General features: G+C 33.0%; 2 protein-coding genes, 1 long non-coding RNA gene and 2 other non-coding genes across 5 annotated transcripts; 2 read left to right on the plus strand and 3 right to left on the minus strand.

The window, feature by feature from the left end:
• Nucleotides 1-1260: 1260 nt before the first annotated feature.
• Nucleotides 1261-3715, plus strand: LOC127902306 (uncharacterized; the record flags this gene model as incomplete). The annotated part of the gene is made up of 2 exons (XM_052441167.1): nucleotides 1261-2404; nucleotides 2666-3715. Coding segments are annotated over exons 1-2 (2061 nt in total), but the record flags the coding sequence as incomplete, so codon positions are not given.
• LOC127902822 (small nucleolar RNA R71) lies at nucleotides 1949-2055 on the minus strand. The gene has a single exon (XR_008055460.1). It is a non-coding gene; the product is annotated as a small nucleolar RNA R71 (small nucleolar RNA).
• Nucleotides 3716-8107: 4392 nt separating the features above from the next.
• LOC127902307 (uncharacterized) lies at nucleotides 8108-10177 on the plus strand (the record flags this gene model as incomplete). Its single annotated transcript, XM_052441168.1, has 2 exons — nucleotides 8108-8725; nucleotides 9128-10177. Coding segments are annotated over 2 exons (1668 nt in total), but the record flags the coding sequence as incomplete, so codon positions are not given.
• On the minus strand, nucleotides 8411-8517 carry LOC127902850 (small nucleolar RNA R71). The gene has a single exon (XR_008055487.1). It is a non-coding gene; the product is annotated as a small nucleolar RNA R71 (small nucleolar RNA).
• A 16318-nt stretch (nucleotides 10178-26495) lies between the features above and the next one.
• LOC112497707 (uncharacterized) lies at nucleotides 26496-28091 on the minus strand. The gene is made up of 2 exons (XR_003064622.2): nucleotides 27263-28091; nucleotides 26496-26888 (listed from the first exon to the last, which is right to left on the minus strand). It is a non-coding gene; the product is annotated as an uncharacterized LOC112497707 (long non-coding RNA).
• Nucleotides 28092-72089: the final 43998 nt, after the last annotated feature.

Here is a 72089-nt window from a genome sequence, read left to right on the forward strand (position 1 = left end):
GAAGATTAGAAATGAGATCCACCTTGGCTTTGTCAACCTCAATACTTTTGCTCGAAATGATGTGACCGAGAACAATACCTTGTTTTACCATAAAATGACACTTCTCCCAATTTAAGATTAGGTTCTTCTCGATACATCTGTTAGAGTGCAATTTATGCACTAGTTTTGCATTGTTTATTTCCCTTAATATCGATGTTTTGCATTTAATAATAGTGATTTACCTGTGATTTACTTTTGTAGGTGCAATTCTATTGATTGGTGATAAAATTGAGCTACAAGATGATGTTTAAGGATGATTGTTCTCTTGGAGAAATTATGAGCGGCAGAAGAACTTTGTTGATAAGGCGTGGGCACGTGCTGTCAATTGCGGACCTGCAGTTTTTAGTTTAACGTGTTTTATATTTTTGGCTATTTTTGTAATTACGAATTTAATATTTTAGATATTAGTATTTTATTTTAAATAGAACTCTAAAAGAGAAGAGAGAGAGAGTATTTAAGAGAGGAATCTATTGTGAAAAAGGGGGGATTTTGGATTGGAGAAAAAGAAACCCTAGATCTAATTTTTCTCTTCTCTCTATGAGGAACTAAACCCATTTTTCTGGTTGAAGGTTAATGAAGCTTTGATTCATCACTACTGTGAGATCTTTCTTGTGCTTTAATTGTTTTATTACTTTTTGGGTATTTGTTTATTCTCTGAATTATTTTCATGATTATGTTTGTTAATTAGGTAATTGGCCACTATTTTATTATCAACTTAATCTATTGTCAATTAAAGGATTCATCGTATGAAGAATTTAATGTTTGTGACAAATAACATAGCAGAGAGTTGTGTTGTGAGAATAAACAATCTAATTTAAATGAATCATCATATGTGTTGATTAGGATTTGGGTCTCTCTGGTTTTTCAGGCTGTCAATTGATTAAATTCTATGATCGTATCTAGGGTTGTCTATTGATTAGGGAAATAACCAACGGTCGTACCTTGGTTATCGACTAGTTAAGGAGAGATTGGCTATTAGAGGGTCTCAGTAGCTATAACCGGTCTATTCATGAGTAATAATAATCTATATTTGAATCAATGATCAGTAGTCGAATCAAGCTGAGTTAATTCCTTCAACTAGAGCTTTCTCCAATTTGAATTACAACTTTAATTTGCATTCTTGTTATTTTAATTTGATTTTTATTATTGTCAACAATTCCCCTATTTTACGTTTTACGTTTCAAAAGGATTTAATTAATTACCGATCTCTGTGGACACGACCCTGCTCAATCACTATACACAATTTATTTAGAGTAGGAATTTATTTTTGTTGGCTTCGACACCCATCAAATTTTGGCGCCGTTGCCGGGGATTGGTGTCATTTATTTAATCCTTTTTACGTTTTACTTGGTGTATGGTTCGTTCTTCTCGTACAGGTACACTTTCGTTTGATCCTGAAATTGAGAAGACAGCTCGCCAGCTGAGACAGCAGACAAAGCGAGCTAAGCAACGATCCTCGTCGCCTTTGCTTTCTGAAACAGATACGGTGCCTGATTTAGTTGAATCATCTAGCGATTCAGAAGAACAAGTGATGGATAGACCTGCACCTGTAGAAAGAACTCTTAGAGAGTTAGCTGAACCAGACTTGAATCAACAACCACTCTGCATTCAATATGTAGACTTGGAGGTAAATTTTGAATTAAAGTCTGGTCTTATTCACTTATTACCCAAGTTTCATGGTTTTGCAGGTGAAGATCCTCATAAACATCTCAAGGAGTTTCATGTTGTGTGCTCAAGTATGAGGCCACAAGGCGTGACTGAAGAGCAGATTAAGCTGCGTGCTTTTCCGTTCTCTGTAGATGGGCTAGCTAAAGATTGGTTGTACTACTTGCCTCCTGGATCGATTACAACGTGGAATGGTTTGAAGAAGCAGTTCCTCGAGAAGTACTTTCCTGCTTCAAGAGCTGCCAACATAAGAAAAGATATTTGTGGGATCAGACAACTTCCTGGGGAGACTTTGTATGAGTATTGGGAGCGATTCAAACAATTGTGTGCCAGTTGTCCTCAGCATCAGATTTCTGATCAACTTCTTATTCAATATTTTTACGAAGGACTATCATTGATGGATAGGAGTATGATAGATGCTGCTAGTGGAGGCGTGTTGGTGAACAAGACTCCTACTCAAGCAAGGGAGTTGATATCAAATATGGCTGCCAATGCACAACAATTTGGCAGCAGACAAGATGCCACCTTAAGGAATGTGAATGAGGTAAATATTTCTTCTGTTGAACAACGTTTAGATAAACTCACTTCTCTTGTGGAAAAGTTTGTTGTAGGTAATGTGCAACAGGTGAAGACTTGTGGTATTTGTTACAATATGGGTCATTCAACTGATATGTGTCCTACACTTCAAGAAGAACCCGTTGAACAAGCCAATGCAGTTGGAGGATTTCCAGGCATGCCTCAGAGGAGGTATGATCCTTATGCACAAACATACAATCCGGGATGGAAGGATCATCCGAACTTCAGCTATGGCGTTAGGCCGTCAGGATTCCCACAACAGTATCCACCAAGACAACCAACACCTCCACAGTCAAACTCCAAGTCAGGTATATCTCTTGAAGAAATTGTTAAATCACTTGCGACTAACACTCAACAATTTCAGCAGGCAACTACAACAAGCATTCAGAACTTGGAGAACCAAATGAGTCAATTGGCGACTACAGTAAGCCGTCTGGAGTCTCAAGTATTAGGAAGATTGCCTTCACAATCTGAGGTGAATCCAAAGCAAAACGTTAGTGCTGTCATCCTTAGAAGTGGGACGGAGTTGCAAGAGCCTAGTAAGAAAGTGACAAAGCATGTAGAGGATGAGCTTGAGAAGAATGAATTGATGCCTCAATCTCAAGATGCACAACCCACCAAAGCAAAACCCCTACCTATTGTGATACCTCCTCCTTTTCCAAGCCGATTTGCAAAATCCAAGAAGGAGGAACAAGAGAAAGACATCCTTGAGACATTTCGCAAGGTTGAGGTAAATATTCCTTTATTAGATGCTATAAAACAAATACCTCGATATGCTAAAGTCCTTAAGGAACTGTGCACCTCTAAGAGAAAATTAAGAGGAGATGAAAAAGTTCACATGGGGGAGAATGTTTCAGCAGTTCTTCAAAAGAAACTACCTCCTAAGTGCAAGGATCCAGGTATGTTTACTATCCCTTGTAAAATTGGTAGTGTTAAAATTGAAAAGGCTTTGTTAGATCTAGGAGCTTCTATTAATGTCATGCCTCGTTCCATTTATTCATCCTTGAATGTTGGTCCATTAAAAGAAACTGGTGTAATAATTCAACTAGCTGATAGGTCTAATGCATATCCTGATGGGGTATTAGAAGATGTCTTAGTACAAGTTAATGAGTTGGTTTTTCCTGCTGATTTTTATGTACTTGATATGGAAGATGATAACTCCTCTAATTCTGTCCCAATTTTGCTAGGAAGACCTTTTCTTAAGACTGCTAGGACTAAAATGGATGTACATAAAGGGACTCTCACTATGGAGTTTGATGGAGAGGTTATAGAATTCAATATGAATGATGCCATGAAATATCCTAGTGAGGAACATTCAGTATTTTCTGTGGATGTTATTAACCCTATAGCGCAGGAAATTTTTTACAAGGAAAAGACGAAGACATTTCATGATAGAATGATTTTGAGAAAGGAGTTCTCTGTTGGTCAAAAAGTTCTTCTTTTTCATTCTAAGCTTAAACTTTTTCCGGGTAAATTACGTTCTTGTTGGGTTGGACCTTTTATTGTTACTAATGTTTTTCCTCATGGTGCAGTTGAGATTCGGAGCCCGACCTCTGACAGAGTTCTTAAGGTTAATGGTCATCGCTTAAAACCTTTTTATGAAGGTTTTTCGGTGAATATTGTGGAGGATGTGGCTCTCGAAAGTCCAAATTATGGAGATTGATACATAAATGTGTCTAGCCAAAGACATAAAACAAAGGCGCTTTTTGGGAGGCAACCCAAATGATTTATTTATTTTGGTTTTTGTTATATCTTCTTTTAATTTTGATTCAGATTTTTTTTTTTAAATAATGTGTTTGCTTATTTTGGCCAGAAGAAAATTTTTGATAAGGCGTGCCCACGTCTTAACTAAAAAGTACTTCTGTATTTTTTAAAAGTAACATAGTTTTAAGGCGTGCCCACGTACTTATTAGAAAAGTACTTCTGAAATTTAATGTGTTTGCTTATTTTGGTCAGAAGAATTTTTTTGATAAGGCGGCCCACGTACTTATTAGAAACGTACTTCTGAATTTTTTTTTTTGTGTCTCAAAGTGGTTCATCAAAAAAAAAAAATTTATTTATTTATTTATTTGAAAATTTTAAAAAAAAAAATTTTATTTATTTATTTATTTGAAAATTTAAAAAAAAAAACGAAATTTTTTTTTCTTTTTTTTCTTTCTTTCTTTTATATATATATATTTTTTTTTTATTTGAAAAAAAAAACGAGAGAAAAAAAAAATTTACTGTTCACAAAATCCCTAATTCACAGAATTGGTTTTCTTCTCCAGCCTTCACCGAGCAGCCACGCAGCACCAGCGATCCACCATCGCGAACCAGCCCACGCAGCAGCAGCAGCAACCGTGCGCGCAGCCAGCTCCATCCCACGCGTGCGCATATTCAGCCTTCACCGAGCAGCCACGCAGCACCAGCGATCCACCATCGCGAACCAGCCCACGCAGCAGCAGCAGCAACCGTGCGCGCAGCCAGCTCCATCCCACGCGTGCGCATATTCAGCCTTCACCGAGCAGCCACGCAGCAACCCGCGAGCGCAGAACCAACGTCAGCCCAGCTCTCACGTGCAATCAACCCCAGCACGCAGATCCAGCGTCACCAATTCACAGCATCAGTCCCATCCGCGCGCAACTGAACCAGCAGCCGTGTACCCGCAAGCTCCAGTCGAGCAGCAATAGTCCGCAACCCGCCTACGACCTGCATTCCAGCCGCGTGAATCGAAATCCGTGACAAGATGGAGCAGAATTTGGCCGCATACTTCAAGAGTGTGGGATTTATCCCACCATTCCCGCCAAGCCCATAGACGTTATGAGGATCAAAGCTCACAATTTAGGGAAGTTTTTGCCTTTAATCTTTTATCCTTACGCTTTAATTTTTATGTGAGTTTTGATTATCTTACATTGGGGACAATGTAAGTTCTTGGTGTGGGGGAGGGATTTTTGCATATTGATGCCTGGAATTATTATTTTCACTCTACTCATCCTTAAATGATTTTTGAGTTAGTATGCTTCATATATTATTAATTTTCTTTTCCTTTCTCTCTCACTACTCTTTTCCCATCTATCTCAAATTATTTACATCTATTTTTTTCTATCATATTCTTTCATCACTCACATTTTATCTTTCATTTTTTTTTTACTACATACATCTTTCTCGCTTATTATCCTTTTTACTTTTCCTTTTATTTCTCACTCATACCTTCTTCTCATTCTACACCACTATTGATGGTTGATTCATTTGAAGAGTGTACATGATTTGATGGCAAATTTACCAACTTTGTGAGGATTTGAGCCTATGAGCAACCACTTTGCTCTAATATTTTTGTTATGTGAATATCAATCCTAGTTTGTTTATTCTAGAACTTGCTTTGTTATGCATGTTGAAGCCACATTACGGGATTTTATGCATTAAAATGATAAGGGCAAACCATTTACCATTTTCCTATTCTCGCATTTTCCTTTTTCTCTACCTGAAGACCTTTAATTGCTACCTTTGTTTGAGCCTTAACCATTACCCATCTAATTCTCTCCATCTACTTAACCATTTTTCTTCTTTTTGAGCCTCAATTTAAGGAGATTTTTGGACTCATTGTGTGGATATATTTTGTTGCTTTTTCTACCTTGTATTAAAGTTTCTCAATTAGATCAACAAGCATTATGCTTGAATTAAATTGTGCAAGGTTCGTTTCTTTGTTTTGATTCAAAAAAAAAAAACAAAAAAAAAGAAAAAAAAGAAAAAAAGAAAAGAAAAAAAAAAGAAAAAGAAAAATCGAAAAAAAAAATGTTTACATTCTTGGTGACTTGAGTAGAAATAAGCATTTTGATATCATAAGTTCATTCAATGAGTTCATTCTTCTCATTTTGATCTTTTTTTTTTTCTCTTTCATGGACCTTTCTTTTTCATTTAACCTATTTAACCCCATTACAACCATTTTAAGACCCTTAGATTTTTGCATTTTATTCATGTTTTGTGGATTGAGATGTGATATATGAGCAAGCTTATGGTAATAGCATTCTTTGATTTGATTTGAGTGAATAAATGACACCCTAAACACTTTGAGTGCATAGAGTGAAGTTATTGAGAGGGCTATTAAATCTTGTTGCACTTGAATTTTGAATGGATCTTCTTGGTGGTTGAATGTTCTTATTCTATCTTATGAAATTCTATGCTTTAAAATCCTTGTCTCTCGAATGTTGATCGACTTAATTTCTTGAGATATGCTTGCTTAAAATTGTTTTTGGATGAGTTGAGATGAGAATTGAGTGGAGATTTGAGATTAATCTTGAGTTATATGCTTGAGGACAAGCATCATCTTGGTGTGGGGGAATTTGTTAGAGTGCAATTTATGCACTAGTTTTGCATTGTTTATTTCCCTTAATATCGATGTTTTGCATTTAATAATAGTGATTTACCTGTGATTTACTTTTGTAGGTGCAATTCTATTGATTGGTGATAAAATTGAGCTACAAGATGATGTTTAAGGATGATTGTTCTCTTGGAGAAATTATGAGCGGCAGAAGAACTTTGTTGATAAGGCGTGGGCGCGTGCTGTCAATTGCGGACCTGCAGTTTTTAGTTTAACGTGTTTTATATTTTTGGCTATTTTTGTAATTACGAATTTAATATTTTAGATATTAGTATTTTATTTTAAATAGAACTCTAAAAGAGAAGAGAGAGAGAGTATTTAAGAGAGGAATCTATTGTGAAAAAGGGGGGATTTTGGATTGGAGAAAAAGAAACCCTAGATCTAATTTTTCTCTTCTCTCTATGAGGAACTAAACCCATTTTTCTGGTTGAAGGTTAATGAAGCTTTGATTCATCACTACTGTGAGATCTTTCTTGTGCTTTAATTGTTTTATTACTTTTTGGGTATTTGTTTATTCTCTGAATTATTTTCATGATTATGTTTGTTAATTAGGTAATTGGCCACTATTTTATTATCAACTTAATCTATTGTCAATTAAAGGATTCATCGTATGAAGAATTTAATGTTTGTGACAAATAACATAGCAGAGAGTTGTGTTGTGAGAATAAACAATCTAATTTAAATGAATCATCATATGTGTTGATTAGGATTTGGGTCTCTCTGGTTTTTCAGGCTGTCAATTGATTAAATTCTATGATCGTATCTAGGGTTGTCTATTGATTAGGGAAATAACCAACGGTCGTACCTTGGTTATCGACTAGTTAAGGAGAGATTGGCTATTAGAGGGTCTCAGTAGCTATAACCGGTCTATTCATGAGTAATAATAATCTATATTTGAATCAATGATCAGTAGTCGAATCAAGCTGAGTTAATTCCTTCAACTAGAGCTTTCTCCAATTTGAATTACAACTTTAATTTGCATTCTTGTTATTTTAATTTGATTTTTATTATTGTCAACAATTCCCCTATTTTACGTTTTACGTTTCAAAAGGATTTAATTAATTACCGATCTCTGTGGACACGACCCTGCTCAATCACTATACACAATTTATTTAGAGTAGGAATTTATTTTTGTTGGCTTCGACACCCATCAAATTTTGGCGCCGTTGCCGGGGATTGGTGTCATTTATTTAATCCTTTTTACGTTTTACTTGGTGTATGGTTCGTTCTTCTCGTACAGGTACACTTTCGTTTGATCCTGAAATTGAGAAGACAGCTCGCCAGCTGAGACAGCAGACAAAGCGAGCTAAGCAACGATCCTCGTCGCCTTTGCTTTCTGAAACAGATACGGTGCCTGATTTAGTTGAATCATCTAGCGATTCAGAAGAACAAGTGATGGATAGACCTGCACCTGTAGAAAGAACTCTTAGAGAGTTAGCTGAACCAGACTTGAATCAACAACCACTCTGCATTCAATATGTAGACTTGGAGGTAAATTTTGAATTAAAGTCTGGTCTTATTCACTTATTACCCAAGTTTCATGGTTTTGCAGGTGAAGATCCTCATAAACATCTCAAGGAGTTTCATGTTGTGTGCTCAAGTATGAGGCCACAAGGCGTGACTGAAGAGCAGATTAAGCTGCGTGCTTTTCCGTTCTCTGTAGATGGGCTAGCTAAAGATTGGTTGTACTACTTGCCTCCTGGATCGATTACAACGTGGAATGGTTTGAAGAAGCAGTTCCTCGAGAAGTACTTTCCTGCTTCAAGAGCTGCCAACATCAGAAAAGATATTTGTGGGATCAGACAACTTCCTGGGGAGACTTTGTATGAGTATTGGGAGCGATTCAAACAATTGTGTGCCAGTTGTCCTCAGCATCAGATTTCTGATCAACTTCTTATTCAATATTTTTACGAAGGACTATCATTGATGGATAGGAGTATGATAGATGCTGCTAGTGGAGGCGTGTTGGTGAACAAGACTCCTACTCAAGCAAGGGAGTTGATATCAAATATGGCTGCCAATGCACAACAATTTGGCAGCAGACAAGATGCCACCTTAAGGAATGTGAATGAGGTAAATATTTCTTCTGTTGAACAACGTTTAGATAAACTCACTTCTCTTGTGGAAAAGTTTGTTGTAGGTAATGTGCAACAGGTGAAGACTTGTGGTATTTGTTACAATATGGGTCATTCAACTGATATGTGTCCTACACTTCAAGAAGAACCCGTTGAACAAGCCAATGCAGTTGGAGGATTTCCAGGCATGCCTCAGAGGAGGTATGATCCTTATGCACAAACATACAATCCGGGATGGAAGGATCATCCGAACTTCAGCTATGGCGTTAGGCCGTCAGGATTCCCACAACAGTATCCACCAAGACAACCAACACCTCCACAGTCAAACTCCAAGTCAGGTATATCTCTTGAAGAAATTGTTAAATCACTTGCGACTAACACTCAACAATTTCAGCAGGCAACTACAACAAGCATTCAGAACTTGGAGAACCAAATGAGTCAATTGGCGACTACAGTAAGCCGTCTGGAGTCTCAAGTATTAGGAAGATTGCCTTCACAATCTGAGGTGAATCCAAAGCAAAACGTTAGTGCTGTCATCCTTAGAAGTGGGACGGAGTTGCAAGAGCCTAGTAAGAAAGTGACAAAGCATGTAGAGGATGAGCTTGAGAAGAATGAATTGATGCCTCAATCTCAAGATGCACAACCCACCAAAGCAAAACCCCTACCTATTGTGATACCTCCTCCTTTTCCAAGCCGATTTGCAAAATCCAAGAAGGAGGAACAAGAGAAAGACATCCTTGAGACATTTCGCAAGGTTGAGGTAAATATTCCTTTATTAGATGCTATAAAACAAATACCTCGATATGCTAAAGTCCTTAAGGAACTGTGCACCTCTAAGAGAAAATTAAGAGGAGATGAAAAAGTTCACATGGGGGAGAATGTTTCAGCAGTTCTTCAAAAGAAACTACCTCCTAAGTGCAAGGATCCAGGTATGTTTACTATCCCTTGTAAAATTGGTAGTGTTAAAATTGAAAAGGCTTTGTTAGATCTAGGAGCTTCTATTAATGTCATGCCTCGTTCCATTTATTCATCCTTGAATGTTGGTCCATTAAAAGAAACTGGTGTAATAATTCAACTAGCTGATAGGTCTAATGCATATCCTGATGGGGTATTAGAAGATGTCTTAGTACAAGTTAATGAGTTGGTTTTTCCTGCTGATTTTTATGTACTTGATATGGAAGATGATAACTCCTCTAATTCTGTCCCAATTTTGCTAGGAAGACCTTTTCTTAAGACTGCTAGGACTAAAATGGATGTACATAAAGGGACTCTCACTATGGAGTTTGATGGAGAGGTTATAGAATTCAATATGAATGATGCCATGAAATATCCTAGTGAGGAACATTCAGTATTTTCTGTGGATGTTATTAACCCTATAGCGCAGGAAATTTTTTACAAGGAAAAGACGAAGACATTTCATGATAGAATGATTTTGAGAAAGGAGTTCTCTGTTGGTCAAAAAGTTCTTCTTTTTCATTCTAAGCTTAAACTTTTTCCGGGTAAATTACGTTCTTGTTGGGTTGGACCTTTTATTGTTACTAATGTTTTTCCTCATGGTGCAGTTGAGATTCGGAGCCCGACCTCTGACAGAGTTCTTAAGGTTAATGGTCATCGCTTAAAACCTTTTTATGAAGGTTTTTCGGTGAATATTGTGGAGGATGTGGCTCTCGAAAGTCCAAATTATGGAGATTGATGCATAAATGTGTCTAGCCAAAGACATAAAACAAAGGCGCTTTTTGGGAGGCAACCCAAATGATTTATTTATTTTGGTTTTTGTTATATCTTCTTTTAATTTTGATTCAGATTTTTTTTTTTAAATAATGTGTTTGCTTATTTTGGCCAGAAGAAAATTTTTGATAAGGCGTGCCCACGTCTTAACTAAAAAGTACTTCTGTATTTTTTAAAAGTAACATAGTTTTAAGGCGTGCCCACGTACTTATTAGAAAAGTACTTCTGAAATTTAATGTGTTTGCTTATTTTGGTCAGAAGAATTTTTTTAATAAGGCAGCCCACGTACTTATTAGAAACGTACTTCTGAATTTTTTTTTTTGTGTCTCAAAGTGGTTCATCAAAAAAAAAAAAATTTTATTTATTTATTTATTTGAAAATTTTTTAAAAAAAAAATTTTTATTTATTTATTTATTTGAAAATTTAAAAAAAAAAACGAAATTTTTTTTTCTTTTTTTTCTTTCTTTCTTTTATATATATATATATTTTTTTTATTTGAAAAAAAAAACGAGAGAAAAAAAAAAATTTACTGTTCACAAAATCCCTAATTCACAGAATTGGTTTTCTTCTCCAGCCTTCACCGAGCAGCCACGCAGCACCAGCGATCCACCATCGCGAACCAGCCCACGCAGCAGCAGCAGCAACCGTGCGCGCAGCCAGCTCCATCCCACGCGTGCGCATATTCAGCCTTCACCGAGCAGCCACGCAGCACCAGCGATCCACCATCGCGAACCAGCCCACGCAGCAGCAGCAGCAACCGTGCGCGCAGCCAGCTCCATCCCACGCGTGCGCATATTCAGCCTTCACCGAGCAGCCACGCAGCAACCCGCGAGCGCAGAACCAACGTCAGCCCAGCTCTCACGTGCAATCAACCCCAGCACGCAGATCCAGCGTCACCAATTCACAGCATCAGTCCCATCCGCGCGCAACTGAACCAGCAGCCGTGTACCCGCAAGCTCCAGTCGAGCAGCAATAGTCCGCAACCCGCCTACGACCTGCATTCCAGCCGCGTGAATCGAAATCCGTGACAAGATGGAGCAGAATTTGGCCGCATACTTCAAGAGTGTGGGATTTATCCCACCATTCCCGCCAAGCCCATAGACGTTATGAGGATCAAAGCTCACAATTTAGGGAAGTTTTTGCCTTTAATCTTTTATCCTTACGCTTTAATTTTTATGTGAGTTTTGATTATCTTACATTGGGGACAATGTAAGTTCTTGGTGTGGGGGAGGGATTTTTGCATATTGATGCCTGGAATTATTATTTTCACTCTACTCATCCTTAAATGATTTTTGAGTTAGTATGCTTCATATATTATTAATTTTCTTTTCCTTTCTCTCTCACTACTCTTTTCCCATCTATCTCAAATTATTTACATCTATTTTTTTCTATCATATTCTTTCATCACTCACATTTTATCTTTCATTTTTTTTTTACTACATACATCTTTCTCGCTTATTATCCTTTTTACTTTTCCTTTTATTTCTCACTCATACCTTCTTCTCATTCTACACCACTATTGATGGTTGATTCATTTGAAGAGTGTACATGATTTGATGGCAAATTTACCAACTTTGTGAGGATTTGAGCCTATGAGCAACCACTTTGCTCTAATATTTTTGTTATGTGAATATCAATCCTAGTTTGTTTATTCTAGAACTTGCTTTGTTATGCATGTTGAAGCCACATTACGGGATTTTATGCATTAAAATGATAAGGGCAAACCATTTACCATTTTCCTATTCTCGCATTTTCCTTTTTCTCTACCTGAAGACCTTTAATTGCTACCTTTGTTTGAGCCTTAACCATTACCCATCTAATTCTCTCCATCTACTTAACCATTTTTCTTCTTTTTGAGCCTCAATTTAAGGAGATTTTTGGACTCATTGTGTGGATATATTTTGTTGCTTTTTCTACCTTGTATTAAAGTTTCTCAATTAGATCAACAAGCATTATGCTTGAATTAAATTGTGCAAGGTTCGTTTCTTTGTTTTGATTCAAAAAAAAAACCAAAAAAAAAAGAAAAAAAAAGAAAAAAAGAAAAAAAAAAAAAGAAAAAGAAAAATCGAAAAAAAAAATGTTTACATTCTTGGTGACTTGAGTAGAAATAAGCATTTTGATATCATAAGTTCATTCAATGAGTTCATTCTTCTCATTTTGATCTTTTTTTTTTCTCTTTCATGGACCTTTCTTTTTCATTTAACCTATTTAACCCCATTACAACCATTTTAAGACCCTTAGATTTTTGCATTTTATTCATGTTTTGTGGATTGAGATGTGATATATGAGCAAGCTTATGGTAATAGCATTCTTTGATTTGATTTGAGTGAATAAATGACACCCTAAACACTTTGAGTGCATAGAGTGAAGTTATTGAGAGGGCTATTAAATCTTGTTGCACTTGAATTTTGAATGGATCTTCTTGGTGGTTGAATGTTCTTATTCTATCTTATGAAATTCTATGCTTTAAAATCCTTGTCTCTCGAATGTTGATCGACTTAATTTCTTGAGATATGCTTGCTTAAAATTGTTTTTGGATGAGTTGAGATGAGAATTGAGTGGAGATTTGAGATTAATCTTGAGTTATATGCTTGAGGACAAGCATCATCTTGGTGTGGGGGAATTTGTTAGAGTGCAATTTATGCACTAGTTTTGCATTGTTTATTTCCCTTAATATCGATGTTTTGCATTTAATAATAGTGATTTACCTGTGATTTACTTTTGTAGGTGCAATTCTATTGATTGGTGATAAAATTGAGCTACAAGATGATGTTTAAGGATGATTGTTCTCTTGGAGAAATTATGAGCGGCAGAAGAACTTTGTTGATAAGGCGTGGGCGCGTGCTGTCAATTGCGGACCTGCAGTTTTTAGTTTAACGTGTTTTATATTTTTGGCTATTTTTGTAATTACGAATTTAATATTTTAGATATTAGTATTTTATTTTAAATAGAACTCTAAAAGAGAAGAGAGAGAGAGTATTTAAGAGAGGAATCTATTGTGAAAAAGGGGGGATTTTGGATTGGAGAAAAAGAAACCCTAGATCTAATTTTTCTCTTCTCTCTATGAGGAACTAAACCCATTTTTCTGGTTGAAGGTTAATGAAGCTTTGATTCATCACTACTGTGAGATCTTTCTTGTGCTTTAATTGTTTTATTACTTTTTGGGTATTTGTTTATTCTCTGAATTATTTTCATGATTATGTTTGTTAATTAGGTAATTGGCCACTATTTTATTATCAACTTAATCTATTGTCAATTAAAGGATTCATCGTATGAAGAATTTAATGTTTGTGACAAATAACATAGCAGAGAGTTGTGTTGTGAGAATAAACAATCTAATTTAAATGAATCATCATATGTGTTGATTAGGATTTGGGTCTCTCTGGTTTTTCAGGCTGTCAATTGATTAAATTCTATGATCGTATCTAGGGTTGTCTATTGATTAGGGAAATAACCAACGGTCGTACCTTGGTTATCGACTAGTTAAGGAGAGATTGGCTATTAGAGGGTCTCAGTAGCTATAACCGGTCTATTCATGAGTAATAATAATCTATATTTGAATCAATGATCAGTAGTCGAATCAAGCTGAGTTAATTCCTTCAACTAGAGCTTTCTCCAATTTGAATTACAACTTTAATTTGCATTCTTGTTATTTTAATTTGATTTTTATTATTGTCAACAATTCCCCTATTTTACGTTTTACGTTTCAAAAGGATTTAATTAATTACCGATCTCTGTGGACACGACCCTGCTCAATCACTATACACAATTTATTTAGAGTAGGAATTTATTTTTGTTGGCTTCGACACCCATCAACATCTCTGCAGAACTAGTGTTAGATGATGTAAACATTAATCAAACGAGTCACCAAAGACAGAAAAAATCATCCATAAAGATTTCAAGGAATCGTTGAACTATATCAGAAAAAATGCTCAACATGCATCGTTGAAATGTAGCAGGTGCATTACATAATCCAAATGGCATTCTCCTATATGCAAATGTGCCAAAAGGGCAAGTGAAAGTAGTTTTCTCTTGATCTTTTGGTGCTATGAGAATCTGATTATATCCTGAGTAGCCATATAGAAAGCAATAAAATTCATGGCCTGCTAATCTATTAAGCATTTGATCAATAAATGGTAAAGGAAAATGGTCTTTACGTGTGACAGAATTCAACTTTCTATAATCAATGCATACACGCCATCCTGTAGTCACTCTAGTGGGTATCAATTCATTATCAGCATTCGTAACTACTGTGACTCCTGACTTTTTGGGGACAACTTGTACATGACTGACCCATGAACTATCAGAAATGGGGTAAATGATACCTGCATCTAATAGCTTAAGAACTTCAGTTTTAACAACTTCTTTCATGTTAGGATTTAACCGACGTTGCATTTCCCTAGTAAATTTAGCATTTTCATCAAGGTGAATGTAATGCATGCAGTCTATTGGGTTTATACCTTTAATGTCTGCTATGGTCCATCCTAATGCTCCTTTGTGCTATTTTAAAACATCCAACAACTTACCTTTTTGTTCGTCATTTAGGAATGATGAGATGATTACCGGTAGAGTACTTTCTTCTCTAAAAAATGCATATTCCAGAGTATTGGGTAATGGTTTGATAATGGTTTGAGCTCGAGTTTCGGTGGTGATTCTAATGATGGGATGAGTTTCTTCTCTGATGGTGCTAGTTGTTCAACTCTTGACTTCTATTTATTAGTGTCCATGGATGATGCTGAGTCAAGCAGGGCGTTGACCTCATCGACTGATATGTCAATATCAAAATCCAAACCAAAGTGAGTTAAACATGTTTGTAAAGGGTCATCACTAAGGTTTGAAAGAAAAGTGTCATCAACTAATACTTCAATTAAATCCACATAAACAATTCCATCATCTGTATTGTGAGGTTGTTTGACAATATTGAAAATGTTTAGCTCCATAGTCATGTTGCCGAAGGACAACTGCATATTTTCAGTTCTGCATTGATTGTGAGCATCCGCAGTTGCCAAGACAGGTCAGCCTAGAATAATGGAGATGTGCTTCCTTGAATCATGTATTGGTTGAGTGTCAATTACAATGAAATCAACAGGAAAATAAAATTTGTCTACCTGGATAAGCACGTCCTCCACAATACCACGAGGTATTTTCGTGGATCGATTTGCAAGCTGTAACACCACTGGAGTTGGGTGTAATTCTCCCAGTCTAAGTTTTAAAAATACTGAGTAAGGCAACAGATTTACACTAACTCTTAAATCCAACAAAGTATTCTCAATTGTGTGGTTCCCTATACTACATGAGATAGTGGGGGAGTTTGGATCTTTGCATTTTAGAAGAATTTTGTATTGGAGTATAGAACTAACGTTTTCTGTTAAAAAAACCTTCTTTTGAACGTGAATGTTTCTCTTTTTAGTACAAAGGTCTTTAAGAAACTTGGCATAAGATGGAACTTGTTTTATAGCATCAAGTAAAGGGATGTTAACACTTACCTATTTGAAGATTTCGAGAATCTCACCTATGGATTTTCCATTCTTTCCTTTCACTAACCTCTGAGGAAATGGAGCTTTCGGAACGTATTCTCATGGTTTGGTTTTTTCTCTCTCATCCGGTGATGAGTCCTCAACACTCACAGGTACAATTTGATTTTCTTTTGTCACCGGCATCTCCACTTTGTTGTCGACTTCTTTTTCTTTTCGCAAGGTCATGACTACTTTGACCTCTTCATGCTGCTGTGGTGAACTGGTACTTTCTTCATGTACTCATTTAGGATTAGGCACTGGTTGACTTGGAAACTTGCCTTTCTCAACAGTCATTGCCAAGGTCTGAACTGAAGAAGCGAGTTGTCCCACCATCTTCTCGAGGCTTGAAACTGATTGGGCTTGTGAGTTGAAGCCTGCTCGCAACTCATTACGTAGTCCATCAATGGTGCGGTTCTGTTGCTCAATCGTGGAGTGAGTAAGATTCTTGAGATTCTAGAATGAATCCTCCAATGGTCTAGGTTAAGAGTAGTTTTGGTTATGATTGTATGATCTAAATGGGGGCTGAGAGGCTTGAGGAATTTGAGGAATTGGTGGAGCTGGAGCTGCTGGTCCATTCTGTTGGAACCCTTGAGACCATGAAAAATTTGGGTGGTCCCTCCATCCAGAGTTATATGTGTTGGAGTATGGGTTGTAATTAGATGGTTTTCTCATTACACCTATGGCATTGGCTTGATCTGAGTATGAGTCATGGTCATGTGGCTTTGTTGATTTAGCAGTTGTTAACGATGCTATTTGTCGAGAGAGACCTTCAATTATCTCCTTGACTTCTTTAATTTCTGAACTTGACTCGCCAATGTGAACCTCATTTACTCCCTTAATTCTTCTAGTATTCCTGAGTGATCGACTACGTTGTTGGGAATTATCCACTTGTCGCTGGAAGAATTCCCAAATTTCTGATGCACTTTTTGACATTAGCTCTCCTCCACTTGTTGCCATTAGCCATTCTTGCACATTCAGCAATAATCCCTCCAAAAAGTATTGGCATTGGTGTCATTTCTCGTACCCATGATGTGGACACTTCAAGAGTAGCCCATTGAATCGCTCATATGTTTCAAAAAACTGCTCGTCTTCTCTCTGAGTAAACTCTGAAATTTCCCTACGAATAGCATTGGTTTTATGCACTGGGAAATATTTATTCAAAAATTTCGTTACCATTTGTTCCCATGATGTAATGCTATTAGCAGACAATGTATTAAGCCATGAACGAGCTCTATCCTTTAAAGAAAATGGGAATAGTCTAAGTTTTACATCATCATCTGAAAAATTCTCATATTTGAATGTTTGACAAATAGCATGAAAATCATTCAAATGATTATATGGGTCCTCATTTTCTAGGCCATAGAATGTTGGGAGACAATTTAGCACACTATGTTTTAGTTCAAAACCCCTAGCAGCTATATTTGGGTATCTTATGCATGATGTGCTCAAATTAGCTAAAGGACTGAAGTAGTCCTTAAATGGCCTCTCCTGTGGTTGCAAATCCATTCCAAATTTATTTTTAACGTGCTTGTGTGTGCGAAGTGTTTTTTCTAGTTCAAGGTCTATAGGTTCAAGATTAGGTAATAATGACCTACGGCCATGCATGCAAGAAACACAAAAATAAATGGGAACAAAACAAATAAAAATAAAGAAGAAGAAGAAATTACATTACTAACCTTATCACGCTGTTAAAACCTTTCTATAAAAATACACAAAAACAAATACGTGAAATAAATTACCTAAAAATAAATTAATAAGATAAACAAAAAAAATTTACAAAGAAAAATAAATTGAAAATTAAATTATAGAATTTTAAAGAAGAGAAAAAGAAAAGAAATACTAACCTTTAAATGTAGATTCACTTTTTTTTTTCCTTTTTTTCTTGTTTTTAAAGAAAAAAATACAAGAAAACCATTAAATGGAATTATTCACAAAAATTAATTCTATGAATTAAAATTACTTACCTCCCTGGCAACGGCGCCAAAAACTTATTGTGCAAATTTTATTGAACTCGCAAGTGCACGAATCTATTGTAGTATAGATCAATGGTGACGAGTGTCGATTCCACGAGGAGGTGGATTTTAATTGTGTGTAGAATTAATTTTCTAAATGGGTGATTGGATTTATAGTGAAAATGATTTGGATTATCCTAAAATTGGAATGAAATGGCGAGAATAATTTGAAGAGAATTCTATTGAAATTACGTACTTAGGTATCTGGATCCGTATCAACATGCACCATGGGCTAAATATTCCTTATTAATGCCAATTAAATCATGAGGGGGGAATCCACACCTCATGAACCACAATCTAATCAATATGGTGCTAAGGGCTTATCGTGCCAAATAATAATAACCTTGTACTAGGGAGCCGGTGTAACCAGGGCAGTATCTAGATAAGATTATTATTATTTGTCGATGAAAAGTCAAATCATCCACAAAAAATAGAGGGGAAAAGAAAATAAATTTACCAAATAAAGCCCATGACACATGTTGAGACTTCACCTTCAACTCAAGCTTGAAAGAAAATTAGCTACTCATGATTTAACTAGGTGCAAAATGGGAATTTATTAAAATACGTAGAAAATACAAGATGGAGAGGAATTACAGAAAGTGGAGTCCAGAAATGGATTCAGAGCTATCAAATTAGGAGGGGGGAGGCCCCTTTTTTATAGATACATTGAGTAAATCGTGGCCATCGGATTAAAAACAGTTTGGACGCTCAGGATTGCGCCACGTCATCAATCAACAGTACGCGGTTTGGTTGAAAATAATCATGTGTAATGCATGTACCGTACGCGAGATTTTTGATCCACTGATATGCTGCCACATCATCGATCAACAGTGCATAAGAATTTTAGTCCAACAGGATCGTGACACCTCATCAGTCAATGCCACATCATCGGTCAATGCCACGTCATCGATCCGTCTATATGAACAATGTCGTGAACAGTAACGTAGATAGTACCGTACAGGTGAATAGTACCGTACATGTGAACAGTGCCATTTTTTCTTTTATGCTCCTCCTAAGGTTTTCGACCGTCCTGAGTTCAAAAGTGATGTCCGTTTTGCCGTCTGATCTCTCGTTCATTGTGAAATGACTATGATACCCCTAAAATACATAAAATACTTAATTATAATACAATACACATAATTAAATGATAAGAAGTTTAAATACATAAAAGTAAGGGTGTTAGTAAAACTTGAAGTGTAAAATGACAATTTTCTCCTTTATAAATATACATTTTCTCTCATTTATAAATATACATTTTCTAACACTCAACAATATCTAGGTCATTTTTTGTGATGAATGTCCTAGGTCGTTCTTTAGGAGGAATGGACCTAGGTCATTCTTTGTTAAATCATGCCTTCGACATTTTGTCAAAGTCTTGCCCTTTAGGCGTATTAAGAAATATTTTCTAAGTGCCTAGGTCGTTTTTTGCGAGAAATGAACCTAGGTCGTTCTTTGCGAGGAATGGACCTAGGTCGTTCTTTGTAAAGAATAGACCTAGGTCATTCTTTGTTAAATCATGTCTTTGGCACTTTGTCGAAGACTCGCCCTTTGGGCGTTTTACTTAGAAATATTTTCTAAGTGCCTATGTCGTTTTTTGTGAGGAATGGACTTAGGTCGTTCTTTCCGAGGAATGGACCTAGGTCGTTCTTTCCGAGAAATGGACCTAGGCCGTTCTTGGTGAGAAATGGACCTAGGTCGTTCTTTGCGAGGAATGGACCTATGTCGTTCTTTGTAAAGAATGGACCTATGTCGTTCTTTGTAAAGAATGGACCTAGGTCGTTCTTTGTAAAGAATGGACCTAGGTCGTTCTTTGTAAAGAATGGACCTAGGTCGTTCTTTGTAAAGAATGGACCTAGGTCATTCTTTGTTGAATCACGCTTTTGGTTTTTTTGTCGTGTCTTGTATGTAGACACTTTAATTAGAATTGTTAGTATCTTGTCCGTTCTTATGGAGAACATGCCTGAGTTATTTTATATAAAATAATTTCATTGGGCCTATATTTTTCGTGAGTTTGGGCATTTCATATTTTGGTCTAACAATAACTATTGACACTATACCCACATAAATTTTCAAATGTAAACAAGAGTCTGGAAAATGTGTCTTTTCTTCAACTTAACAAATATATACAATTAATTTGTTCACAAAAGCATTCCTTAAATATTAAAATCAACCATCTCTCCATAAAAACTTCACTGTAAAAAAAAAAAAAAATTTCTCCCCTACTATACATTATTGTGTTCTTTTTGAACAAATTGAAAAGCTCATCTTTAATTTAGTCCTAGAACTCATGAAATCAAAACAAATTTAATTTATTTAGGTTTATCCAAAGCTTGCGAACACGACGAGGAGTGCAAAGATATATGTGAAGGTTTTAAAGGCTATTGCAACACAAAGGAAGAAACATGTGCTTGCGAGGGAGGAAAGTTTGCAGAAAAATTCTCTCCTGGTCATCACTCCAAAAGTGACAACAATTAATATGAATTTGATGAAAATATGTTGAACATCAACATGCCTTAATAAAGAATTATTAATTCCAAAATTTGCATTAAACTTTTTTTTTTATATATATTTGGTTGATTTTTGCATTTCACTTTTTGATTGAGTAAAAAGATATTGGGAGAGAGTTATCCAATTGTAGTTTTACCCTATTAATATAGTAAATAGTAGTAGTGATTTTTTTTTAAAAAAATAATATAAAATTTCATTTAAATATTAAGAAATAATTTACGTTGATTCATCAATATGATTGGTCTCTTGACTGCGGTATTTTTACTTTCCATCTCTCTCTTCTTCTTTTGTTTTAAAAAAAAATCTTGCCACGTACTATTTCACAAGGAACTTTGTGATATGAGGGTCAAAATGCTAAAAATAATTTTATTTTACTATATATTTTGGATTATCGTACTTGTATATATTAGGCACTATAATTTTTTTATGAAGCATATCAGCATATCTTCATATGATATAAATATTAAATTTTATTAATGATAACTATTGACACTATACCCACATAAATTTTCAAATGTAAACCAGAGTTTGGAAAATTTGTCTTTTCCTCAACTTAACAAATATATACAATTAATCTGTTCACAAAAGCATTCCTTAAATATTAAAATCAACCATCCCTCCATAAAAACTTCACCGTAAAAAAAAAAGTTATTTTCTCCCCTTCTAAAATCTTAAATTAGTTTGAGAATAATCCATGAACTATATATAAATGCTTAGAGATTTCTCCTGCAAATTAGTAAAAAAAAATGCATTTGAAATGAGGATTTGTTAGGTGAATAGAGATTATATGGCGTGTAACAAGTTTTTTAAAGAATTAAATTCACATGAAGGTTTACTTCATTACTTGTGAAAATGGGTATTTATGTAATTTTCAATAAAATGGGATTTATGAAGACTTTGAGCGGTGTCAAATACTATTGCTATTCCTATTAATTGGGCTAACCAGCACCCAAGGTCTGTCTTTTGGAGTCACTTAATTTTCAATTACTCCTTACCACTTGTAGGGGTGTCAAAAAAGCCCGCCCGGACCGGACCCGGCCCGGACCCGGCCAATCCGGTCCGGGCAAAACCCGGACCGCATGCATATAAAAACCGGATCCGGGTTTGAAATTCTCAAACCCGGACATTTCCGGGCCCGGGTCCGGGTTCAACACAAAAAACCCGGAACCCAGACCGGACCCGGTTTTTTAATAAATTTAACAAATAAATATATTATATATAAATATATAATTATGAATTTATGATATGTTGGATGTTATTTAAATTTATTGTGTGATTATTGTGTTGTTGAATTTAATTAATTTATTTTATATATATATTGAATGAGTTTAAGTTAGAAATTAGATGAATTTAGGTATTAGAAAGTAGATTGAAATAATTTTTATTTATCATTTGTGCAAATTTTGCATTGTTAATGTGTTATATATTTGTATTTGACTATTTTCTTTTTTAAAGTTTGAGATTGAATGAGTTTATTTGATTATTTTCTTTTTTAAAATTTGCATTGTTAGAGAAATGAAAAAAAAAAATTGAAGAAAAAAATTGAAAAAAAAATTGAAGTTATCACATGCGGGTTTAAAAAGCCCGGATCAAAACCCGGACCCGGAAGGTGCCGGGCTCAAGCCCGGACCGCACCCGGAAAAACCGGGTTTTAACCCGGGTCCGGGCTTGCATTTCTCTCATCCGGTCCGGTCCCGGGCAACACCAAAACCCGGACCGGACCCGGATTTTGCCAAGCCTAACCACTTGCCTAACTTTCATCAACTTTCAACCCATTTCAAAATTCGTCAAACCACCTTCCATTTTCAGCCCTGTTAGTCTGAAACTCATTTCAGACTGAACTAAGAAACCGGAAAATCACCTTCCCAGCCGGTCCTCAGAAAAACGACGTGGCCAATTCACTTGCCATTGATTTATTTATTTTATTTTAAAGTCGGAATGGACTGTTTCAAGTTACTAAACTGACCTTAATTTATTACTGTCATAATAATAATAATAACAGCAGCAGCAGTAGCAGCAATAGCAACAACAACAACAATAATAATAATTATCAGCAATAAATTTGTTATGATGATAATGATGACGATGATGGTAATATAAGGAATGATAAAATGAGAATTTCTAAATTTGAATGGAAATAATATGGTCGATTTAGGAATTGAGAAAACGTCCATGGGAATTGAAACTCTAGTGTAATATTGTCAGTTTTTATTTCATAATTACAAGTTTTTTTTTCATAGTTGCGGCTTAGAATCTATAATACCTTGATATCAAACAGGCCTTAATTCAAATTGATGATTGATTCTAGGTTTCAATACTCAATAATTGTATGTAAAAATTACTAACCTCGATCAGTGCTTGTTATCATATACATTTCAAATTTTTTATTCAGTAAAATACTTATATTGAATCAATTATTTGACAATTGAGGTTATATATTAAACTTAACCTCTAAGGGCATTGTAGAGTGGGTTTCAAGCTGTTTCATTTGGTTGAATTATGAAGGAGGTATGGAGATTAAAAAATAAATTAGGACTTTATCCATCGCTTACCATTTTCCCCCCCTCAAAAAGGAGTATATCATGAAATTAATTGCTGACTTCCAATTAAATAAATCAACAAAATCAATGACATCTCCAGATCTCCAATCATGTATAGCCGCTCTCGAAATGTTTGAATGCATATACTTGGTAGAAGGATATGTTAACACATACCATATATTTCATCAATGCATATCTTTTAAATGAAAAAGCAAATCTTTAGGATATGAATAACGAATTAAAGATTAATAACATACCATATATTTCTAGATAGTTATAACCATGATTAAAACTATAAGTACCAACCACCTCATGCCATATATATATAGTTGTATCTCTTTCTTAATCCACCAACCTAAAAAAAAAAATGGAGAAAACTTATCAGCTTAAATTGGCTTGCTTGGTTGTTCTTCTCTTAGTTGCTTCTTCTGGTATATATTTTAATCTCCTTTTCTTTATCTTAATTATTTTATTTTATTTTATCTTATCCCAAATGCTTCTTGCTAACAATTACAATAACAATATTAATTTAATTTACTATACATTATTGTGTTCTTTTGAACAAATTGAAAAGCTCATCTTTAATTTAGTCCTCAGAACTCATGAAATCAAAACAAATTTAATTTATTTAGGTTTATCCAAAGCTTGCGAACACGACGAGGACTGCAAAGATATATGTGAAGGTTTTAAAGGCTATTGCAACAAAAAGGAAGGAAAATGTGTTTGCGAGGGAGGAAAGTTTGCAGAAGAATTCTCTCTTGGTCATCACTCCAAAAGTGACAACAATTAATATGAATTTGATGAAAATATGTTGAACATCAACATGCCTTAATAAAGAATTATTAATTCCAAAATTTGCATTAAACTTTTTTATATATATATATTTGGTTGATTTTTGCATTTCACTTTTTGATTGAGTAAAAAAATATTGGGAGAGAGTTATCCAATTGTAGTTTTACCCTATTAATATAGTAAATAGTAGTAGTGATTTTTTTAAAAAAATATTTTTAAATATTAAAAAATAATTTACGTTGATTCATCAATATGATTGGTCTCTTGACTGCTGTATTTTTGCTTTCCACCTCTCTCTTCTTCTTTTTTTTTTTTAAAAAAAAAAATCTTGCCACCTACTATTTCACAAGGACCTTTGTGATATGGGAGTCAAAACGCTAAAAATAATTTTATTTTACTATATATTTTGAATTATCGTACTTGTATATATTAGGCACTATAACTTTTTTATGAAGCACATAAGCATATCTTCATATGATATAAATATTAAATTTTATTAATGATAACTCTTGACACTATACACACAAATTTTCAAATATAAACCAGAGTCTGGAAAATGTGTCTTTTCTTCAACTTAACAAATATATACAATTAATCTTTTCACAAAAGCATTCCTTAAATGTTAAAATCAACCATCCCTCCATAAAAACTTCACCATAAAAAAAAAAAGTTATTTTCTCCCCTCCTAAAATCTTAAATTAGTTTGAGAATAATCCATGAACTATATATAAATGCTTAGAGATTTCTCCTATAAATTGGTAAAAAAAAAATTTAAATGCATTTGAAATTAGGATTTGCTAGGTGAATGGAGATTATATGGTGTGTAACAAGTTTTTTAAAGAATTAAATTCGCATGAAGGTTTACTTGTGTTTGTAAATGGGTATTTATGTAATTTTCAATAGAATGGGATTTATGAAGACTTTGAGCGGTGCAAAATACTACCATTCCTATTATTTGGGCTAACAAGCACACAAGGTTTGCCTTTTGGAGTCGCTTAATTTTCAATTACTCTTTCCCACTTGCCTAGCTGTCCTCCACTTCCAGCCCTTTTCAAATTCGTCCAACCACTTTCCATTTTCAGCTCTGTTACTCATTTCAGACTGAACTAAGAAACCGGATAATCGCCCTCCCAGCCGGTCCTCAAATAAGCCACGAGGGCAATTCACTTGCCTAACTTTCATCCACTTTTAGCCCATTTCCAATTCGTCAGTCGCGGTTCACACTTCACCATCTGAAGTTAGGGATGACAATGGATTGGATCTGACCCAAGATTCACATGATTTAAATTCAATCGGATCGAATTTGGGTCGGTTTAAAAAAAATTTAGATCAAATTTGGATATCGATGTGCGGATCTAATATGGATCTGGAGGAGGTCTGGATCTATCTTAATATCTAAATCTATATCTATATCCACCCATCTTTTTATTTTATTTTATTTTAAAAGTTTCTTAACAATTGTGAAATTTTAATGATAATACATTTTAGTCATAGCATATTAGTGGTATTTACCATGCATTTAAACTCTTAAAACTTAAATGTTAGTTTTGTAAATTTAAAGGTCAGCTAGCTCCAAAACATGTACATGCAATATACAAATTGTAAGCTAAGTAATACAACCTAGCAATTTATTTTATTACATTGGCCAAATAATTCTTAAGGAATATAGTTATTCATATATTTAATCAAATATGGTCATAATAAAAATAATAAAGCACTGAATATAAATCTTATTTAATTTATATGTTATTATCTAATATTGTAAGAATGAGGGTGAGTGTGTCGTAGATATTAGAATGATGAAGGAGACAATAGGATATTAAATTGGTCTTACTCCTGTAATTACTTTGGAAGGATATTTTATTATATTTTTTATTTGTTGTTTTGGTGTAAAAGTATAAGATACAATATTTATTATTTTTTTGAGAAAATTATATAGTTTGTTTGTTATCAATACACTTTAGCCTTCAATTTTCATTCTAAAAATTTATTACTTTTTTATTGCTGAGTTTTAGAATTCATGACGGATTTAGAGCATATTTGGATTTTAATTTTTTTCGGATTTGGAGCAGATATAGATATTCATTTCTTTTTTAGATCTGGACATGGAGCAAAAAATATGGATTCATAACGGATCTAAAGCAGATACGGATCTTGATTTTTATTATGGATCTAGATCTGGAGCATAGTAGATCCAACCCATATCTACCACATTGCCATCCCTATCTAAAGTTGCTGCCTTAAGATGAAGCAGGCCCTCCGCTTTGTCTTAATATATATATATATATATATATATATATATATATATATATATTTTAATCTCCCGTTTTATCAATTCAGTACAAGCATCTGTTGTTTCGAAACCCTTCTCTGTCCACTCCTCCGACATTCCACCGTTCCGAGTAAAATTCCTCTTTCGCTCCTCTCCCCTATTTGGAAGTTGAGAAAATGTAGCGTGATTTTTTCTTTTTTAAATTTTCTTTTCTTTTCTTCTATCTGTTGATGTTGCTAGATCGGGGATATGTGGAGCTCTCCACGTAGCAGATCCTCTGAACGCTTCAGTTTCCACATTAAAAAAAGTTACAGTGTGCCTTTATATCTTTTTTTATACCCTTTTGATGTAAAAACGTAAGACATACATATTAGAACTTTCAATATATCAGTGAAACTCAATCTATATAGCAATATTTTAGAACAGCAAGGACGACAATGCGATTAAATAGCTTAATCAGATCTCCCGCCACTAGATGAATATATCCCCATTATTCACAAACAAAACAAGCTGAAAAAGAAGCAAATATACAAGAAAGAGAGGAATAGAGAGATGTAATCAAGGAAACTTCTCTACATTGGTGAGTTCTTCAAGAAAATCAGTAAGTGGTTTCACATATTGTAACAGGCTGGTAAGGCCATTCTTATCAAATGAATGAATCCCTGCACCAGTCAAGTCAATGGCAGTAATTTTGAAGCCACCTTCTTCTACAAGTGCTATAGTTTTATACCAACTCCAAGCACCAAAGCCTCCTCCGCACGTGGACAAGGACAAAATGGTTGGTTTCTAGATCATGGAGCTTCTCATCCTGTCAAGGACAAAAACAGTTACAGAATTCAGCTATATACAAAAGCATCTCTAAATGATGAATTAGACAATTTATGATTCTTAAGCCTATGTGTATGGTCTCCACAAACCATCAATTCGCAAAGTTTTATTCAATTTCCATCACGGATCAGGAGGTTACTCCAAAAAATGGTTTTATTCCCCCCTCTTGTTACCAAAATTGTTCCTCTGGCATCAGTAGCCACCAGAGAAATTGAAGGACAACATTTGTCCATGAGGTTCCTAAAAACGCAACTTTTGCACAGTAAAATTAAAACGGACGGCGGAAGCTCTAGAAACCTCGGATCGGCTTCATTCAAAAACGAAAATCAAGAGGAAAGATTGAAGTTTCATTACCTCACTTACAGTTTTGAAAACGACTTCGTGAGGTAGGAGAAAATGACTGAAAAAAGCAAGCTACGAACACTGTCCAGAAAATACAGCTCTGCACGAACAGCTTCTGTTTTGCCACGATCTGAGATCCTTAAAGCACCCCAATTGTGATGCCTCTAATTAGTCCACACTTAGAAATGTTCTAGGAGTTCAGAGGATTTGGAATCTCGAAATTTCGTTTAGAAATGAGAGAGATAATTAAGAAACATGAATGCTAGTTCATGATGATTCATTCCACCAAATAAAGCACCATTATGTCTAATAATGGCACCAAACATTATCATGTGTTAGACCCACCCACTTAGCTATTATTTATTGAAAGTGATCTTATCACTTAAATAAATCATTTAAAACAATAAATAAATAGCTAAATTAATTAATTTCGTAATTAATTAATTAACCCCATTTTGATCAAATCAAATGGTTAAATGTGGGCTCATTTTGTGACATGTTCTAATGCTTTCTCTTAATCCATATTAGATCCAATAAAAGCCCAAAATTCTAAACCCAAAATTGGTCTAGAAGTCCATAATCATATATGAACCGGGACATGTCCAAAATGGTCATTTTACGTGCTCGATATTGCATAATGTTTAATGGAGGATTTATGAAATTTATTTTGTTCCTTAAACTATTTATGGAACATCTAAATTTCTATCTTAAATCATATTTAAGATATATTTATATATATATTCATTCTCAATGAATTATAATATAAATATTGATTTTCCTAAAATTAGGAAATTTAACTTCTCATTTTCTAGTAACTCCTTTTTCATTTCTATTTAGTGTGTGACCTTTTAGGTTCTTAGTTATAAGGTAGTAGAACTATTTTAATGATAACTTTTTATTCATTAAATGATGCTAAAATCTTTAGTCATCAATTAGAACTTTTCTAATGACCTTAAGATGCATTGCTAATACGCTTTACCAATATTGATCTTAAGGTTTCTACAAGTCATGAGTGACACCTAGCAGTATATCACAACCATCCAAATAACAAGAATTGTTGGATCTATAGAACCTATTCCATTGTATCTCTATGTCTTGGTCTCTTCATCATCCATGTCCAGAGAAAAGAACGGCTTATGGTTTATTATGTTAAGCAGTTATGCTTTATCTCAAAATAAATCTAAATGAACTTGACATGAAAATATAATTTGAACTCCTTCAAATATATTTCACCTTGGCCAAGGATTTCTCATGCCAATTCATATTATCTCATAGGGACATCCTTTTTGTATATTACAAAGTGATGAATTCCATATTGGCCATACACTTGTCTTCATACATAGCCAACCATGACAGCTATTGCTAGATCTCTTCCGTGATTAGGAATCAATCATTATGCTTTCACATATCAGAGATGTCTATGTATAAGACATCTGTTATGCCTCAGGTCTAAAGACCATTACTAAACATAGTGTCTAATACAATGTATAATAAGCCATTAACACTCAAAAACCATATGGCTTACTATATTTGGTCAAGTTCAGTAAACTTGTTCTCTCAACAAGTACCTATGTGTTTGACTTGACATCTCATGTCAATGATATGAAACTCACCATCCATTTTAGTATCACATACCATAAGGAGTCATAACACATACTAGTGTTTATAGGAATTTATAATGTCCAATTATAAATCCACCACTAGGAACTATTTTAGAAGTATAGTACAAAGGATGCACGTTTCATATTCTCGACAAACTCGAGAATGTGTTCCTTAACTATTTTACTTCTTGGACTATATTCATTAAATTAATTTATGAATATTGATAACTTTGCCATTTTATAAATATCAAAATGCTATTCAAATACAATAATACCCTAAACAAACAAACACCATTTGATTGGCCTTTAGGGCATATTACGAACAGAAATAATCTCATCAACTGCAACATATAAAAAGCGGTATGGGACCAAAATTTCAATCACTAAATTTGGTCAATTTACTTAATATTAATTACATAAAATAAAGAATTCAGCAACGGAAACGAAAGATCCCAAGGCTAATTTTCTCTGTTAGCAGCAAACACTTTAACCACATAGAAGTTAATAAAGAAACAAAACATCAATAATTACTAACTACCTTTACTCTTTTAGCACTCTATAAGCAATCAAATATAAGGCAAGTAGTAAAGGTCAAAAAACTAATTAACGAATACTCTTGAAATCCTAAACCTAAAACTTAACTTCCTCATGCCGTAGTCAGCCTAATCATATACATATGCAACAGAACACAACGCCAAAAATCAATCAAACATTTATGATTCATTATTTACCAAACTATTTATTTGAAGAAACCAAGTGCGGAAGAAACAATTATTTACCACCATAAGCAATGGGTTACAACTACCTCCAAAATAGAAGTTTTCTTGAGTGGAGCCTTCCAAGTACAACTCTTCAGTGGCATAGCGCTTGGGCAAAGAGAAGAAATCCATGGCTGGGTAAAAGTAAGAGGCAATACTTTAATTAGGAAAAAATTGGAGATGGAAACTTTACTTCCAGTAGTGCGCGGCTCATTAAATAAAGCACTCAAAAATAAAAGTCTCCCGATAAGTCGTGTTGGCTCTTATATTGTCATTATATATATATATATATATATTGTTAATATTAACCGACATGCTACTTTAGTAATTTTTTAATTTATAGAAATCTCCCCATCATGTTTATATAGCCAATTAAGTGTTGTGTTCGATCAATATTGAATAATACACTTTCAACTTAATAATTCATTTTTTTTAAGTATTAGTTTAAATACTTTTCAGTAACAATTTGGTGAAGATCTTTTGGATCCATTAATAAATTATACTTACTACTAAAATTGAATTAATCCAATTTACCAAGTTGCTGATAATAGCTTAGTCAATATTTATATCATGCCACTTACCCAGTAAGTAATTAATGTTATTTAGTAGTCTAATAAAACTGATGTAATTAGTAATGGAGCAATTTTCATTATCCATTCATTTAATTTTCTCTTGGTAGTAGTTAATGATACTATAATGAAAGAGTAGGACTTTTGGCACCCCTATAAACACCTCTTAAAACCCCTTTAATTATTTTACAATTTTAACTTTTATTAAAATTATATAATAAGACAATTTCTAATTAAACCTCCACTCAAAAGTTAAATAATTTTTTCATTTCAGAAATTAAAAAGGTTGCTTTTTCTTTTAGTTTTCGGGTGAAAAATTTACCACTGATGGCTACAATGGATAGAATGAAAACCAATTATATTTTTTCCTTTAAATGGAAGATACCTTGTTGCTGAAATGAGATTAACACAATAAGTTTTACTTAAGGGTATTTTTGTCATTGATGGTGGTGTAAAAATAATTTTTTAATTTTTTAAAATATTTTAATGGGATTAATTAAGAAAAGGAGCGTTAAGAGATATTTAAAGGGGTGTCAATAGTCCCATTCATAATGAAAAGAATTTGTTGTTACGATGTGAATGAAGGGGCTAATTGTTATATTCATTCAACTTCATGCCTATTGAATCCAATAGAGATTATAATAATCATTCATTTTAAGAGGAAAAATTTGAATAATGTTAGGGGGCACAATATTTGTATCTCACTTAATATAGCATCCGTATATAGTCTAAATATAATTGGGATCGAAATTAATATTAAGATCTCTAGCATTATTTAATTTATATGTATGTTTATATTGAAATTATTATCACCATTATTGCTATGACCGTTATTCATACTTCAATTCATTATTATGATCAATATTAATATTAATTTTAATTTTTATATGTTATTATCATCGATTTCTTTTTTTTAAAAGATAAATCATCATTTTTCTTGGATTTAACTGTCATCATTTTAAATCTTATATAAAATGTTATTATAAACCTTACCTAAAAAATAAAAATTTGTAATCATAATTAAAATAATATAAAAATTTATCAAGATTTGTAAAAAAAAAAAAAAGGAAGAAGAAGATGGTTGCCTGATAACAAATATTATACTAATTATGGTGAAACATGAGGCTATAATTTTGCTATGTAACAGTTATTAAACATCATATAGAACTTAGCGCAACAATTTGCTATTATCAATATTAAAAAAATTTAATATTCTTGTTAACCTTTGCGCAACAAAATTAATCTCGCTGTGAAAAACTCTATAAGAGCGCTAAAAAAAAATTCTCACTAATCACCACTTTCTTCAATATTTTCATCTGTTGCAACTAATGCAAGTGTTTATTGCGGAAAATATATAACTTGTCAGCAACAAGAACACTTTTCTTGCAAAATTAGTGTACAACAACAAATATTTTGTTGCCATATAGTCTAATATTCTCGCCTATTTTGAAATATAAGTGTGCAACCCAAGAGGGGGGGTGAATTGGAAATTTAAAAAATAAACCTAGCAAATCCACACAACAAGCAATCTAATGCCTTAATAAAAATTGAAAGCAATAAGTTTAATAAAGGCACAATAATTAAAGAGTGAGGGAGAAGAGAAACAAACACACGGATTTTTACGTGGTTTGGCAATCCCCGCCTACGTCCACGCCTCCAAGCAATCCAAGCTTGAGGATTTCACTATCCAAGCCTTTCCGAGGCTTCAACCGATTACAATTGACTTCTAGGTGTCAATAAACCTTTACAACAAAGAGATTATCTCCCAATCTCTTCACTCAAGTGTCTCACACACTCAAACTCTTACAAATGAAATGAATAAATGAAAGTTACAATCAAACTCACTCAATGAGTAGATATTCAAAGATGAAGAACAATGAATGATTCAATGATTTGTGTTTTGCAAGTTGTAAGCTCAAGATATCACGTGTGCTTTTTGTTTTTGCTTGTTGGAGAGGTTGAAAATGAATTGGATTTGAGTTCTTATAGTTTAAGTTCAAAAACTAGCCGTTATGCACATTTTGGTCGTAACCGGATTACCGGTTATGGACATCCGGAATTCCGCTTAATGTTACCGTTACAGCCACAAATTTGAATTTCTGAACATCCGAATTTTCGCTTTGTCACATCCGGATTTCCGCTTACGCTCAGTAGCTTACTGCCCAACAACTGGATTTCCGTTTGTCAGGATCCGGAATTCCGCTTTTAATTCGGATAGATTCTGCCTAAAATCCAAATTTCCGTTTGTCAGAATCTGGATTTCCGCTTGCTACAGTAACTGCTACAGTGAATATTTTTCTAAATTTTCCGTTTGACCCCAAAACTTTATAAAACTGTAGTGTGGCCCAAAATGTTATGAAAGTTTGCAAAAAGGTCCAATTTCAGAACTTTAGAATAATGCTTTGTCAATCCCACAACTTTCTAAAATTATGACTTTGCCCAAACTTTGTGAAATTATAGAATGATCCGAAAACATTTAAATAGTTTCAAATAAGTCCAAATCCGAAATTTAAAATACTATTAAAGATTTTAAAATTACTTTCATTTTAGTCCAAAATGCTTTAATTCCATAACATCATTTTCTTATTATAAAAGCACAATTCATAAATCTTTACTCAATAAATACATGTGGTTTGTTATCATAAAAATCAATATTTATAGCCATATAGGCTAACATATTTCACATCATTAAAAAGAGCAAAATCTATTTAACTATAACAATAAAGACAAATTTTTACTCCAAAACATCAATTTTAGCAATGAAGTAATTTTTATTGCAATACAAATCGTAGCCAATAGTGTATTATTTTCTTGTAGTGGTTTTTTCTTGGAAATGGAATTGGCTTGAAAATCAAGCATGTTGTATTTGTTTTGCTTCACATGAACCATTATTGTTAAATCATGTCTTATATGTTCCTCACATTGCCAAAAACATGTTAAGAAGATCTCAACTCTTAACTGACAATAATGTCATTGTTGAATTTGTTGATAATGACTGTTTCATCAAGGCTAGTAACATAGGAGTTCTTTTACTTAAAGGAATTGCTAAAGAAAGCTTGTATCAGATTCAAGATGTCTCCGCTTCATCTTTCCAAGCCCTAAGGATGTTTCTTTAGTTCTTTTTTGTCAACCTCAAATCAATAAAGTTGTGTCTATGTTTGCTACTATTTCTCATTTTGGTTTGTCAAGTTCTAGCTCTTTTTCTTTAAAGTCCTAATCATGTCTTAACAGTACAACTTGTAATCTAGTTGCTATGTCAGCCTCTGTCCAGTTAGTAGATGTTAATTTGCTTCATCAAATGCTTGGTTATCTAGTCATAAATACACTCAAAACTGTAATGAAGCATTGTGCCACATTGGCTGATATTAATAAAAATTTGGATATTGTTTTCTATAATGCTTATCGGTTTGGTAAAAATCATTTTTAACATTTTGATTTTGTAGAAACCATAACAGCAACACTATTACAATTTTTATATATTGATCTTAGCCTTGTCATGTTACATCAACACAAGGTTATAGTTGTTACTTGTCAATCCTAGATGATTTTAGCAGATTCGTATGAATTTTCCATTTATCTACCAAATTGGATTCCTTCCAAGTGTTTACTACCTTCAAAACATTCATTGACCAACATCTTAATAGGAAAATTAAAATTATTCAAACTGAATGGGGTGAATTTAGGTCCTTTCTTCTATATTAGCTTCCTCTGGAATTCAATTCAGGCATACTTGTACGCATACTCATCATCAAAATGAAAAAATAGAGAAAACATGGACATATTTTAGATATTGGCCTAGCTTTATGAGCTCAATCCATGTCATCAACGAGTTTATGAATGCTTGTTGAAAGGAATTTAGATGTATTACAAATAGATGTGGGTAATTAAAAATCTAAAATTAACAACTGAATTAATTTTCAGAAATTCTTTTCACTGTTACTGTTCACTATTCCTATTTACGGTTAATGTTCACAGTTACTGTTCACTGACACTGTTTACGGTTAATGTTTATCCGTATAAAAAATATTAATTTTCCAAAAAACACAATAAATTGTAGAAATTGCTACCCCTAATGTGAAATACTCTCTTTAAAACACCATTTGATTGGCCTTTAGGGTATATTATTAACAATCTCCCACTTGCACTAAAGCCAATCGCTATGGTATCTCATACCCATCTTCTCAAGATGACGATCTAACTGCTGTTGAGTAAGTGTTTTAGTCAGAGGATCCGCAGTGTTGTCAGCGGAGGCTACTTTCTGCATAGTGATATCACTCATTCTAATGATTTCTCTGATAATGTGATATCTTCTCTCAATGTGTTTGGACTTCTGGTGAGACCTTGATTCCTTAGCTTGTGCTATAGCTCCATTGTTGTCACAATATAATGAGATTGGCAACGCAATGGTTGGAACCACTCCAAGTTGTTGAATAAACTTCCGTATCCAAACAGCTTCTTTTGCTGCATCTGATGCAGCTATATATTCCGCTTTAGTGGTAGAATCTGCAGTAGTTGCTTGCTTAGAACTTTTCCAGCTTACTGCTCCACCATTGATGGTGAATAAAAATCCTGATGTAGATTTTCTGTCATCTACATCTGACTGGAAATCTGAATCTGTGAAGCCTTCAATTTTTAGCTCACCCTCTCCATATGTTAAGAACAAATCTTTAGTTCTTCTTAAGTACTTAAAGATATTCTTAACTGCGGTCCAATGTTTCTTACCCAGATTACTCTGGTATCTGCTAGTGACACTCACTGTATGAGCTATATCCGGTCTAGTACATAGCATACATAAGACTTCTAATTGCAGAAGCATATGGAATCTTATTCATTCGCTCTCTCTCATCATAAGTTTTAGGACTCATGCTTTTAGAGAGATGAATTCCATGTCTAAAGGGTATAAAACCCCTTTTGGAATCCCACATATTAAATTTCTTTAATATATTTTCTATGTACTTAGCTTGACATAGACCTATTAATCTTCTGGATCTATCTCTATAAATCCTGATTCCCAAGATATACATTGCATCTCCTAGGTCTTTCATGGAGAAGTTTTGAGAAAGCCAAATTTTGACAGAAGACATTTGTCCAATGTCATTTCCTATAAGCAATATGTCATCTACATATAGCACAAGGAAAGTTATTGCACTCCCACTGACCATTTTGTAAACACATGGTTCATCCTCATTCTTGATGAAACCAAATGATTTGATTGCATCATCAAATCGGATGTTCCAGCTCCTGGAGGCTCGTTTTAGCCCATAAATGGACTTTCTTAGCTTGCATACTTTATGAGGATTTGTCTTAGATTCAAAACCACAAGGTTGTATCATATAGATATCTTCCTCAATGTACCCATTAAGAAATGCAGTTTTGACATTCATTTGCCAAATTTCATAGTCATAATATGTTGCTATAGCCAATAAGATTCTGATGGACTTTAGCATGGCTACTGGTGAAAAGGTTTCCTCATAGTCGATACCTTGTATTTGACGATAACCTTTAGCTACCAACCTTGCTTTATAGGTCTCTACCTTTCCATCTAAGTCTATCTTCCTCTTGAAGATCCACTTGCATCCGATAGGTATAATACCTTCGGGTGGATCCACTAGAGTCCAGACTTGGTTGGTTCTCATAGAGTCCATCTCTAAATCCATGGCTTCAAGCCATTTCTTAGAGTCAATATCTGATATTGCCTCTTCGTAACTAGTAGGATCATCTCTATGATTCGTATCACCCAATAAAAATATATCGTTCATCTGATGAAGAAAACCATATCTTTCTGGTGGGTGAATTATCCTACTAGATCTACGGAGCTGTTGTGTTCCTTGTGTTTGTACTTGAACATGCTCTTCATTGGATTTATCCTCATTAGAATTCTCAATAAATTCTAATTTTCTTTCTTGTCCACCTTCTTGAATAAACTCTTTTTCAAGAAATATGGCATTTCTACTAACCAATACCCTTTGATCAGATTAGATGTAAAAGTAATAACCCAAAGTTTCCTTTGGGTATCCAATGAACCTCCTACTATCTGCTTTAGCTTCAAGTTTCTCACTCTTGAGTCTCTTGATAAAAGCAGGACATCCCCAAATCCTAAGATGATTTAGGCTTGGTTGTTTACCATACCACATCTCATATGGTATTTTAGGTACAGACTTGGAAGGTACTCTGTTTAGTACATATGTTGCAGTAAGGAGAGCATATCCCCAAAGAGAAATTGGTAAGTCTATATAACTCACCATTGATCGCACCATGTCTAATAGTGTGCGATTTCTCCTCTCAGATACTCCATTAAGCTCTGGTGTACCTAGAGGTGTCCATTGTGAAACAATACCATTTTCTTTAAGGTAAGACTGGAATTCTCCACTGAGATATTCACCACCTCGATCTGATCGTAGGGTTTTAATAGCTTTTCCAGTCTATTTCTCTACTTCATTTCGGTATTCTTTGAACTTTTCAAAGGCTTCAGATTTATACTTCATTAAGTATACTGAACTATACCTCGAGTGATCGTCGATAAAAGTTATGAAGTAGTAATATCCACCCCTTGCCATTTCATTAAATGGTCCACATACATCAGTATGTATAAGTTCAAGTAAATCAGTGGCCCTTGTACTTCGTCCAACGAAGGGTGCCCTGGTCATTTTTCCTTGAAGACATGATTCACAAGTTGGATAAGGTTCTAAACCAAATGGACCTATTAGTCCATCTTTACCCAATTTTGTGACTCTATCTTCTTCAATATGACCTAGCCTTAAATGCCACTTATATTTGGGGCTTATTTCTTCTCTTTCACGTTTATGTGTTATGGTATTTACATTCACAACATGCTCATTATTTTCTTTCATGTTTAGTACATGAAGATCATTATCTAAAGTACCATGTGCAACATATTTATTCTCATGATAAATATTACAAATTTTATTTCTGAAATAAAATTCATAATTGTCTTTACATAAACATGAAATTGAAACTATGTTCCTTACAGCAGAAGGAACAAATAAACAATCATTCAAACTTATTACATGCCCAGATGTCATTTTTAAGAAAAATGTCCCTATAACTGAGGCAGCAACCATTGCTCCATTTCCCACTCTAAGAGACACTTCTCCTTGTTTAAGTCTTCTACTTCTTTTTAGATCATGCGTTGACATACAAATATGTGTGGTTGCAGCAGAATCTAAAATCCAAGAAGTAGAATGAATAATTGAAATATTAGTTTCAATAATGAGCATACCTTCAGAAGGATTCTCTTTAGGCTTGACTTTCAAGCTGTTGAGGTAAGTTTTACAATTCCTCTTCCAATGCCCATCCTTACCGCAATGGAAACATTTTCCTTTGTCATTGGGCTTATTAGCTTTCCCCTTCTTAATCCCACCTTTAGCCTTGGGTTGAAACCTTTTCTTTTTACCCTTTTTAGTTGAGGGCCCTTCTATAGCCATAACATCTTTTGGCTTCTTTATGCAAGTTTCAGCAGTATTAAGCATCTTTAGCAGTTTAGCAAGACTGCACTCCATTTTATTCATGTTAAAATTCATGATAAATTGAGAGAATGAGTCTGGCAAGGATTGTAGGATAAGGTCGATAGCTAATTCCCCATCCATTGAGAAATTAAGAGCTTCCAGCTGCTCTATGTAGTCAATCATTTTGAGTACATGCTCATTGATCGATCCTTCAGTCATTCTCATTCTGAACAGTTTCTTAGATATCTCATATCTAACTATTATGCTTTGTTCACCATACAACTCTTGTAGATGAAGTATCATGGAACTTGCATTAGGCATATTTTCATGTTGCCTTTGTAGTTCATTGGAAATCGATGCCAATATATAACTTTTAGCACTTAGGTCATCATCTTGCCACTTCTGATAAGTGACACGATCTGCCTCACTTGCTCCCTCAGAAATTTCATTTGGCTTAGGTGTATCAAGAACATAGCTAATTTTCTCATAATTAAGAACAATTCTTAAATTTCTGAACCAATCAACGTAATTGGGTCCCATCAAACGATAGTTTTCCAGAATTCGTGCCAACGGATTATTCATTATTAAATATTTCTGCAGAAAGTATAAATTAAATTATTAGCATTTTATTTTATTATAATCTATTTGATTTTGGTCTTTAAACCAAATAGTACCTCCCACTATTTTATCATTTCATTACACTCCCATATGCAAGAAACGGAAACTCTCATTGGTAAAAGTTTCTAGTAGGAATCGGATTCTCATTAGCATAAGTTTGCCTCACCTAACAGTTCTTGGCTTACTTATTATAATGAGTAGGTAACTCTTACCAAATGCATCTCATGCATGTACCGATTATCCTTCGGCCTCTAAATCATTAATACCTCACCTAACAGTTCTTGGTATAAATGATTTAGTTAAGTTTACCCTAATACCCTTGCATATTTTCAACACATCTTACTAACCTCACCTAACAGTTCTTGGTAGCTTAATGTATGAATTACGCATCATCGCATGATATATGGTTTATTTTCAACATTTTAATGAATGAGTAGCCCATGTATCCATGACAACTAGCCCAAGCATAAAATATTTTAAATATTCCATTGGTATTAGTAGGCCATGATGGATATTCTCAATATTCATCATTACAACTTAACAATAATTATGTTTATTTAATTAGGGAGTATTTGGTCATTATTGTGGTCTCACTTTTTAGCATGTTATTCCATTTTCAATATTCAAATATGTCTAAGCACCCTAATATACATCTCATGCATATTATAGACAAACCAACTAAGGATGATCATGGAATTTTCTAATAAAACCAATTTGAGCCAAAATTGGTTTTAAGGTCCACCTAGGTATCAAGCAAACAATAATAATTATGAGACATCTCATGCCTCAAATTATCAAGCAAACAATAATGATTATGAGACATCTTATGCCTCAAATTATTACAATTATTAATTTCTATTTGAATGGCCAAAATATCATTGGAAGTGCTGCAACGATCCATAAAGTCTTCTTGCTCCAACCTCCAAGGCATCGCAACGTCCCTCTATTTACAATCATCTTGTAGAAATTACATATTTAGAAGAATTGGGGTACAAATTTAGGGGTAATGGGATACAATCAGATCTTAATAGAAGGAGAGACATGCAAGTCCCTATTTAAAAATATTACAACCATTTAAGCCTTTAGAAATCGGCCAAATCAACAACTAAATCAATAGATCATTCAATCACGCATATATTCAATCATCACATGACATAAATATATCATAAAATATCTAAGTCTTTCCATGATCATCCTTCATGCTATTATAAATGGAAATAACATAAATCATGCTTCAAAAATTCGAAATTGAATGAAGATGGCTCTGATACCACTTGAAGGACAACATTTGTCCATGAGGTTCCTAAAAACGCAACTTTTGCACAGTAAAATTAAAACGGACGGCGGAAGCTCTAGAAACCTCGGATCGGCTTCATTCAAAAACGAAAACCAAGAGGAAAGATTGAAGTTTAATTACCTCACTTGAAGTTTGGAAAAAGACTTCGTGAGGTAGGAGAAAATGACTGAAAACAGCAAGCTACGAACACTGTCCAGAAAATACAGCTCTGCACGAACAGCTTCTGTTTTGCCACGATCTGAGATCCTTAAAGCACCCCAATTGTGATGCCTATAATTAGTCCACACTTAGAAATGTTCTAGGAGTTCAGAGGATTTGGAATCTCGAAATTTCGTTCAGAAATGAGAGAGATAATTAAGAAACATGAATGCTAGTTCATGATGATTCATTCCACCAAATAAAGCACCATTATGTCTAATAATGGCACCAAACATTATCATGTGCTAGACCCACCCACTTAGCTATTATTTATTGAAAGTGATCTTATCACTTAAATAAATCATTTAAAACAATAAATAAATAGCTAAATTAATTAATTTCGTAATTAATTAATTAACCCCATTTTGATCAAATCAAATGGTTAAATGTGGGCTCATTTTGTGACATGTTCTAATGCTTTCTCTTAATCCATATTAGATCCAATAAAAGCCCAAAATTCTAAACCCAAAATTGGTCTAGAAGTCCATAATCATATATGAACCGGGACATGTCCAAAATGGTCATTTTACGTGCTCGATATTGCATAATGTTTAATGGAGGATTTATGAAATTTATTTTGTTCCTTAAACTATTTATGGAACATCTAAATTTCTATCTTAAATCATATTTAAGATATATTTATATATATATTCATTCTCAATGAATTATAATATAAATATTGATTTTCCTAAAATTAGGAAATTTAACTTCTCATTTTCTAGTAACTCCTTTTTCATTTCTATTTAGTGTGTGACCTTTTAGGTTCTTAGTTATAAGGTAGTAGAACTATTTTAATGATAACTTTTTATTCATTAAATGATGCTAAAATCTTTAGTCATCAATTAGAACTTTTCTAATGACCTTAAGATGCATTGCTAATACGCTTTACCAATATTGATCTTAAGGTTTCTACAAGTCATGAGTGACACCTAGCAGTATATCACAACCATCCAAATAACAAGAATTGTTGGATCTATAGAACCTATTCCATTGTATCTCTATGTCTTGGTCTCTTCATCATCCATGTCCAGAGAAAAGAACGGCTTATGGTTTATTATGTTAAGCAGTTATGCTTTATCTCAAAATAAATCTAAATGAACTTGACATGAAAATATAATTTGAACTCCTTCAAATATATTTCACCTTGGCCAAGGATTTCTCATGCCAATTCATATTATCTCATAGGGACATCCTTTTTGTATATTACAAAGTGATGAATTCCATATTGGCCATACACTTGTCTTCATACATAGCCAACCATGACAGCTATTGCTAGATCTCTTCCGTGATTAGGAATCAATCATTATGCTTTCACATATCAGAGATGTCTATGTATAAGACATCTGTTATGCCTCAGGTCTAAAGACCATTACTAAACATAGTGTCTAATACAATGTATAATAAGCCATTAACACTCAAAAACCATATGGCTTACTATATTTGGTCAAGTTCAGTAAACTTGTTCTCTCAACAAGTACCTATGTGTTTGACTTGACATCTCATGTCAATGATATGAAACTCACCATCCATTTTAGTATCACATACCATAAGGAGTCATAACACATACTAGTGTTTATAGGAATTTATAATGTCCAATTATAAATCCACCACTAGGAACTATTTTAGAAGTATAGTACAAAGGATGCACGTTTCATATTCTCGACAAACTCGAGAATGTGTTCCTTAACTATTTTACTTCTTGGACTATATTCATTAAATTAATTTATGAATATTGATAACTTTGCCATTTTATAAATATCAAAATGCTATTCAAATACAATAATACCCTAAACAAACAAACACCATTTGATTGGCCTTTAGGGCATATTACGAACAGAAATAATCTCATCAACTGCAACATATAAAAAGCGGTATGGGACCAAAATTTCAATCACTAAATTTGGTCAATTTACTTAATATTAATTACATAAAATAAAGAATTCAGCAACGGAAACGAAAGATCCCAAGGCTAATTTTCTCTGTTAGCAGCAAACACTTTAACCACATAGAAGTTAATAAAGAAACAAAACATCAATAATTACTAACTACCTTTACTCTTTTAGCACTCTATAAGCAATCAAATATAAGGCAAGTAGTAAAGGTCAAAAAACTAATTAACGAATACTCTTGAAATCCTAAACCTAAAACTTAACTTCCTCATGCCGTAGTCAGCCTAATCATATACATATGCAACAGAACACAACGCCAAAAATCAATCAAACATTTATGATTCATTATTTACCAAACTATTTATTTGAAGAAACCAAGTGCGGAAGAAACAATTATTTACCACCATAAGCAATGGGTTACAACTACCTCCAAAATAGAAGTTTTCTTGAGTGGAGCCTTCCAAGTACAACTCTTCAGTGGCATAGCGCTTGGGCAAAGAGAAGAAATCCATGGCTGGGTAAAAGTAAGAGGCAATACTTTAATTAGGAAAAAATTGGAGATGGAAACTTTACTTCCAGTAGTGCGCGGCTCATTAAATAAAGCACTCAAAAATAAAAGTCTCCCGATAAGTCGTGTTGGCTCTTATATTGTCATTATATATATATATATATATATTGTTAATATTAACCGACATGCTACTTTAGTAATTTTTTAATTTATAGAAATCTCCCCATCATGTTTATATAGCCAATTAAGTGTTGTGTTCGATCAATATTGAATAATACACTTTCAACTTAATAATTCATTTTTTTTAAGTATTAGTTTAAATACTTTTCAGTAACAATTTGGTGAAGATCTTTTGGATCCATTAATAAATTATACTTACTACTAAAATTGAATTAATCCAATTTACCAAGTTGCTGATAATAGCTTAGTCAATATTTATATCATGCCACTTACCCAGTAAGTAATTAATGTTATTTAGTAGTCTAATAAAACTGATGTAATTAGTAATGGAGCAATTTTCATTATCCATTCATTTAATTTTCTCTTGGTAGTAGTTAATGATACTATAATGAAAGAGTAGGACTTTTGGCACCCCTATAAACACCTCTTAAAACCCCTTTAATTATTTTACAATTTTAACTTTTATTAAAATTATATAATAAGACAATTTCTAATTAAACCTCCACTCAAAAGTTAAATAATTTTTTCATTTCAGAAATTAAAAAGGTTGCTTTTTCTTTTAGTTTTCGGGTGAAAAATTTACCACTGATGGCTACAATGGATAGAATGAAAACCAATTATATTTTTTCCTTTAAATGGAAGATACCTTGTTGCTGAAATGAGATTAACACAATAAGTTTTACTTAAGGGTATTTTTGTCATTGATGGTGGTGTAAAAATAATTTTTTAATTTTTTAAAATATTTTAATGGGATTAATTAAGAAAAGGAGCGTTAAGAGATATTTAAAGGGGTGTCAATAGTCCCATTCATAATGAAAAGAATTTGTTGTTACGATGTGAATGAAGGGGCTAATTGTTATATTCATTCAACTTCATGCCTATTGAATCCAATAGAGATTATAATAATCATTCATTTTAAGAGGAAAAATTTGAATAATGTTAGGGGGCACAATATTTGTATCTCACTTAATATAGCATCCGTATATAGTCTAAATATAATTGGGATCGAAATTAATATTAAGATCTCTAGCATTATTTAATTTATATGTATGTTTATATTGAAATTATTATCACCATTATTGCTATGACCGTTATTCATACTTCAATTCATTATTATGATCAATATTAATATTAATTTTAATTTTTATATGTTATTATCATCGATTTCTTTTTTTTAAAAGATAAATCATCATTTTTCTTGGATTTAACTGTCATCATTTTAAATCTTATATAAAATGTTATTATAAACCTTACCTAAAAAATAAAAATTTGTAATCATAATTAAAATAATATAAAAATTTATCAAGATTTGTAAAAAAAAAAAAAAGGAAGAAGAAGATGGTTGCCTGATAACAAATATTATACTAATTATGGTGAAACATGAGGCTATAATTTTGCTATGTAACAGTTATTAAACATCATATAGAACTTAGCGCAACAATTTGCTATTATCAATATTAAAAAAATTTAATATTCTTGTTAACCTTTGCGCAACAAAATTAATCTCGCTGTGAAAAACTCTATAAGAGCGCTAAAAAAAAATTCTCACTAATCACCACTTTCTTCAATATTTTCATCTGTTGCAACTAATGCAAGTGTTTATTGCGGAAAATATATAACTTGTCAGCAACAAGAACACTTTTCTTGCAAAATTAGTGTACAACAACAAATATTTTGTTGCCATATAGTCTAATATTCTCGCCTATTTTGAAATATAAGTGTGCAACCCAAGAGGGGGGGTGAATTGGAAATTTAAAAAATAAACCTAGCAAATCCACACAACAAGCAATCTAATGCCTTAATAAAAATTGAAAGCAATAAGTTTAATAAAGGCACAATAATTAAAGAGTGAGGGAGAAGAGAAACAAACACACGGATTTTTACGTGGTTTGGCAATCCCCGCCTACGTCCACGCCTCCAAGCAATCCAAGCTTGAGGATTTCACTATCCAAGCCTTTCCGAGGCTTCAACCGATTACAATTGACTTCTAGGTGTCAATAAACCTTTACAACAAAGAGATTATCTCCCAATCTCTTCACTCAAGTGTCTCACACACTCAAACTCTTACAAATGAAATGAATAAATGAAAGTTACAATCAAACTCACTCAATGAGTAGATATTCAAAGATGAAGAACAATGAATGATTCAATGATTTGTGTTTTGCAAGTTGTAAGCTCAAGATATCACGTGTGCTTTTTGTTTTTGCTTGTTGGAGAGGTTGAAAATGAATTGGATTTGAGTTCTTATAGTTTAAGTTCAAAAACTAGCCGTTATGCACATTTTGGTCGTAACCGGATTACCGGTTATGGACATCCGGAATTCCGCTTAATGTTACCGTTACAGCCACAAATTTGAATTTCTGAACATCCGAATTTTCGCTTTGTCACATCCGGATTTCCGCTTACGCTCAGTAGCTTACTGCCCAACAACTGGATTTCCGTTTGTCAGGATCCGGAATTCCGCTTTTAATTCGGATAGATTCTGCCTAAAATCCAAATTTCCGTTTGTCAGAATCTGGATTTCCGCTTGCTACAGTAACTGCTACAGTGAATATTTTTCTAAATTTTCCGTTTGACCCCAAAACTTTATAAAACTGTAGTGTGGCCCAAAATGTTATGAAAGTTTGCAAAAAGGTCCAATTTCAGAACTTTAGAATAATGCTTTGTCAATCCCACAACTTTCTAAAATTATGACTTTGCCCAAACTTTGTGAAATTATAGAATGATCCGAAAACATTTAAATAGTTTCAAATAAGTCCAAATCCGAAATTTAAAATACTATTAAAGATTTTAAAATTACTTTCATTTTAGTCCAAAATGCTTTAATTCCATAACATCATTTTCTTATTATAAAAGCACAATTCATAAATCTTTACTCAATAAATACATGTGGTTTGTTATCATAAAAATCAATATTTATAGCCATATAGGCTAACATATTTCACATCATTAAAAAGAGCAAAATCTATTTAACTATAACAATAAAGACAAATTTTTACTCCAAAACATCAATTTTAGCAATGAAGTAATTTTTATTGCAATACAAATCGTAGCCAATAGTGTATTATTTTCTTGTAGTGGTTTTTTCTTGGAAATGGAATTGGCTTGAAAATCAAGCATGTTGTATTTGTTTTGCTTCACATGAACCATTATTGTTAAATCATGTCTTATATGTTCCTCACATTGCCAAAAACATGTTAAGAAGATCTCAACTCTTAACTGACAATAATGTCATTGTTGAATTTGTTGATAATGACTGTTTCATCAAGGCTAGTAACATAGGAGTTCTTTTACTTAAAGGAATTGCTAAAGAAAGCTTGTATCAGATTCAAGATGTCTCCGCTTCATCTTTCCAAGCCCTAAGGATGTTTCTTTAGTTCTTTTTTGTCAACCTCAAATCAATAAAGTTGTGTCTATGTTTGCTACTATTTCTCATTTTGGTTTGTCAAGTTCTAGCTCTTTTTCTTTAAAGTCCTAATCATGTCTTAACAGTACAACTTGTAATCTAGTTGCTATGTCAGCCTCTGTCCAGTTAGTAGATGTTAATTTGCTTCATCAAATGCTTGGTTATCTAGTCATAAATACACTCAAAACTGTAATGAAGCATTGTGCCACATTGGCTGATATTAATAAAAATTTGGATATTGTTTTCTATAATGCTTATCGGTTTGGTAAAAATCATTTTTAACATTTTGATTTTGTAGAAACCATAACAGCAACACTATTACAATTTTTATATATTGATCTTAGCCTTGTCATGTTACATCAACACAAGGTTATAGTTGTTACTTGTCAATCCTAGATGATTTTAGCAGATTCGTATGAATTTTCCATTTATCTACCAAATTGGATTCCTTCCAAGTGTTTACTACCTTCAAAACATTCATTGACCAACATCTTAATAGGAAAATTAAAATTATTCAAACTGAATGGGGTGAATTTAGGTCCTTTCTTCTATATTAGCTTCCTCTGGAATTCAATTCAGGCATACTTGTACGCATACTCATCATCAAAATGAAAAAATAGAGAAAACATGGACATATTTTAGATATTGGCCTAGCTTTATGAGCTCAATCCATGTCATCAACGAGTTTATGAATGCTTGTTGAAAGGAATTTAGATGTATTACAAATAGATGTGGGTAATTAAAAATCTAAAATTAACAACTGAATTAATTTTCAGAAATTCTTTTCACTGTTACTGTTCACTATTCCTATTTACGGTTAATGTTCACAGTTACTGTTCACTGACACTGTTTACGGTTAATGTTTATCCGTATAAAAAATATTAATTTTCCAAAAAACACAATAAATTGTAGAAATTGCTACCCCTAATGTGAAATACTCTCTTTAAAACACCATTTGATTGGCCTTTAGGGTATATTATTAACAATCTCCCACTTGCACTAAAGCCAATCGCTATGGTATCTCATACCCATCTTCTCAAGATGACGATCTAACTGCTGTTGAGTAAGTGTTTTAGTCAGAGGATCCGCAGTGTTGTCAGCGGAGGCTACTTTCTGCATAGTGATATCACTCATTCTAATGATTTCTCTGATAATGTGATATCTTCTCTCAATGTGTTTGGACTTCTGGTGAGACCTTGATTCCTTAGCTTGTGCTATAGCTCCATTGTTGTCACAATATAATGAGATTGGCAACGCAATGGTTGGAACCACTCCAAGTTGTTGAATAAACTTCCGTATCCAAACAGCTTCTTTTGCTGCATCTGATGCAGCTATATATTCCGCTTTAGTGGTAGAATCTGCAGTAGTTGCTTGCTTAGAACTTTTCCAGCTTACTGCTCCACCATTGATGGTGAATAAAAATCCTGATGTAGATTTTCTGTCATCTACATCTGACTGGAAATCTGAATCTGTGAAGCCTTCAATTTTTAGCTCACCCTCTCCATATGTTAAGAACAAATCTTTAGTTCTTCTTAAGTACTTAAAGATATTCTTAACTGCGGTCCAATGTTTCTTACCCAGATTACTCTGGTATCTGCTAGTGACACTCACTGTATGAGCTATATCCGGTCTAGTACATAGCATACATAAGACTTCTAATTGCAGAAGCATATGGAATCTTATTCATTCGCTCTCTCTCATCATAAGTTTTAGGACTCATGCTTTTAGAGAGATGAATTCCATGTCTAAAGGGTATAAAACCCCTTTTGGAATCCCACATATTAAATTTCTTTAATATATTTTCTATGTACTTAGCTTGACATAGACCTATTAATCTTCTGGATCTATCTCTATAAATCCTGATTCCCAAGATATACATTGCATCTCCTAGGTCTTTCATGGAGAAGTTTTGAGAAAGCCAAATTTTGACAGAAGACATTTGTCCAATGTCATTTCCTATAAGCAATATGTCATCTACATATAGCACAAGGAAAGTTATTGCACTCCCACTGACCATTTTGTAAACACATGGTTCATCCTCATTCTTGATGAAACCAAATGATTTGATTGCATCATCAAATCGGATGTTCCAGCTCCTGGAGGCTCGTTTTAGCCCATAAATGGACTTTCTTAGCTTGCATACTTTATGAGGATTTGTCTTAGATTCAAAACCACAAGGTTGTATCATATAGATATCTTCCTCAATGTACCCATTAAGAAATGCAGTTTTGACATTCATTTGCCAAATTTCATAGTCATAATATGTTGCTATAGCCAATAAGATTCTGATGGACTTTAGCATGGCTACTGGTGAAAAGGTTTCCTCATAGTCGATACCTTGTATTTGACGATAACCTTTAGCTACCAACCTTGCTTTATAGGTCTCTACCTTTCCATCTAAGTCTATCTTCCTCTTGAAGATCCACTTGCATCCGATAGGTATAATACCTTCGGGTGGATCCACTAGAGTCCAGACTTGGTTGGTTCTCATAGAGTCCATCTCTAAATCCATGGCTTCAAGCCATTTCTTAGAGTCAATATCTGATATTGCCTCTTCGTAACTAGTAGGATCATCTCTATGATTCGTATCACCCAATAAAAATATATCGTTCATCTGATGAAGAAAACCATATCTTTCTGGTGGGTGAATTATCCTACTAGATCTACGGAGCTGTTGTGTTCCTTGTGTTTGTACTTGAACATGCTCTTCATTGGATTTATCCTCATTAGAATTCTCAATAAATTCTAATTTTCTTTCTTGTCCACCTTCTTGAATAAACTCTTTTTCAAGAAATATGGCATTTCTACTAACCAATACCCTTTGATCAGATTAGATGTAAAAGTAATAACCCAAAGTTTCCTTTGGGTATCCAATGAACCTCCTACTATCTGCTTTAGCTTCAAGTTTCTCACTCTTGAGTCTCTTGATAAAAGCAGGACATCCCCAAATCCTAAGATGATTTAGGCTTGGTTGTTTACCATACCACATCTCATATGGTATTTTAGGTACAGACTTGGAAGGTACTCTGTTTAGTACATATGTTGCAGTAAGGAGAGCATATCCCCAAAGAGAAATTGGTAAGTCTATATAACTCACCATTGATCGCACCATGTCTAATAGTGTGCGATTTCTCCTCTCAGATACTCCATTAAGCTCTGGTGTACCTAGAGGTGTCCATTGTGAAACAATACCATTTTCTTTAAGGTAAGACTGGAATTCTCCACTGAGATATTCACCACCTCGATCTGATCGTAGGGTTTTAATAGCTTTTCCAGTCTATTTCTCTACTTCATTTCGGTATTCTTTGAACTTTTCAAAGGCTTCAGATTTATACTTCATTAAGTATACTGAACTATACCTCGAGTGATCGTCGATAAAAGTTATGAAGTAGTAATATCCACCCCTTGCCATTTCATTAAATGGTCCACATACATCAGTATGTATAAGTTCAAGTAAATCAGTGGCCCTTGTACTTCGTCCAACGAAGGGTGCCCTGGTCATTTTTCCTTGAAGACATGATTCACAAGTTGGATAAGGTTCTAAACCAAATGGACCTATTAGTCCATCTTTACCCAATTTTGTGACTCTATCTTCTTCAATATGACCTAGCCTTAAATGCCACTTATATTTGGGGCTTATTTCTTCTCTTTCACGTTTATGTGTTATGGTATTTACATTCACAACATGCTCATTATTTTCTTTCATGTTTAGTACATGAAGATCATTATCTAAAGTACCATGTGCAACATATTTATTCTCATGATAAATATTACAAATTTTATTTCTGAAATAAAATTCATAATTGTCTTTACATAAACATGAAATTGAAACTATGTTCCTTACAGCAGAAGGAACAAATAAACAATCATTCAAACTTATTACATGCCCAGATGTCATTTTTAAGAAAAATGTCCCTATAACTGAGGCAGCAACCATTGCTCCATTTCCCACTCTAAGAGACACTTCTCCTTGTTTAAGTCTTCTACTTCTTTTTAGATCATGCGTTGACATACAAATATGTGTGGTTGCAGCAGAATCTAAAATCCAAGAAGTAGAATGAATAATTGAAATATTAGTTTCAATAATGAGCATACCTTCAGAAGGATTCTCTTTAGGCTTGACTTTCAAGCTGTTGAGGTAAGTTTTACAATTCCTCTTCCAATGCCCATCCTTACCGCAATGGAAACATTTTCCTTTGTCATTGGGCTTATTAGCTTTCCCCTTCTTAATCCCACCTTTAGCCTTGGGTTGAAACTTTTTCTTTTTACCCTTTTTAGTTGAGGGCCCTTCTATAGCCATAACATCTTTTGGCTTCTTTATGCAAGTTTCAGCAGTATTAAGCATCTTTAGCAGTTTAGCAAGACTGCACTCCATTTTATTCATGTTAAAATTCATGATAAATTGAGAGAATGAGTCTGGCAAGGATTGTAGGATAAGGTCGATAGCTAATTCCCCATCCATTGAGAAATTAAGAGCTTCCAGCTGCTCTATGTAGTCAATCATTTTGAGTACATGCTCATTGATCGATCCTTCAGTCATTCTCATTCTGAACAGTTTCTTAGATATCTCATATCTAACTATTATGCTTTGTTCACCATACAACTCTTGTAGATGAAGTATCATGGAACTTGCATTAGGCATATTTTCATGTTGCCTTTGTAGTTCATTGGAAATCGATGCCAATATATAACTTTTAGCACTTAGGTCATCATCTTGCCACTTCTGATAAGTGACACGATCTGCCTCACTTGCTCCCTCAGAAATTTCATTTGGCTTAGGTGTATCAAGAACATAGCTAATTTTCTCATAATTAAGAACAATTCTTAAATTTCTGAACCAATCAACGTAATTGGGTCCCATCAAACGATAGTTTTCCAGAATTCGTGCCAACGGATTATTCATTATTAAATATTTCTGCAGAAAGTATAAATTAAATTATTAGCATTTTATTTTATTATAATCTATTTGATTTTGGTCTTTAAACCAAATAGTACCTCCCACTATTTTATCATTTCATTACACTCCCATATGCAAGAAACGGAAACTCTCATTGGTAAAAGTTTCTAGTAGGAATCGGATTCTCATTAGCATAAGTTTGCCTCACCTAACAGTTCTTGGCTTACTTATTATAATGAGTAGGTAACTCTTACCAAATGCATCTCATGCATGTACCGATTATCCTTCGGCCTCTAAATCATTAATACCTCACCTAACAGTTCTTGGTATAAATGATTTAGTTAAGTTTACCCTAATACCCTTGCATATTTTCAACACATCTTACTAACCTCACCTAACAGTTCTTGGTAGCTTAATGTATGAATTACGCATCATCGCATGATATATGGTTTATTTTCAACATTTTAATGAATGAGTAGCCCATGTATCCATGACAACTAGCCCAAGCATAAAATATTTTAAATATTCCATTGGTATTAGTAGGCCATGATGGATATTCTCAATATTCATCATTACAACTTAACAATAATTATGTTTATTTAATTAGGGAGTATTTGGTCATTATTGTGGTCTCACTTTTTAGCATGTTATTCCATTTTCAATATTCAAATATGTCTAAGCACCCTAATATACATCTCATGCATATTATAGACAAACCAACTAAGGATGATCATGGAATTTTCTAATAAAACCAATTTGAGCCAAAATTGGTTTTAAGGTCCACCTAGGTATCAAGCAAACAATAATAATTATGAGACATCTCATGCCTCAAATTATCAAGCAAACAATAATGATTATGAGACATCTTATGCCTCAAATTATTACAATTATTAATTTCTATTTGAATGGCCAAAATATCATTGGAAGTGCTGCAACGATCCATAAAGTCTTCTTGCTCCAACCTCCAAGGCATCGCAACGTCCCTCTATTTACAATCATCTTGTAGAAATTACATATTTAGAAGAATTGGGGTACAAATTTAGGGGTAATGGGATACAATCAGATCTTAATAGAAGGAGAGACATGCAAGTCCCTATTTAAAAATATTACAACCATTTAAGCCTTTAGAAATCGGCCAAATCAACAACTAAATCAATAGATCATTCAATCACGCATATATTCAATCATCACATGACATAAATATATCATAAAATATCTAAGTCTTTCCATGATCATCCTTCATGCTATTATAAATGGAAATAACATAAATCATGCTTCAAAAATTCGAAATTGAATGAAGATGGCTCTGATACCACTTGAAGGACAACATTTGTCCATGAGGTTCCTAAAAACGCAACTTTTGCACAGTAAAATTAAAACGGACGGCGGAAGCTCTAGAAACCTCGGATCGGCTTCATTCAAAAACGAAAACCAAGAGGAAAGATTGAAGTTTAATTACCTCACTTGAAGTTTGGAAAAAGACTTCGTGAGGTAGGAGAAAATGACTGAAAACAGCAAGCTACGAACACTGTCCAGAAAATACAGCTCTGCACGAACAGCTTCTGTTTTGCCACGATCTGAGATCCTTAAAGCACCCCAATTGTGATGCCTATAATTAGTCCACACTTAGAAATGTTCTAGGAGTTCAGAGGATTTGGAATCTCGAAATTTCGTTCAGAAATGAGAGAGATAATTAAGAAACATGAATGCTAGTTCATGATGATTCATTCCACCAAATAAAGCACCATTATGTCTAATAATGGCACCAAACATTATCATGTGCTAGACCCACCCACTTAGCTATTATTTATTGAAAGTGATCTTATCACTTAAATAAATCATTTAAAACAATAAATAAATAGCTAAATTAATTAATTTCGTAATTAATTAATTAACCCCATTTTGATCAAATCAAATGGTTAAATGTGGGCTCATTTTGTGACATGTTCTAATGCTTTCTCTTAATCCATATTAGATCCAATAAAAGCCCAAAATTCTAAACCCAAAATTGGTCTAGAAGTCCATAATCATATATGAACCGGGACATGTCCAAAATGGTCATTTTACGTGCTCGATATTGCATAATGTTTAATGGAGGATTTATGAAATTTATTTTGTTCCTTAAACTATTTATGGAACATCTAAATTTCTATCTTAAATCATATTTAAGATATATTTATATATATATTCATTCTCAATGAATTATAATATAAATATTGATTTTCCTAAAATTAGGAAATTTAACTTCTCATTTTCTAGTAACTCCTTTTTCATTTCTATTTAGTGTGTGACCTTTTAGGTTCTTAGTTATAAGGTAGTAGAACTATTTTAATGATAACTTTTTATTCATTAAATGATGCTAAAATCTTTAGTCATCAATTAGAACTTTTCTAATGACCTTAAGATGCATTGCTAATACGCTTTACCAATATTGATCTTAAGGTTTCTACAAGTCATGAGTGACACCTAGCAGTATATCACAACCATCCAAATAACAAGAATTGTTGGATCTATAGAACCTATTCCATTGTATCTCTATGTCTTGGTCTCTTCATCATCCATGTCCAGAGAAAAGAACGGCTTATGGTTTATTATGTTAAGCAGTTATGCTTTATCTCAAAATAAATCTAAATGAACTTGACATGAAAATATAATTTGAACTCCTTCAAATATATTTCACCTTGGCCAAGGATTTCTCATGCCAATTCATATTATCTCATAGGGACATCCTTTTTGTATATTACAAAGTGATGAATTCCATATTGGCCATACACTTGTCTTCATACATAGCCAACCATGACAGCTATTGCTAGATCTCTTCCGTGATTAGGAATCAATCATTATGCTTTCACATATCAGAGATGTCTATGTATAAGACATCTGTTATGCCTCAGGTCTAAAGACCATTACTAAACATAGTGTCTAATACAATGTATAATAAGCCATTAACACTCAAAAACCATATGGCTTACTATATTTGGTCAAGTTCAGTAAACTTGTTCTCTCAACAAGTACCTATGTGTTTGACTTGACATCTCATGTCAATGATATGAAACTCACCATCCATTTTAGTATCACATACCATAAGGAGTCATAACACATACTAGTGTTTATAGGAATTTATAATGTCCAATTATAAATCCACCACTAGGAACTATTTTAGAAGTATAGTACAAAGGATGCACGTTTCATATTCTCGACAAACTCGAGAATGTGTTCCTTAACTATTTTACTTCTTGGACTATATTCATTAAATTAATTTATGAATATTGATAACTTTGCCATTTTATAAATATCAAAATGCTATTCAAATACAATAATACCCTAAACAAACAAACACCATTTGATTGGCCTTTAGGGCATATTACGAACAGAAATAATCTCATCAACTGCAACATATAAAAAGCGGTATGGGACCAAAATTTCAATCACTAAATTTGGTCAATTTACTTAATATTAATTACATAAAATAAAGAATTCAGCAACGGAAACGAAAGATCCCAAGGCTAATTTTCTCTGTTAGCAGCAAACACTTTAACCACATAGAAGTTAATAAAGAAACAAAACATCAATAATTACTAACTACCTTTACTCTTTTAGCACTCTATAAGCAATCAAATATAAGGCAAGTAGTAAAGGTCAAAAAACTAATTAACGAATACTCTTGAAATCCTAAACCTAAAACTTAACTTCCTCATGCCGTAGTCAGCCTAATCATATACATATGCAACAGAACACAACGCCAAAAATCAATCAAACATTTATGATTCATTATTTACCAAACTATTTATTTGAAGAAACCAAGTGCGGAAGAAACAATTATTTACCACCATAAGCAATGGGTTACAACTACCTCCAAAATAGAAGTTTTCTTGAGTGGAGCCTTCCAAGTACAACTCTTCAGTGGCATAGCGCTTGGGCAAAGAGAAGAAATCCATGGCTGGGTAAAAGTAAGAGGCAATACTTTAATTAGGAAAAAATTGGAGATGGAAACTTTACTTCCAGTAGTGCGCGGCTCATTAAATAAAGCACTCAAAAATAAAAGTCTCCCGATAAGTCGTGTTGGCTCTTATATTGTCATTATATATATATATATATATATATTGTTAATATTAACCGACATGCTACTTTAGTAATTTTTTAATTTATAGAAATCTCCCCATCATGTTTATATAGCCAATTAAGTGTTGTGTTCGATCAATATTGAATAATACACTTTCAACTTAATAATTCATTTTTTTTAAGTATTAGTTTAAATACTTTTCAGTAACAATTTGGTGAAGATCTTTTGGATCCATTAATAAATTATACTTACTACTAAAATTGAATTAATCCAATTTACCAAGTTGCTGATAATAGCTTAGTCAATATTTATATCATGCCACTTACCCAGTAAGTAATTAATGTTATTTAGTAGTCTAATAAAACTGATGTAATTAGTAATGGAGCAATTTTCATTATCCATTCATTTAATTTTCTCTTGGTAGTAGTTAATGATACTATAATGAAAGAGTAGGACTTTTGGCACCCCTATAAACACCTCTTAAAACCCCTTTAATTATTTTACAATTTTAACTTTTATTAAAATTATATAATAAGACAATTTCTAATTAAACCTCCACTCAAAAGTTAAATAATTTTTTCATTTCAGAAATTAAAAAGGTTGCTTTTTCTTTTAGTTTTCGGGTGAAAAATTTACCACTGATGGCTACAATGGATAGAATGAAAACCAATTATATTTTTTCCTTTAAATGGAAGATACCTTGTTGCTGAAATGAGATTAACACAATAAGTTTTACTTAAGGGTATTTTTGTCATTGATGGTGGTGTAAAAATAATTTTTTAATTTTTTAAAATATTTTAATGGGATTAATTAAGAAAAGGAGCGTTAAGAGATATTTAAAGGGGTGTCAATAGTCCCATTCATAATGAAAAGAATTTGTTGTTACGATGTGAATGAAGGGGCTAATTGTTATATTCATTCAACTTCATGCCTATTGAATCCAATAGAGATTATAATAATCATTCATTTTAAGAGGAAAAATTTGAATAATGTTAGGGGGCACAATATTTGTATCTCACTTAATATAGCATCCGTATATAGTCTAAATATAATTGGGATCGAAATTAATATTAAGATCTCTAGCATTATTTAATTTATATGTATGTTTATATTGAAATTATTATCACCATTATTGCTATGACCGTTATTCATACTTCAATTCATTATTATGATCAATATTAATATTAATTTTAATTTTTATATGTTATTATCATCGATTTCTTTTTTTTAAAAGATAAATCATCATTTTTCTTGGATTTAACTGTCATCATTTTAAATCTTATATAAAATGTTATTATAAACCTTACCTAAAAAATAAAAATTTGTAATCATAATTAAAATAATATAAAAATTTATCAAGATTTGTAAAAAAAAAAAAAAGGAAGAAGAAGATGGTTGCCTGATAACAAATATTATACTAATTATGGTGAAACATGAGGCTATAATTTTGCTATGTAACAGTTATTAAACATCATATAGAACTTAGCGCAACAATTTGCTATTATCAATATTAAAAAAATTTAATATTCTTGTTAACCTTTGCGCAACAAAATTAATCTCGCTGTGAAAAACTCTATAAGAGCGCTAAAAAAAAATTCTCACTAATCACCACTTTCTTCAATATTTTCATCTGTTGCAACTAATGCAAGTGTTTATTGCGGAAAATATATAACTTGTCAGCAACAAGAACACTTTTCTTGCAAAATTAGTGTACAACAACAAATATTTTGTTGCCATATAGTCTAATATTCTCGCCTATTTTGAAATATAAGTGTGCAACCCAAGAGGGGGGGTGAATTGGAAATTTAAAAAATAAACCTAGCAAATCCATACAACAAGCAATCTAATGCCTTAATAAAAATTGAAAGCAATAAGTTTAATAAAGGCACAATAATTAAAGAGTGAGGGAGAAGAGAAACAAACACACGGATTTTTACGTGGTTTGGCAATCCCCGCCTACGTCCACGCCTCCAAGCAATCCAAGCTTGAGGATTTCACTATCCAAGCCTTTCCGAGGCTTCAACCGATTACAATTGACTTCTAGGTGTCAATAAACCTTTACAACAAAGAGATTATCTCCCAATCTCTTCACTCAAGTGTCTCACACACTCAAACTCTTACAAATGAAATGAATAAATGAAAGTTACAATCAAACTCACTCAATGAGTAGATATTCAAAGATGAAGAACAATGAATGATTCAATGATTTGTGTTTTGCAAGTTGTAAGCTCAAGATATCACGTGTGCTTTTTGTTTTTGCTTGTTGGAGAGGTTGAAAATGAATTGGATTTGAGTTCTTATAGTTTAAGTTCAAAAACTAGCCGTTATGCACATTTTGGTCGTAACCGGATTACCGGTTATGGACATCCGGAATTCCGCTTAATGTTACCGTTACAGCCACAAATTTGAATTTCTGAACATCCGAATTTCCGCTTTGTCACATCCGGATTTCCGCTTACGCTCAGTAGCTTACTGCCCAACAACTGGATTTCCGTTTGTCAGGATCCGGAATTCCGCTTTTAATTCGGATAGATTCTGCCTAAAATCCAAATTTCCGTTTGTCAGAATCTGGATTTCCGCTTGCTACAGTAACTGCTACAGTGAATATTTTTCTAAATTTTCCGTTTGACCCCAAAACTTTATAAAACTGTAGTGTGGCCCAAAATGTTATGAAAGTTTGCAAAAAGGTCCAATTTCAGAACTTTAGAATAATGCTTTGTCAATCCCACAACTTTCTAAAATTATGACTTTGCCCAAACTTTGTGAAATTATAGAATGATCCGAAAACATTTAAATAGTTTCAAATAAGTCCAAATCCGAAATTTAAAATACTATTAAAGATTTTAAAATTACTTTCATTTTAGTCCAAAATGCTTTAATTCCATAACATCATTTTCTTATTATAAAAGCACAATTCATAAATCTTTACTCAATAAATACATGTGGTTTGTTATCATAAAAATCAATATTTATAGCCATATAGGCTAACATATTTCACATCATTAAAAAGAGCAAAATCTATTTAACTATAACAATAAAGACAAATTTTTACTCCAAAACATCAATTTTAGCAATGAAGTAATTTTTATTGCAATACAAATCGTAGCCAATAGTGTATTATTTTCTTGTAGTGGTTTTTTCTTGGAAATGGAATTGGCTTGAAAATCAAGCATGTTGTATTTGTTTTGCTTCACATGAACCATTATTGTTAAATCATGTCTTATATGTTCCTCACATTGCCAAAAACATGTTAAGAAGATCTCAACTCTTAACTGACAATAATGTCATTGTTGAATTTGTTGATAATGACTGTTTCATCAAGGCTAGTAACATAGGAGTTCTTTTACTTAAAGGAATTGCTAAAGAAAGCTTGTATCAGATTCAAGATGTCTCCGCTTCATCTTTCCAAGCCCTAAGGATGTTTCTTTAGTTCTTTTTTGTCAACCTCAAATCAATAAAGTTGTGTCTATGTTTGCTACTATTTCTCATTTTGGTTTGTCAAGTTCTAGCTCTTTTTCTTTAAAGTCCTAATCATGTCTTAACAGTACAACTTGTAATCTAGTTGCTATGTCAGCCTCTGTCCAGTTAGTAGATGTTAATTTGCTTCATCAAATGCTTGGTTATCTAGTCATAAATACACTCAAAACTGTAATGAAGCATTGTGCCACATTGGCTGATATTAATAAAAATTTGGATATTGTTTTCTATAATGCTTATCGGTTTGGTAAAAATCATTTTTAACATTTTGATTTTGTAGAAACCATAACAGCAACACTATTACAATTTTTATATATTGATCTTAGCCTTGTCATGTTACATCAACACAAGGTTATAGTTGTTACTTGTCAATCCTAGATGATTTTAGCAGATTCGTATGAATTTTCCATTTATCTACCAAATTGGATTCCTTCCAAGTGTTTACTACCTTCAAAACATTCATTGACCAACATCTTAATAGGAAAATTAAAATTATTCAAACTGAATGGGGTGAATTTAGGTCCTTTCTTCTATATTAGCTTCCTCTGGAATTCAATTCAGGCATACTTGTACGCATACTCATCATCAAAATGAAAAAATAGAGAAAACATGGACATATTTTAGATATTGGCCTAGCTTTATGAGCTCAATCCATGTCATCAACGAGTTTATGAATGCTTGTTGAAAGGAATTTAGATGTATTACAAATAGATGTGGGTAATTAAAAATCTAAAATTAACAACTGAATTAATTTTCAGAAATTCTTTTCACTGTTACTGTTCACTATTCCTATTTACGGTTAATGTTCACAGTTACTGTTCACTGACACTGTTTACGGTTAATGTTTATCCGTATAAAAAATATTAATTTTCCAAAAAACACAATAAATTGTAGAAATTGCTACCCCTAATGTGAAATACTCTCTTTAAAACACCATTTGATTGGCCTTTAGGGTATATTATTAACAATCTCCCACTTGCACTAAAGCCAATCGCTATGGTATCTCATACCCATCTTCTCAAGATGACGATCTAACTGCTGTTGAGTAAGTGTTTTAGTCAGAGGATCCGCAGTGTTGTCAGCGGAGGCTACTTTCTGCATAGTGATATCACTCATTCTAATGATTTCTCTGATAATGTGATATCTTCTCTCAATGTGTTTGGACTTCTGGTGAGACCTTGATTCCTTAGCTTGTGCTATAGCTCCATTGTTGTCACAATATAATGAGATTGGCAACGCAATGGTTGGAACCACTCCAAGTTGTTGAATAAACTTCCGTATCCAAACAGCTTCTTTTGCTGCATCTGATGCAGCTATATATTCCGCTTTAGTGGTAGAATCTGCAGTAGTTGCTTGCTTAGAACTTTTCCAGCTTACTGCTCCACCATTGATGGTGAATAAAAATCCTGATGTAGATTTTCTGTCATCTACATCTGACTGGAAATCTGAATCTGTGAAGCCTTCAATTTTTAGCTCACCCTCTCCATATGTTAAGAACAAATCTTTAGTTCTTCTTAAGTACTTAAAGATATTCTTAACTGCGGTCCAATGTTTCTTACCCAGATTACTCTGGTATCTGCTAGTGACACTCACTGTATGAGCTATATCCGGTCTAGTACATAGCATACATAAGACTTCTAATTGCAGAAGCATATGGAATCTTATTCATTCGCTCTCTCTCATCATAAGTTTTAGGACTCATGCTTTTAGAGAGATGAATTCCATGTCTAAAGGGTATAAAACCCCTTTTGGAATCCCACATATTAAATTTCTTTAATATATTTTCTATGTACTTAGCTTGACATAGACCTATTAATCTTCTGGATCTATCTCTATAAATCCTGATTCCCAAGATATACATTGCATCTCCTAGGTCTTTCATGGAGAAGTTTTGAGAAAGCCAAATTTTGACAGAAGACATTTGTCCAATGTCATTTCCTATAAGCAATATGTCATCTACATATAGCACAAGGAAAGTTATTGCACTCCCACTGACCATTTTGTAAACACATGGTTCATCCTCATTCTTGATGAAACCAAATGATTTGATTGCATCATCAAATCGGATGTTCCAGCTCCTGGAGGCTCGTTTTAGCCCATAAATGGACTTTCTTAGCTTGCATACTTTATGAGGATTTGTCTTAGATTCAAAACCACAAGGTTGTATCATATAGATATCTTCCTCAATGTACCCATTAAGAAATGCAGTTTTGACATTCATTTGCCAAATTTCATAGTCATAATATGTTGCTATAGCCAATAAGATTCTGATGGACTTTAGCATGGCTACTGGTGAAAAGGTTTCCTCATAGTCGATACCTTGTATTTGACGATAACCTTTAGCTACCAACCTTGCTTTATAGGTCTCTACCTTTCCATCTAAGTCTATCTTCCTCTTGAAGATCCACTTGCATCCGATAGGTATAATACCTTCGGGTGGATCCACTAGAGTCCAGACTTGGTTGGTTCTCATAGAGTCCATCTCTAAATCCATGGCTTCAAGCCATTTCTTAGAGTCAATATCTGATATTGCCTCTTCGTAACTAGTAGGATCATCTCTATGATTCGTATCACCCAATAAAAATATATCGTTCATCTGATGAAGAAAACCATATCTTTCTGGTGGGTGAATTATCCTACTAGATCTACGGAGCTGTTGTGTTCCTTGTGTTTGTACTTGAACATGCTCTTCATTGGATTTATCCTCATTAGAATTCTCAATAAATTCTAATTTTCTTTCTTGTCCACCTTCTTGAATAAACTCTTTTTCAAGAAATATGGCATTTCTACTAACCAATACCCTTTGATCAGATTAGATGTAAAAGTAATAACCCAAAGTTTCCTTTGGGTATCCAATGAACCTCCTACTATCTGCTTTAGCTTCAAGTTTCTCACTCTTGAGTCTCTTGATAAAAGCAGGACATCCCCAAATCCTAAGATGATTTAGGCTTGGTTGTTTACCATACCACATCTCATATGGTATTTTAGGTACAGACTTGGAAGGTACTCTGTTTAGTACATATGTTGCAGTAAGGAGAGCATATCCCCAAAGAGAAATTGGTAAGTCTATATAACTCACCATTGATCGCACCATGTCTAATAGTGTGCGATTTCTCCTCTCAGATACTCCATTAAGCTCTGGTGTACCTAGAGGTGTCCATTGTGAAACAATACCATTTTCTTTAAGGTAAGACTGGAATTCTCCACTGAGATATTCACCACCTCGATCTGATCGTAGGGTTTTAATAGCTTTTCCAGTCTATTTCTCTACTTCATTTCGGTATTCTTTGAACTTTTCAAAGGCTTCAGATTTATACTTCATTAAGTATACTGAACTATACCTCGAGTGATCGTCGATAAAAGTTATGAAGTAGTAATATCCACCCCTTGCCATTTCATTAAATGGTCCACATACATCAGTATGTATAAGTTCAAGTAAATCAGTGGCCCTTGTACTTCGTCCAACGAAGGGTGCCCTGGTCATTTTTCCTTGAAGACATGATTCACAAGTTGGATAAGGTTCTAAACCAAATGGACCTATTAGTCCATCTTTACCCAATTTTGTGACTCTATCTTCTTCAATATGACCTAGCCTTAAATGCCACTTATATTTGGGGCTTATTTCTTCTCTTTCACGTTTATGTGTTATGGTATTTACATTCACAACATGCTCATTATTTTCTTTCATGTTTAGTACATGAAGATCATTATCTAAAGTACCATGTGCAACATATTTATTCTCATGATAAATATTACAAATTTTATTTCTGAAATAAAATTCATAATTGTCTTTACATAAACATGAAATTGAAACTATGTTCCTTACAGCAGAAGGAACAAATAAACAATCATTCAAACTTATTACATGCCCAGATGTCATTTTTAAGAAAAATGTCCCTATAACTGAGGCAGCAACCATTGCTCCATTTCCCACTCTAAGAGACACTTCTCCTTGTTTAAGTCTTCTACTTCTTTTTAGATCATGCGTTGACATACAAATATGTGTGGTTGCAGCAGAATCTAAAATCCAAGAAGTAGAATGAATAATTGAAATATTAGTTTCAATAATGAGCATACCTTCAGAAGGATTCTCTTTAGGCTTGACTTTCAAGCTGTTGAGGTAAGTTTTACAATTCCTCTTCCAATGCCCATCCTTACCGCAATGGAAACATTTTCCTTTGTCATTGGGCTTATTAGCTTTCCCCTTCTTAATCCCACCTTTAGCCTTGGGTTGAAACTTTTTCTTTTTACCCTTTTTAGTTGAGGGCCCTTCTATAGCCATAACATCTTTTGGCTTCTTTATGCAAGTTTCAGCAGTATTAAGCATCTTTAGCAGTTTAGCAAGACTGCACTCCATTTTATTCATGTTAAAATTCATGATAAATTGAGAGAATGAGTCTGGCAAGGATTGTAGGATAAGGTCGATAGCTAATTCCCCATCCATTGAGAAATTAAGAGCTTCCAGCTGCTCTATGTAGTCAATCATTTTGAGTACATGCTCATTGATCGATCCTTCAGTCATTCTCATTCTGAACAGTTTCTTAGATATCTCATATCTAACTATTATGCTTTGTTCACCATACAACTCTTGTAGATGAAGTATCATGGAACTTGCATTAGGCATATTTTCATGTTGCCTTTGTAGTTCATTGGAAATCGATGCCAATATATAACTTTTAGCACTTAGGTCATCATCTTGCCACTTCTGATAAGTGACACGATCTGCCTCACTTGCTCCCTCAGAAATTTCATTTGGCTTAGGTGTATCAAGAACATAGCTAATTTTCTCATAATTAAGAACAATTCTTAAATTTCTGAACCAATCAACGTAATTGGGTCCCATCAAACGATAGTTTTCCAGAATTCGTGCCAACGGATTATTCATTATTAAATATTTCTGCAGAAAGTATAAATTAAATTATTAGCATTTTATTTTATTATAATCTATTTGATTTTGGTCTTTAAACCAAATAGTACCTCCCACTATTTTATCATTTCATTACACTCCCATATGCAAGAAACGGAAACTCTCATTGGTAAAAGTTTCTAGTAGGAATCGGATTCTCATTAGCATAAGTTTGCCTCACCTAACAGTTCTTGGCTTACTTATTATAATGAGTAGGTAACTCTTACCAAATGCATCTCATGCATGTACCGATTATCCTTCGGCCTCTAAATCATTAATACCTCACCTAACAGTTCTTGGTATAAATGATTTAGTTAAGTTTACCCTAATACCCTTGCATATTTTCAACACATCTTACTAACCTCACCTAACAGTTCTTGGTAGCTTAATGTATGAATTACGCATCATCGCATGATATATGGTTTATTTTCAACATTTTAATGAATGAGTAGCCCATGTATCCATGACAACTAGCCCAAGCATAAAATATTTTAAATATTCCATTGGTATTAGTAGGCCATGATGGATATTCTCAATATTCATCATTACAACTTAACAATAATTATGTTTATTTAATTAGGGAGTATTTGGTCATTATTGTGGTCTCACTTTTTAGCATGTTATTCCATTTTCAATATTCAAATATGTCTAAGCACCCTAATATACATCTCATGCATATTATAGACAAACCAACTAAGGATGATCATGGAATTTTCTAATAAAACCAATTTGAGCCAAAATTGGTTTTAAGGTCCACCTAGGTATCAAGCAAACAATAATAATTATGAGACATCTCATGCCTCAAATTATCAAGCAAACAATAATGATTATGAGACATCTTATGCCTCAAATTATTACAATTATTAATTTCTATTTGAATGGCCAAAATATCATTGGAAGTGCTGCAACGATCCATAAAGTCTTCTTGCTCCAACCTCCAAGGCATCGCAACGTCCCTCTATTTACAATCATCTTGTAGAAATTACATATTTAGAAGAATTGGGGTACAAATTTAGGGGTAATGGGATACAATCAGATCTTAATAGAAGGAGAGACATGCAAGTCCCTATTTAAAAATATTACAACCATTTAAGCCTTTAGAAATCGGCCAAATCAACAACTAAATCAATAGATCATTCAATCACGCATATATTCAATCATCACATGACATAAATATATCATAAAATATCTAAGTCTTTCCATGATCATCCTTCATGCTATTATAAATGGAAATAACATAAATCATGCTTCAAAAATTCGAAATTGAATGAAGATGGCTCTGATACCACTTGAAGGACAACATTTGTCCATGAGGTTCCTAAAAACGCAACTTTTGCACAGTAAAATTAAAACGGACGGCGGAAGCTCTAGAAACCTCGGATCGGCTTCATTCAAAAACGAAAACCAAGAGGAAAGATTGAAGTTTAATTACCTCACTTGAAGTTTGGAAAAAGACTTCGTGAGGTAGGAGAAAATGACTGAAAACAGCAAGCTACGAACACTGTCCAGAAAATACAGCTCTGCACGAACAGCTTCTGTTTTGCCACGATCTGAGATCCTTAAAGCACCCCAATTGTGATGCCTATAATTAGTCCACACTTAGAAATGTTCTAGGAGTTCAGAGGATTTGGAATCTCGAAATTTCGTTCAGAAATGAGAGAGATAATTAAGAAACATGAATGCTAGTTCATGATGATTCATTCCACCAAATAAAGCACCATTATGTCTAATAATGGCACCAAACATTATCATGTGCTAGACCCACCCACTTAGCTATTATTTATTGAAAGTGATCTTATCACTTAAATAAATCATTTAAAACAATAAATAAATAGCTAAATTAATTAATTTCGTAATTAATTAATTAACCCCATTTTGATCAAATCAAATGGTTAAATGTGGGCTCATTTTGTGACATGTTCTAATGCTTTCTCTTAATCCATATTAGATCCAATAAAAGCCCAAAATTCTAAACCCAAAATTGGTCTAGAAGTCCATAATCATATATGAACCGGGACATGTCCAAAATGGTCATTTTACGTGCTCGATATTGCATAATGTTTAATGGAGGATTTATGAAATTTATTTTGTTCCTTAAACTATTTATGGAACATCTAAATTTCTATCTTAAATCATATTTAAGATATATTTATATATATATTCATTCTCAATGAATTATAATATAAATATTGATTTTCCTAAAATTAGGAAATTTAACTTCTCATTTTCTAGTAACTCCTTTTTCATTTCTATTTAGTGTGTGACCTTTTAGGTTCTTAGTTATAAGGTAGTAGAACTATTTTAATGATAACTTTTTATTCATTAAATGATGCTAAAATCTTTAGTCATCAATTAGAACTTTTCTAATGACCTTAAGATGCATTGCTAATACGCTTTACCAATATTGATCTTAAGGTTTCTACAAGTCATGAGTGACACCTAGCAGTATATCACAACCATCCAAATAACAAGAATTGTTGGATCTATAGAACCTATTCCATTGTATCTCTATGTCTTGGTCTCTTCATCATCCATGTCCAGAGAAAAGAACGGCTTATGGTTTATTATGTTAAGCAGTTATGCTTTATCTCAAAATAAATCTAAATGAACTTGACATGAAAATATAATTTGAACTCCTTCAAATATATTTCACCTTGGCCAAGGATTTCTCATGCCAATTCATATTATCTCATAGGGACATCCTTTTTGTATATTACAAAGTGATGAATTCCATATTGGCCATACACTTGTCTTCATACATAGCCAACCATGACAGCTATTGCTAGATCTCTTCCGTGATTAGGAATCAATCATTATGCTTTCACATATCAGAGATGTCTATGTATAAGACATCTGTTATGCCTCAGGTCTAAAGACCATTACTAAACATAGTGTCTAATACAATGTATAATAAGCCATTAACACTCAAAAACCATATGGCTTACTATATTTGGTCAAGTTCAGTAAACTTGTTCTCTCAACAAGTACCTATGTGTTTGACTTGACATCTCATGTCAATGATATGAAACTCACCATCCATTTTAGTATCACATACCATAAGGAGTCATAACACATACTAGTGTTTATAGGAATTTATAATGTCCAATTATAAATCCACCACTAGGAACTATTTTAGAAGTATAGTACAAAGGATGCACGTTTCATATTCTCGACAAACTCGAGAATGTGTTCCTTAACTATTTTACTTCTTGGACTATATTCATTAAATTAATTTATGAATATTGATAACTTTGCCATTTTATAAATATCAAAATGCTATTCAAATACAATAATACCCTAAACAAACAAACACCATTTGATTGGCCTTTAGGGCATATTACGAACAGAAATAATCTCATCAACTGCAACATATAAAAAGCGGTATGGGACCAAAATTTCAATCACTAAATTTGGTCAATTTACTTAATATTAATTACATAAAATAAAGAATTCAGCAACGGAAACGAAAGATCCCAAGGCTAATTTTCTCTGTTAGCAGCAAACACTTTAACCACATAGAAGTTAATAAAGAAACAAAACATCAATAATTACTAACTACCTTTACTCTTTTAGCACTCTATAAGCAATCAAATATAAGGCAAGTAGTAAAGGTCAAAAAACTAATTAACGAATACTCTTGAAATCCTAAACCTAAAACTTAACTTCCTCATGCCGTAGTCAGCCTAATCATATACATATGCAACAGAACACAACGCCAAAAATCAATCAAACATTTATGATTCATTATTTACCAAACTATTTATTTGAAGAAACCAAGTGCGGAAGAAACAATTATTTACCACCATAAGCAATGGGTTACAACTACCTCCAAAATAGAAGTTTTCTTGAGTGGAGCCTTCCAAGTACAACTCTTCAGTGGCATAGCGCTTGGGCAAAGAGAAGAAATCCATGGCTGGGTAAAAGTAAGAGGCAATACTTTAATTAGGAAAAAATTGGAGATGGAAACTTTACTTCCAGTAGTGCGCGGCTCATTAAATAAAGCACTCAAAAATAAAAGTCTCCCGATAAGTCGTGTTGGCTCTTATATTGTCATTATATATATATATATATATATATTGTTAATATTAACCGACATGCTACTTTAGTAATTTTTTAATTTATAGAAATCTCCCCATCATGTTTATATAGCCAATTAAGTGTTGTGTTCGATCAATATTGAATAATACACTTTCAACTTAATAATTCATTTTTTTTAAGTATTAGTTTAAATACTTTTCAGTAACAATTTGGTGAAGATCTTTTGGATCCATTAATAAATTATACTTACTACTAAAATTGAATTAATCCAATTTACCAAGTTGCTGATAATAGCTTAGTCAATATTTATATCATGCCACTTACCCAGTAAGTAATTAATGTTATTTAGTAGTCTAATAAAACTGATGTAATTAGTAATGGAGCAATTTTCATTATCCATTCATTTAATTTTCTCTTGGTAGTAGTTAATGATACTATAATGAAAGAGTAGGACTTTTGGCACCCCTATAAACACCTCTTAAAACCCCTTTAATTATTTTACAATTTTAACTTTTATTAAAATTATATAATAAGACAATTTCTAATTAAACCTCCACTCAAAAGTTAAATAATTTTTTCATTTCAGAAATTAAAAAGGTTGCTTTTTCTTTTAGTTTTCGGGTGAAAAATTTACCACTGATGGCTACAATGGATAGAATGAAAACCAATTATATTTTTTCCTTTAAATGGAAGATACCTTGTTGCTGAAATGAGATTAACACAATAAGTTTTACTTAAGGGTATTTTTGTCATTGATGGTGGTGTAAAAATAATTTTTTAATTTTTTAAAATATTTTAATGGGATTAATTAAGAAAAGGAGCGTTAAGAGATATTTAAAGGGGTGTCAATAGTCCCATTCATAATGAAAAGAATTTGTTGTTACGATGTGAATGAAGGGGCTAATTGTTATATTCATTCAACTTCATGCCTATTGAATCCAATAGAGATTATAATAATCATTCATTTTAAGAGGAAAAATTTGAATAATGTTAGGGGGCACAATATTTGTATCTCACTTAATATAGCATCCGTATATAGTCTAAATATAATTGGGATCGAAATTAATATTAAGATCTCTAGCATTATTTAATTTATATGTATGTTTATATTGAAATTATTATCACCATTATTGCTATGACCGTTATTCATACTTCAATTCATTATTATGATCAATATTAATATTAATTTTAATTTTTATATGTTATTATCATCGATTTCTTTTTTTTAAAAGATAAATCATCATTTTTCTTGGATTTAACTGTCATCATTTTAAATCTTATATAAAATGTTATTATAAACCTTACCTAAAAAATAAAAATTTGTAATCATAATTAAAATAATATAAAAATTTATCAAGATTTGTAAAAAAAAAAAAAAGGAAGAAGAAGATGGTTGCCTGATAACAAATATTATACTAATTATGGTGAAACATGAGGCTATAATTTTGCTATGTAACAGTTATTAAACATCATATAGAACTTAGCGCAACAATTTGCTATTATCAATATTAAAAAAATTTAATATTCTTGTTAACCTTTGCGCAACAAAATTAATCTCGCTGTGAAAAACTCTATAAGAGCGCTAAAAAAAAATTCTCACTAATCACCACTTTCTTCAATATTTTCATCTGTTGCAACTAATGCAAGTGTTTATTGCGGAAAATATATAACTTGTCAGCAACAAGAACACTTTTCTTGCAAAATTAGTGTACAACAACAAATATTTTGTTGCCATATAGTCTAATATTCTCGCCTATTTTGAAATATAAGTGTGCAACCCAAGAGGGGGGGTGAATTGGAAATTTAAAAAATAAACCTAGCAAATCCATACAACAAGCAATCTAATGCCTTAATAAAAATTGAAAGCAATAAGTTTAATAAAGGCACAATAATTAAAGAGTGAGGGAGAAGAGAAACAAACACACGGATTTTTACGTGGTTTGGCAATCCCCGCCTACGTCCACGCCTCCAAGCAATCCAAGCTTGAGGATTTCACTATCCAAGCCTTTCCGAGGCTTCAACCGATTACAATTGACTTCTAGGTGTCAATAAACCTTTACAACAAAGAGATTATCTCCCAATCTCTTCACTCAAGTGTCTCACACACTCAAACTCTTACAAATGAAATGAATAAATGAAAGTTACAATCAAACTCACTCAATGAGTAGATATTCAAAGATGAAGAACAATGAATGATTCAATGATTTGTGTTTTGCAAGTTGTAAGCTCAAGATATCACGTGTGCTTTTTGTTTTTGCTTGTTGGAGAGGTTGAAAATGAATTGGATTTGAGTTCTTATAGTTTAAGTTCAAAAACTAGCCGTTATGCACATTTTGGTCGTAACCGGATTACCGGTTATGGACATCCGGAATTCCGCTTAATGTTACCGTTACAGCCACAAATTTGAATTTCTGAACATCCGAATTTCCGCTTTGTCACATCCGGATTTCCGCTTACGCTTAGTAGCTTACTGCCCAACAACTGGATTTCCGTTTGTCAGGATCCGGAATTCCGCTTTTAATTCGGATAGATTCTGCCTAAAATCCAAATTTCCGTTTGTCAGAATCTGGATTTCCGCTTGCTACAGTAACTGCTACAGTGAATATTTTTCTAAATTTTCCGTTTGACCCCAAAACTTTATAAAACTGTAGTGTGGCCCAAAATGTTATGAAAGTTTGCAAAAAGGTCCAATTTCAGAACTTTAGAATAATGCTTTGTCAATCCCACAACTTTCTAAAATTATGACTTTGCCCAAACTTTGTGAAATTATAGAATGATCCGAAAACATTTAAATAGTTTCAAATAAGTCCAAATCCGAAATTTAAAATACTATTAAAGATTTTAAAATTACTTTCATTTTAGTCCAAAATGCTTTAATTCCATAACATCATTTTCTTATTATAAAAGCACAATTCATAAATCTTTACTCAATAAATACATGTGGTTTGTTATCATAAAAATCAATATTTATAGCCATATAGGCTAACATATTTCACATCATTAAAAAGAGCAAAATCTATTTAACTATAACAATAAAGACAAATTTTTACTCCAAAACATCAATTTTAGCAATGAAGTAATTTTTATTGCAATACAAATCGTAGCCAATAGTGTATTATTTTCTTGTAGTGGTTTTTTCTTGGAAATGGAATTGGCTTGAAAATCAAGCATGTTGTATTTGTTTTGCTTCACATGAACCATTATTGTTAAATCATGTCTTATATGTTCCTCACATTGCCAAAAACATGTTAAGAAGATCTCAACTCTTAACTGACAATAATGTCATTGTTGAATTTGTTGATAATGACTGTTTCATCAAGGCTAGTAACATAGGAGTTCTTTTACTTAAAGGAATTGCTAAAGAAAGCTTGTATCAGATTCAAGATGTCTCCGCTTCATCTTTCCAAGCCCTAAGGATGTTTCTTTAGTTCTTTTTTGTCAACCTCAAATCAATAAAGTTGTGTCTATGTTTGCTACTATTTCTCATTTTGGTTTGTCAAGTTCTAGCTCTTTTTCTTTAAAGTCCTAATCATGTCTTAACAGTACAACTTGTAATCTAGTTGCTATGTCAGCCTCTGTCCAGTTAGTAGATGTTAATTTGCTTCATCAAATGCTTGGTTATCTAGTCATAAATACACTCAAAACTGTAATGAAGCATTGTGCCACATTGGCTGATATTAATAAAAATTTGGATATTGTTTTCTATAATGCTTATCGGTTTGGTAAAAATCATTTTTAACATTTTGATTTTGTAGAAACCATAACAGCAACACTATTACAATTTTTATATATTGATCTTAGCCTTGTCATGTTACATCAACACAAGGTTATAGTTGTTACTTGTCAATCCTAGATGATTTTAGCAGATTCGTATGAATTTTCCATTTATCTACCAAATTGGATTCCTTCCAAGTGTTTACTACCTTCAAAACATTCATTGACCAACATCTTAATAGGAAAATTAAAATTATTCAAACTGAATGGGGTGAATTTAGGTCCTTTCTTCTATATTAGCTTCCTCTGGAATTCAATTCAGGCATACTTGTACGCATACTCATCATCAAAATGAAAAAATAGAGAAAACATGGACATATTTTAGATATTGGCCTAGCTTTATGAGCTCAATCCATGTCATCAACGAGTTTATGAATGCTTGTTGAAAGGAATTTAGATGTATTACAAATAGATGTGGGTAATTAAAAATCTAAAATTAACAACTGAATTAATTTTCAGAAATTCTTTTCACTGTTACTGTTCACTATTCCTATTTACGGTTAATGTTCACAGTTACTGTTCACTGACACTGTTTACGGTTAATGTTTATCCGTATAAAAAATATTAATTTTCCAAAAAACACAATAAATTGTAGAAATTGCTACCCCTCATGTGAAATACTCTCTTTATATAGGCACTAGGGTTTCACAAAAATAGCAAGTCTTAAAAGACTTGGATTCTTTTCAATAAGAGTTTCTTTCCTCTTATAATTCCTATGAATCTGAATAGGAACAAATCTGATCTTCTTCCTTACTTGTCTCCCAAAAAAATCTATAGCATTTAATAAACTTTCTATTTGAACTAACTTCTTCCTCTAAATAGGTCTCATGCGCCAATTATAGAATCTCATCGTTAATTGACTTGCTAAATTAGACATCTAATTAAATTAGGAAACAAATATTCCTAATAAATTAGAATCTCACTAAATTAAGGAATTAATAAATTAATCCCTATTATAAGATATGCAATAAATAAAATTTTAATTTAACTAGACTTGCTAGAAGATGCCAACTCTATAAATAATGGACTTAAGACTTTTCATACTATTGTATCTTTTATAAACGTAGTTCCTATGCCAGTATTAAACAAATTTTCACTATTCTTTAAACTCTTTCAATATCATCCAAATTACTCTATTATAAAAAATTTTGGCCTTGCATTTTTCCGTACCTCAGACCCTGTAACAGATATAAA

Source organism: Citrus sinensis, chromosome 5 (assembly GCF_022201045.2).
Source record: "Citrus sinensis cultivar Valencia sweet orange chromosome 5, DVS_A1.0, whole genome shotgun sequence".
In the NCBI taxonomy this organism is placed as follows: Eukaryota; Viridiplantae; Streptophyta; class Magnoliopsida; order Sapindales; family Rutaceae; genus Citrus; species Citrus sinensis.